At 35.1% G+C, this 68,269-nt stretch overlaps 1 protein-coding gene across 1 annotated transcript; it reads right to left on the bottom strand.

Moving 5' to 3' along the window:
* Positions 1-15,011: 15,011 nt before the first annotated feature.
* On the bottom strand, positions 15,012-67,690 carry LRRC49 (leucine rich repeat containing 49; the record flags this gene model as incomplete). The annotated part of the gene is made up of 16 exons (XM_009575071.1): positions 15,012-15,523; positions 17,607-17,760; positions 18,460-18,569; positions 22,699-22,884; positions 24,185-24,422; positions 27,150-27,301; positions 32,280-32,363; positions 40,372-40,519; positions 47,075-47,136; positions 51,225-51,368; positions 61,429-61,495; positions 63,182-63,385; positions 64,379-64,478; positions 66,099-66,296; positions 67,000-67,087; positions 67,628-67,690. Coding segments are annotated over 16 exons (2,205 nt in total), but the record flags the coding sequence as incomplete, so codon positions are not given.
* Positions 67,691-68,269: the final 579 nt, after the last annotated feature.

Raw genomic sequence — 68,269 nt, 5'->3', positions numbered from 1 at the left:
TGAACCATTAAGTATCCTGTCAAGATCTTTGGTATGAGATAAATTCTTCAGTATTACGACCTACTACTTTATAAGATAGCTTCAGGTTGCTCTAGAATGTACGTCACTGGGAAACACAGAACTGCACTTCCTGTTGTTGGTAACTACTTCGTAAAATTATTTGAGATATAATGTATACAAAAGCATGCATGCAAACACATGCATAAACATGCATGTGCATACACACACAACATAAATCTTAATCTATCAACTCAGCTTCTGAAAAAAGGATGACAGAAGGGAGCGTAAAGACAAGCTTTTAGTCACCTTGTGAATTTCTAGGCTAAAGTCTATTCTTCCTAGATTAAAAACTTTTTTTTCTCTCTCTCTCTTTTTTTTTTTTTAATGTAGAGGCTTTATGGGCAAAGAAGAAAAAACTTCAAAAAGTGGGTTTGTATTTGCATTTTTTTTGCTTGTTTGTTTGTTTTAAACACCTGGCCTAAATTTCTACCATCATGAAATATGATCTTTCACTTAAAAATTTTGGGGGTATGGACTGTTTTATGGTTCCCACAACAGAGCAGTTTTTATTCTTACAAAATCAAGTCTGAATGTGGGATGGATCCCAAAGTGACTTCAGACTGACTGCATTCATCAAATACATAAAGCCGCTGCAAGCATGCAGGTAGTCCCCTCTTTACTTACGTGATCGAAGCATAGCAGTTGGTGCAGTAGATAAGACAGGCTAAACTCTTTCTTTTAGATTTTTTAGCTTGCTAGGCTTCTGATAAATGTTACAGTCTGAGAAAGGAAGGTGGAGTGGGACAAAACTGTATGCACAAAATGAAACACTTAATAAAACAGAGAATGAGATTCAGGGAAGTAGGTTTATGCACTTTAACATACTTGCTTCTAGAAAAATAAAACACAAAAAAAGCGCACAAAGATGAGGAAGTAAGTAGTTTGCACAGCTATGAAAATTAGCCATAGACTATTCTACGGGTAGGAATAACTTCAGCATGACAAGTAGTGTATACAGCATAGAACTTGAAAATAATAAAAAATATTTTAAGCAATCGTATAAATTCTGCAGAATTTAAAATAAGCAATTTTAGGGAAATGTGGAATTAAGTACTTGCTGGGCTTAATTTGTGAGCATCTTTAGAACAGTTAGGATTCCTAACACTAGCAAAATACTATTATCCAAAACACTATGGATGACTGTTTAAGAAGCATTTTTTGTTTTGCTTTTTAATGCTTGTAACAGAATGATGCTTTTGTGCTCCTAGTAATAAAACATTAACTCTGTATTGTGTTGGCCAAGTTTTAAGAAAGTACCTAAGCCCCATTCTACAGCTAACATCTCTTGCTGCCTTTCAGACTCTGCTTTGGGTAAGCAGCTTTATGGAGAAAGCATGTACCTGATGTGTGCGTACAACACAGCATGGCCCTAACACACATACTGCAAAAAACCTGAACGATTGCAGAGAGTCATTAACTCACCGAAGTTGAAGAATCAACTGTAGCACTGGACCCAAACAAGGTGATGTGGATGTAATTTTTCCTTCATAAAGAAGCTTGTTTTAACCTTCCTCACCACCCATATCCACAGATTGGTACGTATAGTCCTGTTTGATCAGGTTCAAAACAGAGTTTATTACAGGAAAAAGGATTGAAGAAGGTGATAGGCACCAGGGTAAAAAAACCCAAACAAACCAACCAGCCAGGAAGCGTTCAGGACTTCAGGAAGAAGTGTCTCATTTCAGTCTTGGAAGTGTTTTAATGCCTTCCTGTTTAAGGATAGTGAGAGTAGGAATGTAGATGAAGGGCGATAGGATTTCTACCTACAGCATAAACTACACCTCAGAGCTGCAAAAATTTATCAATCAGCCCTGCTCCTTGGTTCCCATCCTGCCAAAGCTTAATGTTGGACTTCTCCTTTTTAACTCCAACAACCAGAAGCAACACCCAAATGCCACTAGCCTGAGCCATCAAAACGAGATGCCTCCCATCATGCATCTCTGATTAGACACTACTGCTGAATATTTGAGCTGATACCCAATAGAGGTGAAGACACTAGTTCACACCTTTCTCTGTTTCTGTTACAAGCTCTCTGCAGACTTCCCTCTGCGCCATCTACATCCAACTTCACATTTTTGAGGTTTTCTTTGCTACTAAAACAGCTAAGGCCTAACTTTCTTTAAAGAAAGAATATCAAAGCTGAGACTGAGGGGAACATTATGGAAGTCTCAAAGATTTATTTATGTGGGAACCTCCTGGCCCTTTTCAAATCCAGATATAGATCAAGCAAACGAGACACAGACAGAAGGGAGTTCTCTGCAGCACTGTCTATGCTTAAGTTCTTGCGAAAGCAAGAAGTATTTTTAGTACTTGCACCTCCACTAATAAAAAAAGCAGGAGCACTAGCAGTGTTGTATTTTTATCATGAAGCGTCCAGGAAGGCCTCGATGTTGCTGCAAAGTCAGCCAAATTTCAGCAATACAAAACCCAGCTGCATTCTCCAGCAGTACAGTTGTAAGGACAAAGTTTTGTAGAATCAAAGACAGCTGCAACATGCTTTAAGTAACTGCATGTAATGTTAATTCCATTCCCTGTTGCATGCAGGTACATTAGAGGAATGAGGATTAACATTGCTATGTATTGGACATTTATTTTAGTTGCAGCTCCAGAAAACAAGAGCTAACAGAGCTCAAAGCCAATGAAGTAGCATTTAAATACTTATTTAGTGTTGGAAACTTCCAAAGTCTTGAGACAAAATTCCTGAAACATATTGCAAGGACAACCCCAAACTTCAGCATGAAAATATATATCTCTTACTAGCTTGGTTAAACAAGACTAAAGATTTTTGTCTCTGTATCAAGACTGTTGGCCAGACCACACTGAAATATAATACGAGTAGATGTTGATGGGAATATAAAGGAACCAATCAAAAAAAATTGCTAAGTTGAAGAAGAAAGGGAAAAAAAAAAAAGGCCAGAAAAATGTTTGAACCTGTTTGATCTACAGCCTAAAGCTCAGGTCCTGCCAGAGAAAATACTTTTTCTTTTTTTTTAGTATCTGGGAGAGGCATAATGGAGTAACAGCACCATTTTCTGTAAAGTAAATGGTCTGTTTAAGAGACATTTTAGGCCAGTTTGAAGATTCTGTGCATGTTTGTCTCTGATTTTCCAAGCCACCAAATCACTCAGGATGCTTCTCAGATTGGAGGCCTTTGATTCGCACAGGTTCTGCTAGCATGTCTTGCTTAAGATCAGCAACATAATAATCTCTGAGAGAATCCTGAAATAATAGAACATCCTCTTAAATCCCATGTATGAGGAAGACACTGAGCACCGGACTGCTGGCAGGTTCGCAAATGATCTCCCAGACAACATTAAAAGATGAATGGTCCTATTCTGTCCTTAGACACTAATATGAGCCAGCTCAAACCATAAACTTCTCCCCAGCAAAGGGGAATAGGTGTCTGGGCTGGACCCTTCCCTGCTACATGTCTGGAAAGGGAACAGAATAGTAAATTTACTGTGCATGACATTTGCCCATATAATGTTTTCTGCTAATATCTGAATAGCACCAAGCCAAGGTGTCTGTTGATAGCCAGCTGCTGTCACCCACCGCTTCTCGTCCACTTGCAGTGCTTTTCAAATTAGGACTGGGGTTACTTTATCCTAGATGCCATCTTTTATCTCTGCAGAAATGATCTGCCACCTTCCCAGCAAAGGCAGCAGATGGCAACAAGCTGCTGCCCCAACAGAACAATTAATCTAGCTTGAATTTCTCTTGAGTTTATCTGCTCTAACACAGAACAGAACTATGAAAATGCTTTTCAAGAAATTTTTTAACCCTTTAGTATCAGTAAGCAAATAACTGCTCCCTCTAGAAAAGATGAAGATGATTGGTGCCACAGACTTGTATGGAAGTTTGCCCAGTTACTGGTTTTCGTAAGACACAATGCTGCCTGGGAATGTCTCTGGCGGAGTACAAGGAAAGAGACATCATGCAGTAAGGATTATCAACACTGCTCGTAAAGCACCTGTAAAGGGCCTACCCTTTCTGAATTGAGATAGATATTCATACGATACAGCTATTCTTTGTCATTTTATAAAGTGATCACTAGGAGTTCCTAGAGTAAATAAAATAGTAGAAAATACTCGATAGTGAGCTCAATCACTGACCTGACATATGGCAGAGGCATTCTGTTTTAATGCACAGTCTGCAGAAAGCCGCCTTCTGGAATGAATTGGGAGAGCAACCAAAGAGAACAGTTAAAGAATGTTATGAGAAAAAGATGAACGTTCATTGAGGTTGGGGTGCACATATTTCTCACTGAAAATTACAGAGACCTGCCAAGCTGTACAGGCCTGCAATCAAAAGTTGCAATCCTGGCTCCCAGCTCACTCTTTCTTGTGTCTAGCCCCCTATTTCACTCAAGTGCATAGGCTTTCCTCCGCTCCACAGCACTATGCACTAGAGGCAGCTGGTTGCCTGATTCCCCACGTTCTAGAAGGAGCCTTCTATAAAGCATATTCCCAACTTCTTATTACCATTATAGTCCCTCCCTGTCTCACAGCCTGCACTCCTCCACTTTTGCCACCCATCCACTCTTCCTCCCCTTCTCAACACAGTCTCAGAGAGGTGAAAATAGGAAGACCTAAATTACAGATTTTGAGCTGGTTTGCTCCTGATCTCCATTCCAGCCACAAAAATAACCAGTTCCTTCACCTATGTATGATCAGAAGTGAACCTAAACTTCTAGATGCACGGCCTTTCCAAGTTCCTCCTAGGAACGGAGTGATATAATCTGCTACTAATGCAGGCACTCATTTCTCAGATCTGAAAGTAGATGCAAATTTTCCAAGAATCCCAGTAATGTAAAAAAATTTAAACAACAAAAACCTTGATTGTCCCACAGTAAACAAGCTGCACGTAACTGCTTGGTTTCACCGTGTACAAGTAATTGGTATTCTTAATTTCCAGGAGATCACCCTGGAGTTTACCCTAGCCAAAATCCTGATTCCAGTATCATAATTCCTGCCAAAGATATGTTGTACCTTCAAGCTCTAATTCTCTCTGATGTGAAGACTGATGTCATCACACAATGCTAGAATGAAGGAAAGCCAAACAGCATCCAACATTATACTACTTTAGTCCAGAATTAAAACAAGATAAACGGTTATACTCACCAAGTTAATCTCTAGAACATTCTGTAAATCCTTTTGAAAAAAAACATACTTTATGAAAGAAGTAGTCTTGAGCACATCACAAAACTGTTTTTTGAATGGTTAAGAAAATAAGTCTTTTAAAGCTTTGTCTAAAATAGCTGAAAAAAATTCAGCCAAAATTTTGAAATACTTTTTAATTAAGCTGCTAAAGACAATTTCCTGGAACCTACTTAAAGTTTTACAAGATTTTTAGCTGTATCATAAATTGCCATAAAAAAATTAAAAGACCAAAAGCCAAGAGCTTGGCAATCCTGTTCTAGATTTCCAAATTCTTCTGATTAGGAATCACTGAATTGATTGCATTCTGAAACAACTGTGTATGAAAGAACCCACAGCGAAAGACTCCTCTAAATCAGCAAATATTTCAAAGAGATGTTAACTATTTAGCACATAAGCTCACACAAAAATACCTACTTTCAGTGCATTTTATTTATAATAAATTCTACTCATTCTATAAGTGCAATAAGCAATAAAAAACCAGTGGCATGATTCCTCCCTAGAACATAAGGCAGACTAGTCTAAAAAATAAAAGTAAAAAATCCAGGCAATACTTGACCTGGGACTGTTACAGGTGAAAGTGCTAGTTAATGAAGTCTGTGTTAGTGGCAGCCAAGAAATGGATTCCCTCATCTGCTGATTCAATTGAAATGAGAGCAATAAAAAAATTTTTAAAAAGCGCCAGGAAAAAAAAATCCCACTGAATCTAGCACTACATGTGCTAGAACTATTTTGCTCCACGCTGACAGGTGCCCCTACCCCTAGCATTCTTCGTCTTGGCCTCTCCACATAACACAGCTATGCCACTTCAGCTTTACACTAATAACCAATACTACTTAAGCAATAGCCTCTCTGTAGCGGTTCCCCACTGTAGAGATGGGCAAAAGGAAAAAACTGCCTGTGCCTGCCTTCTGTTGGACCAAGCACGGAAGCTACAAGCAATGCTGACAATATTTTCCTTAAATAGTAAAAGAATACTTTGGAGCTTGGAAACAAAGGGTGGGAAAAGTGAGAGCCTCCTAAGGGGAGTAGAGGAAGAGAAATATAGAAGGATTTGGCTTCCCACAACAGTTCTCACGCCTCTAAAAATACACAAGGCTGCCTCACTCTCTGTAGCTGCCCAACACTTAACATACACTACAGATGAGATATACAGCACCTGGCTACTTTAACACCTTTGTTAGCCCATTACCAGATATCTAATGCAACCAAGTGTTTCTATTTTACTTTTACCGCTGTTAAAATGTAGGCCATTGGAGCATGATCCTCTCCAAGGCACTGCTTTTTATCCTATGGACTCCTTTGAATACCATTTTGGATGAGTTTGACAAGTGTATTTTATAAGAAGGTGTGTCTGGAATAAAAAATGAGAGCCAGTCAGCAGTGAGGCTGCACAAATGTCTTAAACTAAATATTCTTTAATATGAGAATCTTTACAGTTGATACTCACCTGTTATGCTGAAAGACCTCAAACACATTCACAGATCACATATTGAGATACACATTCTTGAAATGCTAGTTTGTCCCTGCAACGTGACAAAGCTTGTTGAAGTGAGGTGTTAATGGAAGATGTGAAAATAAATTACTAATCTTAGATGGGCAACATATGTTGATCAAATTTGGAAGTTGCCCTGAGCACACCTAGATCTATTAAAATACTTTCCTGACACAGCCTCTAGTTAATCCCTGAGACCGAGCCTACAGCTAGCATCATCAAGCAAGGGCAAAAGTTCAGTACCAACAAAGAAGAAAGAGTAAATAATCAACAGAACTTTCTCAGACCACCTGTGGTTCCTTTTTTGGTTTCTTCTTCAAGCAGCAATGCGATCAAGATTCATGCAATTTAAAAAATTGTAAAAACAAAGCTAAAGGGTCCTTAGCATCTCTGAAGCTATTTTTAACCAATGTATCTCACTCTTTATTTAAAGATGCGAACCACTTATTTTTTCTGTTGAATAAAACTGAAAATACTGTGAATGGTACTCTGCAGAATATACGAAGAATCTGTTCAACAACTTGAATACCTGTACTATCTGCAAATGACCTTTCTTTGCAGTTGCCCAGCACATAATCATCACTGCATATGAGACAGCAGCTGCCTTGCAACCAGTCAGCTCACCATCAGAGAAATGGCTATGTCCAACTGAACTGAGATAAACTTATTTCAAAATAACAAATATAACATTTGTATTTCTAGCTTCTCACCAAGCACATTTAACATATTTTGCAACACTCTTTACTACTGACATGCGTATACTCTAGTAATGATCTGAGTGAAGAAGCAGTTATCTACTACCTAACAATGTCTACCCTAATTCACAGTCTCCCACGCTAACCACACGACCATATCACTCTCCTCCTTTGGCAATATATATATTCAAAATCGCAAAGGAGAGAACCTGTGTGCCAGACCTCAAGGCCTTTTCAAGTATGACAAAAGCACCTACTGATCTAGATTTCTCTGAAGTCTAGCATGACTTGGGGTATGCATCTCTCATTTTGGAAATCCAGGACACTGAAATTTTACCCCAAATCCAAGTAAGCACATGCTTGTTCATCATAAAGTGGGCTACTTCGTGGGTTCTGACTGGCAGAACTTGTCTGTACAAAATCAAACTTTTGCAGACGTCAATGTCTAGATGAGTGCGTAGACTACCGTAATAGGGGAGGGAAAAAAAAGAAAAAGCACTGCATTGAAAAGATGGACATCTAAAACAAATCAGATGTTTCACACTGTAGAAGTGTCTATTTTCCTCTAGCCAGCACAGAATCTAGACGACTAGCTGAGGCACAGACGTCATCACCACAGATATAAAACAAAATGGTTAGGGCAATTCTCACCTTTTGTGTAGGCCGTGTGTGAAATCCCAGTCACTCAAATCACTGGGAACCTTGCAACAAGTTCAATAGCATCACAGTTTTAGCTCACACAGGTTACCTAGTTTAGATTTTGCTTTTTCGATTATGCATCCTAATAAAGAGCATAAATCAATGCAAATACCTTTTAGAATCTTCAGCAGCATGTCGACTTGCATTTAAATCTTGCATTATTACATCTGTAGAGGAGACGTATGATAACACTGAAATAATGCAACATAAAGCTTCGTAAACAATCCTGTGGATCATGAGAACTATTAATCATCTAGAAATCCAACCTACAAACAAAATGAATAGAGTTTAGACTCGGTTCTACAGCATCTTTAATACAAAAGGTAGTCTACACTGGGGCGGTGGGGTGGTGGAAGGGGGTGGAGACCTACACCACTCACTTTTCAATTAGGAAAAACAAACCAAACCCAACCCAACCCAAAACCCCAGCATCTACACTTCCATGAAACAAGCTCTCCATTTCCATTTTTAGTTACACCTTTGTTTCCCATACTTGTGATTTCAGATGTTTACAAATGGCTAGAAATATTCTTATAAAGCACTCTAATTTGCATTCATCAAAGATTGAACAGTATGTTGGGGAGACATTCATTACTGTAGTAAATTAAATTCCTCATGTTAAGAACAGTTCATAGGTTACATTAATAAAATGAAAATAACTGATCAATAAGAATGTCTTTAAATGCTCATAATACTTGGAATAATCTAAATATAACTGTGGTTATATCAGATGTCTTGGATAAGATATTCATTCCAATTAAACCTACAGGCTTTAAAATAAAAAAGGACCTGATCTGAAGATTTAAAGTAATAAACATAGTTAATAAATATGCTGCCTTTAACATTACATCTCTTGTTTCAGGCCAAAAATCAAAGATGTTTTTGGCTATAATGAGTCCTAGTCTTGGAAAATCCTAAAATATAATGGAAACATTCAAATATGTGATTAGAAGTAAGAACGTGCTGAAGCATTTTGCTGAATAATGGTAATATGCAATAGATGGAGCTCAATGTCTACAGCTACATCTAGAAGTATTTGCAATTCACGTAGAAAAGTGTCATTGGCTATAGACTCCCACATTTATTCATAATAGGAAAGAATGACTGGGTATCTTGCTTTAAAAGCAAAAGAGAAAAAAGTTTTTGCTTTGCTGATTGCTTCTTAATCTAGACATGGATCCACAGGACAATGAAGGCCTCAACTCTAATAACGCAATAAGCATTGTTATAACTGTTGAATGTACAGTGTAATGCTTCTGCTTATGCAGCTGTGGATTAGATAAGTACTGAAAAGAGAAGACATAAAACCTCTAAAGATATGTTGGTTGTTCATTGCATTGGCATAAAGCATTAGTGTGTTTGTTAGTTGGTGGTTTAAAAAAAAAAACCCAAACCAAACCAAAAAACAACAAAACAAATAACTCCCACAACATCAGAGACAGGTTTTCATGCTCATGTCTTTTAGGGAGTGATGATATCTTTTGCCATGGGTTTATATATTCCAGTTTCCATGCATTCACATGCAGTCTCCAGAAGAATGCAAAATCACTTTAATAAGTGTTCTCTTCACTCTGTATTCCAATAGGACTTGTCACACCTGGGAATCCTTCCCTCTAGTATTTACCCAGCTCTTCTCTTCTCTAAACTGACAAGCCAGTTCACATTTTCTGGATTACAAAACCCTGAATGTTTACATTTTATTACAGTTATTAACATCTCTTTGGCATCTAAGTAACATTTCCCTAGAGGATCTTGTTCGTAGACTAACACAAAAGCTACATAGTCAAATGACTCTGAGAGCTTTAAGATGCGTACTTTACCCAGGATATGACAGTTCTATGAAGCTTAATACATTCTATTGTCAGTGCCGAGTTAGAAACTGGAATAAGCTATACTCTGTGCTCTCAGTTTCTTTCATCACTCTTCAGAATTATTTCTTTACTTTATTAGAAAACATAGATCACTGAAGCCTAGTGCAAATAGGCAGCAAATGTACTATATATCCATATAGAACACAAACCACAGCACAATACAATTTCTAAGTGTTATATAATAGCTAAATCAATGAACTCCGCATTTTTTGTTACTGTTAAGTCATGGCTTCTCTACATATTGCTATGATTTCTTTCATTGAGTGTGAATTACATTAATACCACTGTTACTTGCATAACCAAGTAAGATGTCTAGACTATGTGAGCACCACCATCAGGGGCACAATTTCTTCACCACTCTAATTTAAATTAACTTTACAATCTCTTGTCTAATGATATAGTATAAGTAGATGGAAACCATATGTAATTCCAGGCTATCTTCTCTTGTGCTTACGTGTTAAACACTCAATACTACACGCAGAAAGGCTTTTCGTCACCTTGATTCTTGAAAGGCATCATTCTCACTGCTTTGAAAAGGTTAGTGCTGTTTATGTTATCCATGTCTAGTATTCCAGAAAGAATGAACTTGTTTATGATCTGCTCACTGTTCATGTAAAGTTCCAGATTTGTTAGGTGTAAAATGAAGCACTGCTAATAGCAGCATTTAACCTCTGGGATGCCCATATTAGTCAAACAAAAGTGAAAGGAATAGTTTGTCTGAAACCAAGAAGCATCCCGTTTGCGGATATAGCCATGCACTATATAATAAGAATGAAGATTACACACAAGATTTTCCTTAATAGGGAAGTAGCTGCCTAATTAGGAAGATTGCAACAAAAAGTGAGATTAAGCATTGTCATCCTGTTAACCAACAGATTACAGCACCAAGAAATCTGATCTTGCTGTCTTGATTACATTATTTTATACTGTACCAAACAACCAGAGTCCAGAGCAATCATGAAGCCATCAGTTTGTATCTTCCAAAAAGCTGGATAAACCAGTTACATATAAGGGCCTCCTCAAGTCAGTGTAGTCAGTAGTAGGGAATATAGGGTTGTCTTGTACAAACACATTTCTTGCGGATGTTGGATACTTCTAATGCTGGATTTGGTATAAATAGTCTAAGCTGCAATTTTCTAGTTTTTTTTACACTCAGTGTACTTTTATCAGTCAAGTATGTTTCTGCTTGCAATACATCTATCTATAACTGAAAAAAAAGCCACCAAAACCAAACAACTCAGAACTTGACAAGAGTCAGTTTTTCCCCCATTAAGACTTCTCAGTTCTTCACCAGGGCTGACATTTGATACAATAAGCAGAAGCATCTGTCCACCCCATCTGTACACAAGTATGGCATATGAGGTCCAATACACAGCTTGTAAAGAAATGCTGTTTTCACCACAGTAAACGGAGACGAGAGTTCCTCCAGATGAGCTTATCTTTCTTCCCCCGAGAGCAAAAGCATAGCAAAGCTAGCCAACAAAATTAGATACTTGGGTTGTATAAACAGTCCCTTAGATTCAATTCCTTTTAGCTCATGCTCAAGAAAATCCAGCTCTAAGGTGATGTGTGTAAGCAGATACCACTTAGCCTTTTGTAAGATTGTTTAAAATCTGTGTAGCCTCCACTCTCTACATTTGAGTATGCAAAAATCAAAGTTTATGTTCTTTTGAGTAAAAGCACCTTCATCACACCATAGAGCAAAGTGATAGCTAGTCTCCTGTTTTCCCCCTCCTTGTTCTACATGTGTGTAACAAAACACCAGGTCTTACAAATCCCCAAAAGACTGATGCCTCCAACTTAAGCTAAAGAGAAAAATAATTTCACTGAAACTGGACTTCAAGATGTAGCAGAATTTGTGTGGTGTGGGAACAGAAACATATTCAAGTAGTCTGTTTTCCCAATCAAAATAAATAGCTGTTACTGTGATTTTGAATATGCACACTGATCTCCCAATCTAAATCACATCTTTGTGAATGTTGCTTAATAATATGAAATACAGCTCTTCATCAGCCTCCTTACTGAAGATCAAATTTCAGTTGCATAATAAACAATGACTCTGCATGACATAAAGGGGCCTTCATGCATGATATGGCTAAACTGAAAAAAAAAAAAAAGGTACATCATTATCTGCCCTTGTCTGGACATAGAGGAAGTTTGCCTCAGAAAATAAGGAAACTATATAAATAATCCAAAAATCAATGGAAAAAAGTTTTCAAAAGATTTAAAAGTCAAACCAATATATTTTTAACCTTCAAGATGATTTCTAGTTAACATATGGAATTTTTACAGCTCCTGTCCTGTGCAGAAAGTCAAGCTACATGAGGGGATCACAAGAGCCCATTTTGGATGGGGTATCAATGAAATATTAACAATAACAAAATTCAATTTTATGCAGCATTTAAAGGCTTCTGAAGCAGAAAAATAACTGCTTTTAGCCTGGAAGGTTTTATTAAAAGGTCCCCAGCTTCAAAGTCAATAGCTATTTTAACTCCTCAATTAATACCTGTAACCATAGAAAGTTTATATATGTAGTACTTAAGTTTCAAAACATCTAAGAATTTGCTGCTTATACCACCTTCAAATTTTTAGGTACTCAAAAAATCCTTAATAAGCAATTACAGTAATGTATCCCACAGGTCTGTATGCATTGACAAATAATTCTGATAAACACATAAACAACATATAGCATGGTAACAATTTTACTATCATCTGGCTGCTTAAAATTCTATGTACTCTTAGGTCTAACATCACTTCAGTCCATCACTCACTTGTTTCCTAAAAAGAATTAGTAAAAATGTAAGGTTTTTTGTTCGTACTGGTTCTATGTGAAAAAACCATATGCAGCCCAACAATAATCTTTTCATTTATAATAGCTGCCTAGCTACCCTCGCCTCAGCCATTTAGCAATCCTGTTACGAAACAGCTGCTATTAGTGAAAGAAGTCCAAACTGGCAGCATTCACAGACCACTGGGAATACAGAGCATTTTAAGATGTTTCTACAACTCACAGTCAATACCCTCTGATTCATTTCACTTAGTTTTTTCAAGACCCTACCTTAAAGCCTCCTATCAGGATTATGCTTCTAAAGCCTCAGTATCAGAAAGTCTGGCTTTTCTCTGGATTTTCCCATGGAGAACTTCCTGTTCCTCTAGACCAATCCACCCTTCTTAAAACACTTTTTTCCACTCTTTTATTGCTGCTGAATCCGATTCAAAAGGGGCCCATCTGCTCCAGCTACATCATCAGGAGAGTTCTGCACTTTCACACAGCTGCTGAGGTTTCTGTCCCCATGCAGAAGCTGGAATTGCTCCACCCACCCCCTTTGCACAGAAATGATGTAAAGGAACTGATGGATCCAAAAAACTTTTGTGTGATCATTTCTATACTGATTGTGTTTTTATAATGTAAACTCTCCTTTTCTCACATTTTGCGGGGTCTTAATTTGTTCCCTTAATAAAATGCACCATAAGACTTGAGAGCGCAATTTTCTGATGGAAAGAAAAAAAAAATTCTATCAAATACACTAATCTTACTCTAAATTCCATGAAGCAGTTCAAAAAGCCTGAAGGGGTGATTGTTTTTATTAAATTCTATCAACTGCTGGAGCAGTTTCTTCAGGACTTTTAACATTTCCTTAGAATTTAAGTGACTTAACCTCCATTAACTTCTGTAAAGACTGAAAAGCAACTATGCTTTTCATATGCTGGAGTATGCTGCATATGCTGCAAGTATGCTTTAGAAGATCACATATAACATAAACCAAATTGAAAATTATGTTTAACAGTATGCATGCCATTGTTAACCTGTAACATGCTCTGAAAATGGATTCTGACAACTTAGATGCACCAGCTTGACCTGAATGCAAGTAGACTGTATACTCCAAAATATCTACAACCACCTGACTCCTGCTACTCATTCAAGGCTATTTTCAGGGCGTAGAAACTTGCAAAACTGTATTTGCATCTCTGCTTTGCCAGAGAGTCTTGTCCAGGTAAAGTTTAAAAATGAACTTAGTTTTGAGGCATAGAAACCCTTGCAGGAGGTTTTCTTTGGTTATGAAGATTTCTTTTTGTATAAATGAGCTTAAGTAAAATAGGATCAATTTTAATTAAGTAAAAGAATGCACAAAGGTTCTGGATTGTTTTAGTTAAGATAGAACAGAACTATAAAATTAAGTTTAAATGGCACAAATTTCTACCCCCGCATATGAACACTAGCCATGGGAATCAGCTGGACTTGCTAACAGTTCCTAAATTCAATTTCTGGGCAGGAGCTGGCAAGGTGTTTACAGTGGAAGTTATTGTACTATGGAATGTGTTTTTTCTACCCATTCACAGTTGATTTTGGGGGCAAGCTGTGTCTCATCTCTTCATGCAGCATTAAGAAGTCTTTTCTTTGCACGCAGTACTTCTTTACAGTATCTGTGAAGGGCAAAAGTGATGAATTTATTTTTATTGATATCAAATATGAAATTTTCACACAGTCACAGAAATTAATTACAAGTGAATAGTAGTCATCAGTTTCCTTACCAAATGTAATGCATGCATTTTAGCTCATTTGGCCTTGGCAAACCTCAAAAAATAATCATTTAGTAATCAAGAAAGAAAAGAAATGTTATTAACATATTTTAACAGAACAAAAATAAAGCTTAAGTGAGTATACCTCAAATTCATATTTTACCTATAATAATTCACACAAACTAATACAAATGAAATTAATGAAAAACACTTGAAATAAAGTTTGGGCAATTTGTTCAGTTGAGAATTAGGCTTATTAAATGTTGATATACTGAGCACTGTCATGGCACTGGTATGGAAACGTGTCCTATAATCTCACAAATTAAACAACAATAATTGCAAGTCTTCATCAAGTTCAGGGTGTAAAAATAATTTATTAGCTTTTGCTCATAAAAAAATCAGCTACTATTCTTGATTTTATTTTAAACAGCAGCAAACAGTCAAAAAGGTGACAACTGAAAAGTGTTCAATAAAAAAAGGCAAGCAGAGTGTAAATTTGTTCTTTAAAACTTAATGCTGTAGCACTACAGTAGCAAGGGTAGCAGAAAAAAAATAAACAAGAACTTAGTAAAACATGACAATCACCAAGTTACTTCTATGCTATCTCATCATTTTAGCCAAGGAAGCATTGTTAAAGCAGTACGCAAGTAAACTTTCATTTCAAAACTATCAAGAATTAATTAAGATTTAAAGGCATCCCTTTGGGGGGGGTGTGTGAAGTATGCCATAGTGATGGTAATTTTATATTCTATTGTTTTAAGTTTGTAAAACATCATAGAATATTGAAACCAAAAGCTTGCAAGACAACAAGCCTTGACTCTACTGTTTTTGATCAGTGATCCGCTGTAAGCAGAGTTTCATGTAGGAATTTTTATTGCGTATTTCTATCACTGCATCTCTGACAAGCTCAATGAACATTTGAGGCCAAAGCTTCTGCAACGACTCGTTTTTCATATTGATGTCAGCTGCTTCTTTCACTAGGTTCTCGACATATGTCTGGCAAAATGTTTTTCTTTCCTTGATTTCCTGCACGGGAGAATCATTATACATTGTATAAGACAAAGGAAGAAAAGGTTAAACAAGAGCAAGCCCAAAGAACAACCACAAAAATTTAATGAATTAAAGAACATAGCAATTAGCAGGCAAAGAGGCCATTGCACACCTTTTCCCTGTTGGTTTTAAGTTGCATGGCCCAAGGTGTAAGTCAAGCTTTTATGAGTGTGGCCACAGAATCTTACTGTATTCATTATATTCATATTATATTCGTTCATTAACTTATCTGAAATCCACTTCGAAGTAGTCATACAAATATCTTTTAACAGCATTATGATTTTTGTTGCCTTCTGGCATAGCAGTGAAAATTTTCAGAAATTATTAAGCACCAGACTACTTTCCTTCCTTCTCTCCCTTCCATCCCCAGCTTTTCATGATTATAGTACAATAGTTGGAAAGTTTATCTACCTGCCCTAACAAGAACTAAGCATACTGTCATGGAAAAATATGGCAGTATGCATCCTTTCCACAGGTTCCCTGATGGACTCTGGCAAGAGCATGGTTCCTAACATGTACCACATTAGATACTGAAGTAACCTGAACCTTTAAAAATAATAATAAAAAAAAATGTTGCACTTTGTGCAACCACTAGCTCCGCATTTTAGTCACTCAAACTGTATTAATCTCTGTTTCTGCAGAGTTTCTATAAAATGCCATAATAAGTTTTGAACAATAAGTTATATTGGTGCTAATTATCTAACTAGTTTGATTTATGGCACTGTTAAAAATGTTAGGTCATCCTTCAGGCCACCAAAACAGAAGTTTTCTTAAATGAGTGATAAAGCAGAGAAAATACTTTCCAGCTGTTTCATCTAAAAAATGAAATTATTAATCAATGACTCAGACTGTCATCTTTAGCAATAAATTTATTATGTTAGTTTACTGATGATGGGGAACTGGAATCAGTCCTTTTTGCCCATCTTAGTCTTCTCTTGTGACATCCTGTATACCTGCTGCCACATACATAACGCTATAACAAAGCACAAGGTGTGAATTGCTGCACTGGGAAGAGAAAACAATACATCTATTTAATGGACTGTACAAATACCAAGCTTATTTTATTATAGTGCTTGTTCCATGGTAAAGGACAAGAGGAATGCCTCACTGTCATATTCTATGCCATTCAAAGTTTTAAGAGCTACTAGCACAGCTTTTGAAACTAAAATGTTTTCTTAATTTAATCTCTCCACACATGCAGTCACTGTCTCTTTTATGCTATGGATCTGAGATAACAAAACCACAATGCAATAACTGAATTTGGCGTTTATTGAACTTGATTTAATTTCTTGCACTAGAGGGTTTCTATATTTCCACATAATCAAAAAGCAAATAACGGGACAAATGTGGGAAGCAGGGTGCATACAGCTAGAACTCATGCTGATTGCTCAGAAAGGAGATAGTGGCTGAAAGAAGCATATTCTCCCTGGGAACAATTTCTCTCTGCCCAAGCAAAAGAGTTAGCAGATCAGAAACACAAACTAAAACAAGCGTGACTGATGCACTTGTCTGAAACAAGCCAGCTTGCAATTTTATTAATAATTAAACCTACTACATATATATATTTTCCTGTAGCCCATTTAAAAGCTAGGAAACAGCTCTTTATTACTACAGCCTGCACTATCTCAAATCTTGTCTGAAGGTGTTCTTCACCAAATCATTTTGGGATATACTTTCTGAATTTCTAATTGCATTAGACAATCCTAACATGTGCAATACACATTTTTCTTTGTAAAAAACTGTGCTCATTTCTTATATTTTACTAATGCAGGTACATTTCATTATGAACATAAGGCTTGTAGGTGAGAATATATTTCTGAGAATGTGGCACTGTTCAGGAAGCACTTCACTAAAGACAGAAACTGACCACTATCCAGTATTCTGGCAAAGATCAGTTAGATGAGATGTTTGATCATACATGTAAATATGGTAAGCAGTGGTATTTTAAAACCATCATTCTCAATAGCACAACTGAAACTTGATATATAGACAAATTCCATGAGTAGTAGTCTAAGGTTACATAATAGAGGATGAAAGTATTTCATAATGATATACTTACCTCAAGCTTTTCCATATGAAAGTCCTTTGTCATGTAATTCAATGTTGCTCGAGTTGTGCTTTCTCCTCCATTTCTTCTGTTATCACTACTTTCCTCACTTCCAACCCCAGATTTCTTTCCCTTTCCCTCTAGCAGAAAATGGAATTGCTTCCTCCTGTGAAAAGATAATAAAGAGATTTACAGTTTTAATTATTGGAAACTTTTTTTTTAAGTGCAGATGTTTCTAGTGATTGTGAGGGTTTTTCTCCTTTTCTCTCTTTGAACATGTATTTTATGAGCTTTCAAGTTTATTGCATCCTCAAGTTACTCAAAATACAGATGACTCTAGATATTCCTCTGTTAATTTGCTCCTATACAATTGACTTTTTGACATATATCACATCACATCCCCTAAATCGGAAATCTTGCAGCTTAAACTTTTATTAAGTACGTATCTATAGAAGACTAAAAATAGTCTTTTTAAACACCTTTTTCTCAGAGCACCAACTCTTAAATCTGTTAACTGTTATAGTCACCCACTATAAAATACCTACTAAAAATAGTCAGTCTTCATCGTGAAAGTCCACAAATCTTCACCAATACCAGTACAATTGGAGAAATAAACAAGCAGTGCATTTGTGTGCATATGCCTTTTAACCTTACTCAGCAGACTTCATACAACTTCTGTGAAAACATCTGTCTACATGAATCAGGAGATGCTAATATTTCTACAACAAGCAGAGAACTTATCTTCTGTAAGATGTTATTTGTGAAATTTTTACCTTTTTACCTAGAAAGAATTTATGACGACAGCAGGCAAAAGAATTACACAATATGTTCTGGACAAATTCCAGTTCCGTTCATTGTATTTTACCTAGATTCTCCAAATAATGAAAGCATGCGATAATGTGGCAGCTCAGAAGATGCTACATATGCCAGAATTCCAAAAAGCCTTTCTGCCATTACAATATCATTTTCAGTAACCTGTGAGGGAAGGGGGAGAAGGGGAAGAAAAAAAGAAAAAAAAAGTTAAGTTTCAAAATTGGCACATTCATATTTCATTACATAGGTACATTGAGAATTAACTGAAATTTGTTATACAGAACACTGCATGCAGATCTGTTCCAGGCATATCTTCAAAATGTAGATTTGCTTTTACTGGCACTTTAAATGTACTTTAAAAGAAACCAAATGAGGTACTTGTGCTTGTTTTATTTCCTGTAATTCTGGAAACTTTAATGGATACACATGCTATCCTGTGCTTCATGATATTCTTCATGAAATGAGAAATTTTACAACGATTTCTTACATTGAGTATCTGAAGGCCAGACGTATTAATTCTGCTTCATACTGCATGCACTTACACAAGGTCTACTGGAAAATTTCTGATCAAGTTATGCTGCAGAAATGAAAAGATTCTGGGCACCCACATGTGAAAAGATAAGTACAGTCTCTCTTATTTTGGCAGCATCATAGAGAAGACCTTAGAGAAAGAGAGGCTTTAAAGGAAGAAAAGGGGGAAAAAGGGAAACGGGGGACACAAGAAAAGGGAAAAGGGGGGAAAAGGAAAAAAAGAAAAGGGAAACACCCCTTCTATTTTTTCTGCATTTTTCAACCCCCAAAAATAAGTGTTTCTCAATTATACTTCACTAAATATCATCCATACTGTTGTGTCAACATTAAGTTACAGACATCTCCTTAAACTAATTTTCAATGGTTGAAAAATTTTCAAGATTATTTTTACATGTTTCAATTTTGTATAAAGAAGGTGGAAGGGGTTTATTTTTTGGTGGTGGTTGTTATTGTTTTTTTTTGTCTTGGCTCGTAACCTCTGGAGACAATGGCCTATGTTTCTCCTGCCCTGATGGCCAGACTATGAACTGACTTCAACTGCCAAAAGTTTGTTGGCACAGTTTCTAGACTCCTGGCTTTCTACTGAGTGCAGAAGGAATCTTTATGATCATCTAAATCTGACCTGGATAACACAGGACAATGAAACTCACTCAGTGACTTCTTAACTTGTGGATCAAATTTAATTTCCGTTCATCTTATAACATATTTTTGGAAAGCAACCCATTATTAAATAAACTTCAATAGCCACAATATTTACTAAGTACTTCCAGACAATTTTTGTGTTCTGTATTATTCAAATTTGTGAGTAAAATGGAATTTTGATCCAAATTAACGTAATTTTATTATATTCTTGTTTAATGTTTACAGAATCTACAATCTACCCTTGCCTAAAGTATACTGCAACAGCACAATGCAGGGAGAAATTCACCACAGAAAACATAGGTCAGGAAATTAGAAATGTAAAGTCAATTCCACTTTCACAGGGTTTAGATTTGCTCATTTTCACTTAAAATTAAGTCAGTCTTACTTAGTAGCCTAAGAGTAGATGACCTTGCTAAACAGTCTGTTAACAGAAACAAGGTCTAAAACAAAGACCACAGAAGGCAGCTAGGGAAACAAAGACCACTGCAGCCAGAAATGTCTGCTGGAAAAATAAGTTATTTTAATTTATTTATTTATGTTAAGAGAAGCATAAGGACCAGGTCAACAGAGACAGCAATGCTGAATACACTCTAGTTCACAGAAACTCATGTTCTCTATCTTACTCCAGTAACATTGTTTGCTCCATTAATCACAAAAAGATTATAACGGTAATATCACATAAATGTAAGTCTATTATGCCTGCTTCTTGCTGACTACAGAAAACAGGCACCAATTCAGTAAATGTGATGCATCTGTTATATTGTATGCCACACCACTTGGCATAAAGCATTTTGTAAAGCCTAGTAGCTTCAAACCTTGACAACTCTTAATTAATCTGCGATTACTATCACTGGGAAAGACTTCAAATAGTGTACCTCAATGAAGAGAATTTGCTTCTTCACAGTTAGTAAATGTAACAGTTTGACCGGGGAACAAAATCATTGTTAGGGGGAAACTAACACTCAGCTTCTAGCCTGGAACATAACTGGAATGGAAGGGGGAAGCTGGGGAGAAAATAAAACCTTGCTTTTTTTTTTTTTTTTCTTTTTAAGTTTAAAAGTGCTAGAGTTATGCAATTTATTTAGTTAATTCAGTTAGTATATATTGCTTTTAGTCCCCAACTATATGTACCTCGGAGCTGGCAACACAACAGTCTTCACAAACATTGCACAACAAATGATAATCAGAATAGCAGAATATGCACACTTCCCTTTCCGCCACCTGAATTTATTATTTAGGGCTGATCTAAGGTCTGAGAGCACACTTCAGGGGTTTGTACTCTTTACATTGAAACAGGATTTTCTATTATTGATTTTAAAAGAAATGGTAATATATATCTGCAAAGCCAGATACCATGACTTCTGCTGTAGACTAATGAAAAACAGCGATCAGAGTTCATCTCTTTCTTCTGCTTGGCTATGACACTTTTCAAATGATTAATGACAATAGGAAAAGATTTCTGTGTGCACATCTTCATACAGTGTCGTCTGGCTCAACAAGTTTGTTGAGGACAAAAATGTTCTTCAGTCATACGTATCTACTTTACATATGTCCTACATAAATAGCATGCCATGCTACATGTAAATCCATGCACTAATAAATTAAAAGTTTTCCTTCAAAGACTGAATTTGCTGACCTTGACATCGTAACAAAAAGTCTACTTAAATAGTTGTGGGGGTTTTTTTGTGGGTTTTTTTTTTTTCCTTTCTTTCTCCATGAAGACCAAACAGGTAAGATTTATCTTCTATTTTCTTTTAATCTGAATCACTAATGTTGATTTTGAAAATACAATGCAGTAAAAAAGAAAAACTTTAACCCCACATTTCCCACATTTAACCTTTCTTTTTCTTTTTTTTTTTTTTTTTTTTAAATCAACTTTGATAGGTATGTTTTGTAAAGTACTAAATTCAAGGTTATTTTAAAGTTCTCATGGGATAACTAACCACCACTTTTTTTTTTTCCTTTTCAAGATACTGTGCTGTTGGAGTGAGTCATATTTGCCTTCATCCTTCATCTTTTCTCATCCTTTCTCTAATAGTTAATTCAGGTAAGCTCTTTAACCCACTCCTACTCTTCTGTGCAACTAATGCATGTTTTACAGAACTAAAACCAAGTAAACCACAACATTCATGCTACGGTTATCAGATAACAAGTAAGATATCTAATCCAAAACATATGATGATGATAATCAAATTAAAACACCAGATCTAAACACTAAAGCTATGTATTATTTTTGCTCTAATTAACTTCCACAGCACCACTTAAACTTATTTAGCATTTAAAATTGAATGCACATTCAAACATTGTGTTGCATCATAACTATTCTCGCTCCCTTTGTGATCAAAGCCCAAGTATAAAAATAACCATTTTACATGTTTGACTAAATTTACTTTCAACTGACCTAAACGGGAATCAAAGTACAAAGAATAGCAAAATTAGTGTCCTAACTTTCTATTTATTTAAACATAAAACACACACCCAACAAAAAACCACACACTAATGATCTTGTACACAGCAAGCAAAAAAAAAAAGAAGATAGACTTTTTTCTTTAAGCCTATCACAGGAAAAAATACGATTTTAGCTACATTTTGTAACACTGAAAAATATAAATAATCATATATTGTAAACTACTAAGTCTGTCAAACACACATTTTGGCACAAATATTCAATGTCAGCACTGTGATTGTTTTGAACATAATAAAGAAGTGCTTCTTAAAATCAAGTAAAATCATGCAGTTTTGTAATATTTTTTTTTCTTTTTTAGAAACACATGCAGAAATAATAATAAAAAGTCTTCCCTTCAGGTATATCCTTACCACTCAGGTATACATTTGGATTGTCATTTGCAATTGCAAACATCTGAGACAATACAACATTTTTATGGCGACTAAGAATCTTATCAGCTTTGCTAATTGTAATACAGTGCAGTTGGACTTAACAAATACACAGCACAAGAAATTATATGGTGAAGTCTACACAAAATTTCCCCCCCCGCAATACTGAAAGGATACTGACAGGGTCCTGCTCATTTTATTAGCAATTCATCTGCTTTTTTAAAAAACAATGCTAATTTATCTTGTAAGACCAATAGTTAAGAAGGAAGCAACACTGTCCTACCTTTATTCCATTTATCTTCTGTAGATTAAAATGGTTCAGTCTAAACAGAACATAGTATTTCCACAAAGTAAAGTTGACAACTGGATTTCCCTGAGGATCAACTGTCAACTGTTCAATGCGATGCATCTGGGCTAATGCATTGAATTGCTGCAGCGTCACAAGATTTGTCTCCTTAAACTTCAGGTGCTCAAAAAAAAAAAGTCAAACCACAATAAATTAAATAAAGAAACAATAGTGAACACAATTATTCCTATTCTGTGCCACTCAAGCAATTTTTAAACTCAAATAAAGAGTCTTCAGGTCTGATGAAGCAACTGAGCTCACTTCATTTGAGGTCTTTGCGGCAAAACACATCAGTGTATCAACCAATTGGTTTATTACATATATTTAGAAATGTCAACATTACAAGCCCCTAAGCAATTTATAAACCCTTTAGTAACAGCACTAATATTTTCAATGTTACAAAAAGCAGCGATACTACTTGAGCAATGTTTATTTTAATTCTGCAAGTAAAGCAACTGCAACATCCACACGTAAAAATAAGTACAATATATGTTTTTAAATATTCTGCTTTTTTGGCCACAGCAGGCTGGCATTAAGTCATATCCTCCTGTTTCTTTGAACCATGCCCTATGCTAGTGCTCCTATGAGCATGGCATATTTGGCTACACAGTAACATTACTGAGGGAAGGGGAAGGAGGAAAAATTGATGGTGAAGATAAAAATTTAGTTGAGATTCTGCTATCCCCCACAAATTTTCCCCCCCACAATGAAACAATTGTTTCATTGAGATAGATAAATTTGTGGGGAACTTAAGACAAATTTACCTATCTCAATGAAACCATTAAGTTCTGTTATACTCAAAATCTTAAAAAGAAGCAGGGAATTCAAGAGGCATATCATCTAAGTAACAAGTTGCTTTATGTATGTCATCACTATTTGCTTCAAAATGACCGATTTAAATGTCCAAGAAAAAAAGGAAAAAAAAAGAAGTACTAAAGGGATGTCTCATTTATATTGTTTTGCTTTATCAAGAACGAAGGAATTCCAAGAGCTGTACTGATTTAGCTAGCTATTCGCTTTGAATTTTACCTCTCTCTTTTTATCCTATCAGCTATTTAATCTTTGAACTCATAACACAATTTAAGGTCTCCTGATACCATGGATCCATAACAATACTGTAGAATAGTACTGTATTTACACATCAGTTTTGCAACTTAAAAATAATCAGCTAGGTCAAAAGAATGAAGAGAAATAATAACCAGTCTGAAAAGAAAACACCATCCTGTGTGAGAATCTAAATTAAAGTCTTGATTTTTAAGAAGTATCAAGTTAAAGTTAGCGTTATAGGATAACACCAAGCAAATATGTAATTCACAAATGTATCTATTATTTGAAAGCACTCAAGGGTATACCAAATTAAGGTTCTATTAGAGAATACATATTCCATAGCTGTTCACACAGCTGAAATTTGAGGCATTCTTACCACAGAATTAGGAAATTTTATCTTCAGTTTTGTTAACACTTGAACAATTTCATCAAATTCTATGAACATAAAGGAGACTGTGACAATAATTCCAGCTGTTTGAACACTCCAGTTTCGATCCAGGCACTCCAGTGCTCCAGCACCATACAAGCAAAGAGTGTCCCCTTCCACTTCCACTAAATGAGACTCAAGAATAGACAAGCCTTGTACTGCACTGCTCAATATTGTATCAAGAGACCTGTGGAGGAAATAAAAATGCAGTGATATAAATGAGATTATTTTGAGATAGTAACATCATTCTATTGAATGATTGTCCTTTCATTTACCAAAGCCCAACTGCCAAATATGATTGCATTTCTCTGCATTCATTCATTTGCAGTACCCAATCTGGTTCAAAAACATTAAGGGCTGGAAAATCCTCTTTCCATCAAGTAACATTGCAAATGTTCTACTTCTCTGGCAGAAAGGCTCTGGGTGTATTTGAGTTGGACAGGGAATAAATAAATAAATCACTCATATTTAATAACCCACTTAAAATGATGTATTTATTCAAGCACAGTCACCTTCACATTCTGTTTCCGATATGAAATGTAAAAGTTATGACATGAGTAAGCACTTTAAGAACAGACAGTTGTTAAAACCAATGCAGGATAATGCTATTTACAGTACTGAACAGTTATTTTTATTCTTGACAAGAGTATCACTCCTTCCTCAAACCCATATGTCACATTACCTGATCAGGATATCAAGATCCATTATTCTGCTTAGAGACAAGAATAATCTTATGGTTTAATCCTTAATCTTTGTTTAATCCTTAATTAATAGGGATGAATAAGCATTTCTTCAAAATAATGTGAGCTTCCCAATTCACAAGAGCGATTTTAAAATTAAGCAGTAAGTCCAGGTATTCTCAACTCTCATCTCTGTGTCTTACTTCCAACATGATACACTCAGCTGACTGCATCTGAAGTGCACAGAGAATTCAAGATGAGCACAAATCACAGGTTTAGGAAGTTGCATAATGATTGTTACTATTTCATTCTTTACTACCTTCCTAGTATTTTTAATGTATTTTGCTTTTTTGACTACCAGTTATCACTTGACTGATATTTTCTTGACAAAATCAACCAGAACTCTAAGATTTCACTCTTGACTGAAAAGTGAGAGCCCATCACTTCAATGTGAAGCTGTAATTACTTATCTGTGCTGAATTTCACCTGCCATTTTATTGCTTAGTCACTCATCTTGAAAATATCTTCTGAAATTCTTCACTATTATAAAACATAGCAGTAGATCAATGTCAATTTTAACTTAGAGGGGGGTTAAAGAGCAATAAGGCTTCAAGGCAAAAAATGGCAGTGTTATCTACAGCTTCTTAATTCTAACACATTGCCACATCTTCATTAATCTGTTTAAACTAATATAAATTGGTGATAAAGATCACTATCACACTTTCACTTCTCTAACCGGTCATGAAAGAGAAAAATTCCAAACCGAAGTCTCCAACTCAGAAAATTAAATGCACTGTAATTTGCATAAGAGAATTATAAGATACGCAAATAAAGCACATGGTTTATTTTGTTAACCTCTGGGGGGGGTTGAAATTTTGTATTTCACAGAAGTAACCACTTCGATTTCTACAACGCATTCTGCAAATCTTAAACTACAAAAACTTTCACAAGAACATGGAAACAGATTTTATGCATTATGTTTTATTACTGTAGATTTGACAAAAGAATCCTAACATTTGTGGTCAGGAACTACAAGGAATAAATCAACTTTAGCCACTGTATCCAGCATAAACAGAGATAGCATTACACCAAGATCTTTCCTACAACTCCGTGGAAAAAGTCTTAATATGTTACTTAAAAGCATGATTTCTCAAGCAACGAGAATCTGTTCATTAACAGGACAACGCTGAAGCTACCATAGTTACATTGACTTGGTCATGGGGGATGATTACCAACACTGAATTAAATTGTGAAGAAACCAAAAAGGCAAGAAAGCAGTGGCTAAACTTATGTTTGGGGGAAAGAGCTTTGGAAGCACAAGAACAGAGAGAACTATAGCAATTTAAAAAGCTAAATAAAAAATGTTTCAAAAGATGCAGCACTCGACTGGAGATAAAAATCAGGTCTAGCCAATACCAGACTGAAACTCAGATGGGTACAGGAGGCTGTACTTGCTATTGAATTCATGCAGATTATTTTTTCAGGCTTTCGCCTGAGCTAGCCAGGTTGAAAGTGTGCTAGTTTGGTTTTAGCCAATCCAAGGCACACATTGTTCATTAAGTTCTGCATTTGTTTTTTAAATTATATAGAATGCCAGATGGCCACCTTTTAGATGCAAATAAGCAAGGCACAAAGTGTGTCACAAAAATAATATAACTATACTTTAAACCAACAATACAAAAATTACCTTAGGAAAAATTAACTTAGGAATAAAACTAAGTCAAAGAACTGCTATTGTTAAAATAGCATGGGTATGAAAGTGGTCCAGTAAGAGATGCTGCTGTTCAAACTGAGAACATGAATTCAACACTCAGTTTATGAAACCTCTTGATACACAAAGAGGTTACAAACATTTGTAATGCTTGTATGTCCTCATTTTCTTCATTTCAACTGAAGGCAACAATCTAAGTTGTCAAGGAAATGAACAGCCTTAAGAAGGCTCAAGAATTCATATTTAACATTTCTTGTAAACGTGAAGTCCTCTCTTATTTAGCAAAATCACATAATAATTTAGCTTGTATTTCTTTAGTCAATGAGTTGCTGTTATACTACTTATTTAATATATATTATTTATTACTAATGGCCAACAGGTTTAATTGTGAAGTAAAACATCTTTTCAGGATTGATTTGAATATATTACTTTTGATAATGAAATACAGTGAGATCTCAAAAGTGAGAAGAAGTAACTTGGAATATAAGACATGAACAAGAAGAAATACTTCCCAATAAAATACCTGCTTTCTTCAGGAAATACATATGCAGCACTGCCATTGATCTGACAGGGTTCGTTATCTTTATCTTGGTTTAAAGAAGCCACAAGAGCTATTCGATTCTGCTGTATCTCCCACTGATGTGCAATATTACAAATCGTTAACCGTTTCTTTTCCTGAAACAAGATATAAAAGTCATAATAAGTTATGACAGTGCAGTATCAACACACTTGTTTGTTCCAAAATAAATATTCTGCTTAACTAAAACATTTTAAATGTTTTAAATTGAAGAAACGATAGTACTGGTTGGTGGTTATGCATTAAAACCAAGGCATCGTTCTAGTGTTATTTTGCATAACTGCCAGCAAACAATGATTTCACAAAATTTGCAGTTACAGAAACAAGAAAAGTAACATAATAAATCCACAACTTGTGAAAGAATAAAGTTAAACTATTTAGTTTGGATAACCACAGAAGTCTCACTTTGATAGTCTGGAGCTGCTTGTAATACTGCTTGTACTTTTCTCCATGCTGCTAGAGTGACTCTAGCACTTAAGCTAATACAGTTATGCAACTGCTGTAAGACTCTGCGTGGGGGGAAAAAGTTATTTTCTAAAAAATGGAAAAAGTCAATTTTATAAAAACAGAAAATGAAATTACTTTCGTGATAGACACAAGGACTACAACAGATCTAAGTTAAAATATTTTGTAATAGTATTTTAAGCATTTTTTATATTCTAGACAGGTCTTGTCAATGAACCAGTATTTCAAAAGTCTATTAAGTACTTGTTCTTGTACAGTCATGCAAATCCTGTCAATTAGCTATGGTTCTATATATAGGTTATTGTATATATTGTATATATATATATACACATTGTATCATATAGATATATATGATTTAATTTATCCCATTTAGCATACTTTAAAAGGTTAAAGAACAAGGTGCTTTGTAAGAGCTCATGAACTGGCAGCTGAACTCTCATCAAATGAAAACTGCACAATACAAATAATATCAAAGGGTAAATCCATTGTTAGTTTCACTTCATTTGGTTTTTCTGAACCAGATCTAATTCTCTGGGAGTCAGCCATCTCACTGTTACACTACTTTCAACGAAACTCAGTGACTTAAAGTTTCTAAGAGGAAAATATTATAGAGGAGCTTAGCATAAAATAAATTTACATCCACAAAACACAAAATATGGAGGAAACAGAGTATCAGTCAAAGCCAATGATTTCATGGTTTATAATATCATACTCTAAATTGATGTTGCTATAGAAATGTAGCTTTCAAGTCCATACAAAGTAACAACCTTAATTTAAAGTTTCCCACTCTTAGAAAGTATTAAAAAACCATGATATTCTAAGAATCTTTTAATTTCTCTTATGTACTTCAGAACATCACTATTGGAACTGGAATACAAACAAATGTCCCCCTCTTGGAATGGAGGAGGGGGGGGAAGGCAAACCTGAATTTGCCCTAAGTAGTATAAACAGCAGTTCACAGGCAGCCTGTGTATTTGTCACTAATTTTACTCATAAACAGGGGAAGGATAAAAGGTGCATACTCTTCAGATGTACTAATGAATATTCTGCTTGAATGCGATGAAATTTTGGATTGAAACAGCATGTACTTGTAGCTTCAAGTTGCAATGATCTCAAATTGGGTCTAAAGGGACTTGGGCAAGGTAAATCCCTGTTAACATAAGTTTCCTTAGAGCATAAGCTCAACACCTTTATCAATTTCTTACCAGTGTTAAAGCCTGTGTAATATCATCATTTTAAATATCATTACATTAGTTTCTGTCTCCTTCAGAATATTTTGTTAGGCTGATGAAGATACAAGAATACAACACAATATTGATTAGGATTTACAAGACTGTACAAAAAATCCTGAAGGCTAGAAAGGCTTTGCTTGTTTTAAAATTGAACATTTACATTTCTGTTTTAAGACAGACTCTATGGCTGGAAAAAAAATCAACACAAACCACAAAGTTTTACTATAGCCCCTTTTTTCAAATAGGAAAAAAAAAAAAAAAAGAGAATGTATTTGATATGCCTATGGAGAAAGGCAGGGGACCAAGGTAAACCTAATTTCACAATTTGAAATTAACACTTTTGATGTATTAAGTTTGACCTATACTCACTGTGCCCCTAGAGTAACATGTGGCTGTTACCATCACGTTTTTTACATAATTCCTTTCACAGTGAGCGAGTTGTGGACATCACTGCAATGTAGTTCACTAACGTTCCTCACAGTACTCAGTGTTGGGAGATATGAAGTGTAAAACACCACAAATGAATATATAAAATAAATAAACAGAAAATAGTAGATCAACAAAAAAAGCAAGCATTTCATCATCTGTGACTGCTCATTTGTAGAGCCTAAGAACTCCTTTATTCCTTAAGAATAAAGAACAACTGCATATAAATGTTTCACAGTAAAATGTTTAATACCTGCATGCAAATCCCTCACGCTGCAGCTATTATACTCAGAGTAAACACCATGATCTGTTTCAATGACTGATAATGAAGAGATAGATCTACTAGACGCTGATAAAAATTATGTCCATAATTTTCTATAACTGACACTGAAAGTACATGGAAACTACTTTAAAAATTTTCTTCTTCTGAAAGTTTTTCCATTTTCAAGAGCTCAAAACTCTATTTCACATTCAACTTGCCCAAAGAGTTATGATGCTATCTGGTTACAGAACACTAAACGGCCAACATTTACAGGTTTCAGTGATGACTTGGCTTCATGTCACAGAAAGTAGGCAAGTTGAAATAGTCAGCATTTTCTTCCAATCACATCTAGAAAATTCTGTTTGTTCTGGAGGGTGAGGGTCTCCTCATAACCTCAACTACCATACAGCGCTACTGCTTTGTTAGCCCTCAGTTGTGGGCTGCTGGACTCCTACAGGAGCTTTGAAAACTTCCAAGAATTCATTTTACAAAAAGCAAATTTTAGAGGTGTGAAGATTCTGCTAGCAGGAACTACTTCTTGTTCCAGTAAATATTAAGTTCAGCCTCTGTTGGAAAGGAATTACATTCTCTGTACATTTTGAAGTACATCTCAAACTTTCCCAGAGGAGTGTTTTAAGCAATAAAAAAAAAGTCTGGAAAAAGAGATATGAAGAAACTCTACTGTTAGGGTAGACAAGTATCAGCAAGGGAAAGAAGAGATGACATTGCTGAAATCAACTTTTCCGATGCAGTGAATAGAGGAAAATAGCAATTGTTTGCTACTGAATCAGTGCTTATAGTCTCATTTACACTGCATGTAGTTTAAGAAAGTCTGGAGGAAAGTGACAAAACAAAAATTGCAGAATATGATTCTCTAAATGTTTTCTTCAGATTTAACTATAAAGAAAATACCATAGTTCGCAACTTTTTTCACTGGACATTGAGCAGATTTGTTCCTTTCAATTCAAACATGTGGAACAGGAAAAAAGAAACTAGAATCATAACACACGAGAACATATTGAAAAAGGAAAGATACAAAATCACTGAATCACACAAAAGATATTGGTATTTGGCTCTTACGCCACTTAACTATTTGAAGATAAGGAAGATACCTCAATTAAATTACAAAATCTACAATTTAATGTTGGAATCTGAGTAAAAATAGCATTATACATTAAAAATATTTTTTTTTCTTCTAAGGGAAGTTTCCACCAGCAAAATGCACTGAGAAATCTAGGCCATCAAGACAAACAATCCCTCTGCTACAAGGAAACATTACATCAATGGTTAAGAACATGAACTACAAATAAACACTTTCAATAAACACCTACTTTTTTTTCCAGTCCAGAGACAGTTAGCTTTTCAACAGCATAAAATAACACCATGTGTGAATATTACTTACTAATGTCCCATTTCTTTATGTTACTAAGAACTGGCACCAAAACTTCAAATCTGAAGAGACTTTAAATACATCAGTATCTTAAAAGAAAGGAAAAAAAAAACCCACACCACCACAAAAACAAAAACCAAACAAACCACCAAACCATGACACTGCTTAAAAAAAAAAAAAAAAGACTGTATCTAAGACTTTTTTGTTACAGTCTTTTTTTTTTTTTAATAGAAAATCAAAACATACATGGATACAAATACACAGGAAATCAAAATATATTCTTAGGCACTAGACATGGAATTCTTTTTTTTCCCATTCATATATTTAGATTCTTGGGGTTTTTTTATATACCTAAAATGTCTTTTAATATACTGTTAACATTCTGTTTGTGTCTTTTTATTTTTCAGAGTTATATACATTTGCTACACTTCTTATAGGCTCCTGCAACTACTTTCAGTCTAATACCCTTCATGAAATATGATTTTACCCAGGTAACTTAACAACATGGATATATGAAAATTTTTTGTTTGTTTGTTTGACTGCCAAATTGGAAGAGCTTTTTGTATAACCATCACTGGATCACAAAAAGTTTTAGGCACCTTTTTTTCTCCAAAGAAAAATGATTTGGAGACAAATGGCGATATTCACACAACAAATGGAATGCAGATACTCTTAGATCCTTGAACTTCGGTCTCCTATTAGCAACATAGCTCATTTAGTCACCAGCCCCAAAAGAGTATTCTGGAGTGCACCTCAGTCTCCTCTGTTATATACATCAGATGGAATGGCTCTAAGCATTAACCAGGCCAGATGGTCTGGTAGATAAGTCGTCTTCTGAAAAAAGATGACAGCTGGAGTCTAGCTGCTGCTCTAATGACTGCTTAACTCTTTCTATAAAAAGGAACAACTTCAACAGGAAAGAATGAAGGAAAAACTACTTCAGAACACCCTGCACAGAGCACTCACCTGAAATGGGGGAGACCAAGGTCAAGGAATTTTAAATCACTGGGAAGTCCTTTACTTTACTCTGGATTTACCTTATCTCTAAATTTGTGAAAATGAAGTTTGCTATCCTTTTACATATATCACACTCATATATTCAACTGGGTTTTTTTACTAAAGTATAACTTGCATAGCTGACTGAAGAGTTTCAGTTGTGGAACTCACTGTTTAATAGGCAAAAAAAAAAGTTTAAAGAGAGAGGCATATTGGGATATATAAGTAGTACAGCAAAAAAATTAGGATACAGATTATTGCTTTAAACTGGTTTACAGAAGGCTTAGAACAGCCATAGAAAATACCTTAAGCAAGGTCTGTTTATGGCTTTCACGCTTCCTTTCTTCCTCTTTCCTTGCTGCAACAGATGCCATACGTCTTTCTTCTTCCTGGATGAAAAAAAGAAAAACAACTTCATAAAAGGAGGAATTAATCAGGTTCTGAAAAGTATTACTGATAAATTATTACTATATTTTTGTGTTTGTATTTGAAATGCAATTTTTAATTTTAATACAATTCTAGGATTTTTAACATTTTAATGTTTCTAAACATTATTAAAAACAAAAAAATTGGTAATTATAAATAAATCAAGAAATACAAAAGGAAGATATCTACTCAGATGCAAATGCTGAAGACAAAGCAATTTAAAACTAGTATTTGTAAAGGTCTTTGAAAAAAGTATAAAGTATATGGTGAGTATGACAGTGAAAAAGAACATTTTAAAATATAACAGTGCATTATATCTTTGTATCTTTGTAGTAGTTTTCGCAATTAGTGGATTTTTTTTGTAAGAAAAGACACAGAACGAATGAGCTTAATTCTATTTATGCTCGAATCATAACCTAAGATTGATTTTTATCATTATAAACTGTTTCCAGGGGCTTACTTCTCTCAACCAGCAACAGAACTTGAGAAGAAAAGAATATTTTCAAAGTTAACTATAGTACATTAACATTATTTCTCACCAATATTATTACCTATTCAATAAGAAGTTTTGAGAAGAAAGACATTGATTCTTAAATAATGAAAGTCATGTAAGTGAAGATGCCTAATTTTCCTGGTAATTTAATGCTGCAATACACCCATATTAGGTTGAATGCTCCCTGTTTACAGAAGTCTAAACATTCTCACAGCACAGTATTTTTAGAACATATATTTTCCAAGTAACAAAAGAAATGTTCACTATGAAGTAAAAAGTGTAGAGTCCTTCCAACACAAATATTTGGGAAGCATGCTTTAACTTATTTTGATTTACTTCACTTGCCATTTGGGTGTTTCTATTAAAGTATCTTCCCAGAACATATGGAACATGTTTTGATTTCCCTCAAAATAGAAAGCTCCTGTCCTAACCTTTTCACTTTCACTTTCCAGAAAGTTATGTGTTAAGAAAATTAACAAACAAAAATGAACAGAAAACATCATCAACCATGAAGACATATCGATATGTCAAAATTTCTCTATAAATAAAACATGCTACGATTAGAGCATTGTAAGAACCCCTAAGCACATGGGTGAATGCTTACTGGATGACGAAATAAAACAGGAACTTCACACTTAGCATCACTATTACATTTTTAAGAAAATAATTTCCAAAGCATAAGAAGTTAGGTTCACATAGCAAACTTACTCTTATCTGTGTACACCCCCTGAAGCCCATTGACATACCATGGATTTTGACATCAATCAGAAAGGTGATTAAACAACAAACTTCCAAATTATTCCTCCATGACTTTAACCTAATATGCATATATTAAACAAGAGGAATACCTTAATGCAGATTAAGGCATGAGGCTTTGGACAGAGTAAGCTTCTCTAACCCAACTGTATGCAAGAATTTCTGTGGGACGCTAATTGGAAAGCCTAACTTTTTTTTTCTTTTTTTTTTTCTTTTTTTTTTTTTTTTTTTTTTTTTTTTTTTTTTTTTTTTTTTTTTTTTTTTTTTTGTTCTGAAAGCAACTTCTGGCCTTTTCAGGGTGAAGTTTTGCTGGCAGCCTCCTCTGCTACTGGGCTTTTCAGTTCTTCCTAAACAGGCTATTACCAAGGGGCTGGTGTCATAGAATTATAGAATAATCCAGGTTAGAAGGGACCCCAAGAGGTCATTAGTCCATGTTGAGAATCAACAATAAATAAATAATTAAATAAAACCACACACGGATACAGAAGACCTTGTAGATCCCAATACAACAAAACACAATGAAACCCAGTACCTGAATGGGAGGGTTCAGGGTGAGGTTGTGAAAATCATTAAATAAACCCCACGCAGGTATTATGTCACAAATATGAATGTATAATTAATAACGCAAAATAAAAATATACTGTTCCTCAAGATATGATTCAAAATGGTACGAACTACAAACATGATGGTCATGATAGCCGTTTATCTCAATTACGTGCTACAGTGTACTAAACTTGTGTTTACTTAAAAAACCCTGAAGTCTTAAAATAAAATATAAACACTAGCAAACTACATTAGTGATATCTTTCTATAGAAAGTGGGTTAGAGTTGTTTTGGGTTTTTTTATTTTTTAATTAAATCTCTTCATTTGACCTTGCATTTACATTTTTTAACTTGGCTTCCTAAAGAAACAAACTTTTTACAATTTCAGCGTCAATCTTCTCTAATGACTTGTCAACACATTGAACATATTAAATAACTTGAAGTATGTTTAGAAGTCTCAAATTAAGTTGGTTCCCGCCCCCCAACCCGGAGGTTTGATTATATAAAATTGTTATATAGAAAGAAGAGAAATGTAAACTAGTTTTCCCACCAAGGGACAGCAAGCAGAAATTATCCATTCTATTTGGCAGAAAACAGCTGGCCAGTCAACACAGACTCAGCTCCAGACTAACTGAGGTATTGTTGTGTTTCACACTGGGGAAGGCAAGAGTGAGAGAACAAAATGACACTAATCTATAGCAAATTAGCCTTCATTAATTTTATTCCTTTCAAAACAACTTAAGTTCTTTTTGTTTTTCAAAATTTAAGGCCAAAATCCACAAAGTTCCCTAATTCAGTTTTCTCTCAGCTTCCACAAATATCTCTTCTTACTGTACCTTCCATCTCAAAGCCTTCCCTTAATCCAGCCCAAATTCATACTTTATGATACCGTCTTCCACACGAGGGTCTACTGCTCTCATTCAAGTCAGTCCAGTACCTTCCCTGCCAACAGAGTCTCAATACAAAGAATGAAATGAACTAATGCAAATCACGTTCTAACAAGAGTCTTTTATTAACTGAATAAAACTTTTTTCTTGATCAAAAGTTGATCCTAATTACAGACATTTAAAAAAATACTATTTCTTTTACAAAAGAAATTAGCTCAGCCTAAAAAGAAAATATATCCTAGTTCTACTCAGTATTCACAAAGGCAGAATGACACAGAAAACATCAGAATAAAGATCAAGGGCCAAATCTACTTTTTATGGAAATCAAATCAGTATACATTTCTTGATTAATCTTACACAACACATGCAATCAATCTTGAAAAACACAACATTCCCCCCACCCCCCATCCCCCGGAAAATCCACAAAGTTATAAACCAAAGCCCTTAATAACCTTGCCACAATTCATTTTTACTATCACCCCTTTTCCTCTTTTATCTCCAGCTCTTTTGAAATTCTTCCTATCTCCCTTCTTCTTTGTTCCCCCTCATCATTCTGCTGCTATTATCCATAATTTTGTCTTGTCTTTAAACCAAACCATGCTGGACAAGGGGGGGGGATGCTTTTCCAGAAGGTCAAAGTGCCAGATCATTACAAAAGGATTTTGACGTCCTCTTGTATATTGAAATCTCCTCCATTTATTAGCCCTCCACTTCCCACCTAAAAACTTTCTAAATGGCTAAGAAGCCATCTTCACAAAAAACAAACAAACAAAACACAAACCAACCCACAAAAGGCGGCGGGGGGAAGGGAGGGATGTACTTCCTAAACAAGCAGAAGTCTCACTTGCAATGAGATTTTGAGGCTGCAGGTTTACGTTCTCAGCGTGAAGCAACAGTAGCGACAGACCACAAGAAGAGTAAGGCACATTAAGGCTATTACCACCCCTATAAAAACTTTCCATTAGAGCTGTAACAGAACTGTATCTGTAGCTTTGGCATGCTGATAGCTCCCCCTGCTGCTACATAAGCACTACCGTAACTGTGACACCACAGATTTTGGCCAAACCTATCATTATGTCATCAGTCCTTCAAAGAGGTAACATCGAGCAAGACCTGAGAAGGATCCTAAAGAGACCACAGTGAAATGCATGTATTCTTCCTCACCACTGCTTCAATATTATTCAAACAAGTTCTTCTTCAACAAATGATACCATTTAAGTCACAGGAGAGAAAGATGCTAAGTTAGCACACAAGGAATGCAGCATTTCATTTCCATAGTACATCTACCTTAAAATTATTCGAATATTTTTACTATAGATTAGAAACAGCTATACTATACTTGATATAAATTACTTTAGGTAATGAAAAAAAAAAAGGAGAATATGAAGAATGGCCTGGAATATACATTTAAGCTTTCAAAGCATAAAGAGACTCAACACAGTATGCTTAAGATACGCAAAATTTAGCTCACTTATACTTGCAGAAGGCAGACTATTGTTTGTTATGTATACCACAGGGGCTGATTTTACACACGAATGAAGTAAGAATGTAAGGATGTTTCTAGTAAAAATCTAGCCACAGAAAATAACAAGTACAAAATTTTTGATGAATCGTTCTTTAGGAGAGATATTTGACAATGAGATGTATCTCCATTTTTTACTTTTAGTATTAATTTAGTGTATTTTCACAAGACCTGATTTAAGAGAGAGGATTACGATCCACAAGAATGACTAGAAGTTCCTGAAGTATCCTACTTCCAAGTGGAAAGAAAAAAAATATTAGGGATCCTTCCCTAAAAAAAACCAGAACACTTCACAGTGGTGATGTAATCGATAACGCATTCTATTCTGGATGAAGCAGTAGAACCTGCTCCCTGATCAGCAGAGAAATATCTAAGCAAATAATCAAAACCAAACACAGCTCTCTTACTTTAAGCGTCCAAAACCTATAAAACCTCAATGAAAAGAAGTGAAGTTTTACTGTTAAAAATATGCAGCTTGTCTTTCAATTTGGGAACCACAGCACATTTAAAAAAAAAAACAAACTATATATTATATATACACACACATATATAAACATACATATACACTTACTAAATTCTGTTGAAAAAGTGTATTTAAAGTGATGGATAGCAAGTGTTCCTGGTTAAATAATTTCTCAGTAAGGAATATGTACACATTTCATTCATCTTTTAGTATTTTATTACATGTCTGCAGACAATATCTGCTTACTGGTATGAAAGACTGGAGGAAAAAAGATAGGTCACAGCTAACTGTAAGCGCCACTGGATAGGTCCACTTTTTCAAAAGTTCAAACTATAAAACGCATTCAAGAAGCTTCAATGCCCAGAAAAACAACCATTAAAGGATGTTAACAAAACAATGTAAATGACTACATATGCAACCTGAGCCTGCTTTCACTGTAACACACTTCAATTTCACATAAGCCTATTTCATTGAACCATAAATCAAATCACATTAGTCCACCTTCGTTGTGAGGTAAAGATGTACCTATTACAGTTACTGATGGTTAACACATGTGACAGAGCAATCTGTCCAGCCACTGTAATTCAGCCTCCTCCCCACTCTTCAAGACTCTAGATTGAGATACCGAAGTTTGAGAAAGTAAAAGATTTCCATTGAATTGATGTTTTTGATACACAATACAAAGTGGATGGGTTTTTCAGCTGAAAATCATCTTCTAGTGTGGAAAATGGACAATGAATAAGTGTTTACAGTCTTACAGTGAAACTCGTTACAGGTGACTAACCTCCACTGATTTCACCACCACTGGGTCCATGCCTCAGTGGTTTAATAGCTTAAATCTTACATTCAAAAATGGCTTAGGAATGAGATGGCCTAAGAAAACACCAACTTCCTCACAGGTCAGGGTTTAAAAGTTGTCACAATATGATGCAATCCCTTGAATAAAGGCAAATCTTCCCCGACTTAGGAAATATTAGAACAATTACAATGCAAAAAACTTCTATTCCAAGTGCAGAGTATTTGATTTTCATGGCAGCTATATGTTTCTGAACAGTTCCCTAAGGCAGAGGCAGTTACCACCAGACTTTTGCCCCAAGGTTCCCTTTCTCCAGAGAATCCTATAGAGAAGGCCTGGCACCAAAGAGCATACGACTTCTTGAAAACCAAGATGAATAAAGCTTCAAACAAACTTTTGAAAATATCCTTCAGATTTTATTCTTTCTTGAAATAATATTCTTGTCCCAGTGAAGCCAGCAAGTAAAAGAAAAGTTAAAAGCAGAAGTAACAATTGTGTAAAACCCAGTTCTCGAGCAGAAGAGCTTCTGAACAGGTTAGTGAAGAATTCCTAGTCAGAAAGAACCAACATCCTGGTCCAACTCTCAGTTTACAAGACAAAGCAATGCTTAAGTTCAAAATGGTCTGGACGCTCTTAAGACTAATGAAGAAAAGATCATATATATGTAATTAGGGTTTAGGTATGCTAATCGAATGAGAAAAAACACATACCCAATATTGTACTTCCAATTCCCCCAAGTTACATTTACCCTTAGAGCTGATGGCAACAGCATGTTGCATTACTAGGCAGAATAGCTGGATTTGGCATTGCCAACTCTCTAATTTTATCAAACACCTCATGATACTTGTTATTTTTCTTAAAATCCCAGTTTCTTAAGTCATATGATTATCTGGGTAACACAGTTTTTATTGGAGAAAACATATAGCACCCTCCACATGGAGAAAATACTAAAAAAAGTTCTCAAGGCTCAAAAACCAGAAGGCAAATAAAAAGAACGCAAAACATTCTTTTTACAAGTAGATTTATGAGCAGTATAACTGGTGAAGCCTGGTTTTCTATGGCTTTGTGTCTTGTGGTTGATTCTCTGATGTTTAACAAGGTGCGAAGCAGATTAAGTTTTTCCCATGGCTGTGCATTTCTAATAGCTTTTTCCCCATACAGATCCCATAGAGTCTAAAAAGGAGGTTGAGCTCTTTCTACAGTATTTCCCACCACTGAGAGTTCTACCAGGATCCGCCTCCTCTTGAGAAGGGACAGGGAGGGAGAGACATTTTCTTTACGTGACTCAAGTTTCTGAAATAATATTGAGAAAATGATCTTTTAAAAAGCAAAGCAATTAGCAAGTATTCAATTCAGGCAGTATAAATTCACAAAAGAAAAAAAACCCACAACAACCCATAGAATACCTGCAAGCAAACAAGTATTTAGTATTTTCAATGCAGGGAGTAAACTACTCATGTCCCAAAGCACTTTAATTTTAAAATTAATGTTTTCCACATACGTGTTATATTTTACATCATAATTGGCTCTATTTTATGCTCATGGTGGATTGGCTACAGAACAACATGATAGATAGTAAAACAACATGTGCGATTTATAATGCAGTACAGCCTTTGTACAAAGAAAATAAGCATTTAAAATAAGGTATATGTATCAGCACCTGGTCAAAAAAGATAACACTGCAACACTGTTGCTTGTAAAGCACATTATATTTGTTATCTTGCTGTTGGATGCATTTCTCTTATAAGAAGGTCATGCTTACACATCACTTTTGAGTAGACACAGAAGAATTAGCATGGCTATTCCTAGATTAAGAGCTAAAATAGCTGACCTAATGGTAAGGCCCCCAGTGATAGCCCTTCATCCTCTACCTTACACTGTATTTTCAGGAAGTCTGTAGGAAACTTAGTTGTCTGCAAGTCCTCTCTTCCTTATCAGGGTTACTTGAACTTGAGCAGCAGAAACAGAATGAATGGGGAGAGTAGGTTAGGTAAGGAAGGGAGAACTACAGACAGACACGCACAAACAGTGTGATCACTACGTTTCCTTAGGGAGGCAGACTAAAGAAACCAACAAGACTTTTAAATGAAAGAAGATACCAGTAACACCAATTTTACGGTAAACAGACTATTCCTTTGGAAGAAATATGCTGTTCCTTTTCAGCTATACAGCAAACCAGTAAAGACTGTGTTGAGAAAGTTCTAACCAAAAGCTTTGCAGATTCTCTCATGTCACATGGCAACTGATCACATAGTATTTACTAATGAAGAGTTTAAGCATTTAAAAATAAACATGTTAAAATGAAGTAAAAGAGCACACCTTTACATAATACTTGGACAAAAGAAAAAAGATTAAAGTTTTAAATATTGTAATGTCTATACACCGTTCAATTCCATGCTAAATTAAGAAAAAATGGTGGTATTTTAAATGTACATATATACACAGAAACCCCTATATTTTACTTCTGAATTTAAGGATCTAGTAAGTTTGATAAAAACAGAAATTTCTTACTGTGATTCTCTTCATATCTAGCTGTCGGAGCTGCATCATATGATGGAGAACAGTGTGTTTGTACCATGTCTCCTGAGCTATTGGATTGCCATCAAGGGTGATATCTGACAAAGATGAGGAATCAGCAAGGCACAGAATATCCTCAAAACTGTAACCAAAAAAGTTTAAAGTTTTAATGTCATAGAGTAGGAATAATTTTGAGATGGAGGATTTTACTTTTTAAGGATAGAACGTTAATATTTACCTGTACTGAAAAAACCCACCCATCAATATTGTGTATGATAAATCAAATTACAAGTATTTTGAAATACCAACAGATGCTACTGTTAAACTTTTTAATCTCTTCACATACAGGTAAGAAGAGATGCAGAATAAGGAGAACTTGTTAACTATGGGAGTATAGTTTCACCTAAAAAAACCCTAAAATAGGAAACATATCAACTCATATTCCAAAAAACAATACAAGGTGTATTTGCCATCAAAGCCAGCATGAAAACCATGGAAAATACAAGAAAAAAGCCAACCACAAATACCACAGAATGATCCTGGGTGTTTGTAACATCATTAAATACCAGAAAAAAAAAAAATTACAAAAGCATCATATTATCTTCAAAACAGATCTGTCTATTATTCCAAGTTAAATCTACAAACACTGACAAGTTGGCCTTTTAGACAATCTGATTTTAGACAATCTGATTTGGTTTCCTGACAAAAATAACTGGCCTGTGTAAAATATATTTCGAGATGTACAGCCTGTATCATGTTCCTTTCATTGAAGATGGAATGTGAAAAGAAAGCACCTGACTCAGATAAAGAGTATTTTTAAACAACAGAGAACTATTTAACTTGATTTAAAAAAAAGCTGAACAGTTATAGAAGTAAATATGACTCCCCAACACCTTTTAAGAAATTGATTACAGTGTATAAATGTACAACTGTACACCCATCCTTATGTGCTTTGGCCTTCAAAAGTCAAGTCTGTATTATGAAGTTAAGTAAGTTCAAGTGGAAAGTATGAAATAATTTGACTTGGTACTTTTGAGAATGAAGTTAAAAAAAAATCTGAAAATTACAAAAGAATCAATGATAATCACATAAAAATATAAACAGAGGATCACTTTACTAGATAAACAAATACTTAATGACATTCTGAAATAGGAGACATTTCTGAAGTGGAAAATATGGAATTATTGCCTTTTTTTTAATATTCTGACAATCTTACTGATTGCATCAACTGGTTATAATTCTTCTCACTCTTGGTGGCAAGAAAAGTTTTCCTCCACTAATAGCTGGAAGGATACCAAACCTTAAGTGTGCTCTGACCTGAGGGATCAGAAATTGTACGCAGTACAGATGTTCGTATTAAAGATTGTCATTGAAAAAAGTGGCAACTGCCTTTATCATTGGTATCACCCAACTTTCAAACAAGCATATAATAATCTGCTGAGGACTAACACTCAGCTGCAAAGGGCTTCACATCTACCAGAATGTCAGATTTTAGAATCAAATATCCCTGAAAGATTCTAGGTATTAGAGAAAACAATTTCTGCAACAACAACAAAAAGAAATACGGATAAAATATAAAAATAGTATCACCAAAGAGCAATCAGTCACAACGAGCAGAAAAAAGGCCTGGATACCAACATAAGGTAGCAGGAGTAAAGAAAAGAAATCACCCAATACAAACCTTAAAAAACCCAATGCAATTAGTACAGCACGCAACTAACTTCTACACAATGTACCCAATGGATGCAGCAGAAAAATGACAGAGTGAAGTGGAAGATACTACTACCTTTCTGCTTAGTGTATTAAAACAACATAAGAACTGATGGAAAATGAACTGTGTACAGATTCCAATGAAGGCAGTGAAGGTCTTAGCATATCTGAAGAATTGTAGATGTGGTTAAGACGACAAGTTTGACTACAATTTTCCGTTTCTCTTTGTGATCCGGTTTCCTTTCCATAAACAGCTTGCGTAACCACATTTTTGGAAGATCAGGCTGACATGTTACTTAAAATACATACTCAGTATGTCCTGAAGATAAAAGATAATCTTCCCAAATGACACAGAAGTTAGTAGAGCAAACTTGTAAACATGTTAGAATAAGAAAAGATAACTGAACTTCCATTAGGCTAGGATAGCTTTTGCTTGACAAATATGAAAATTTTCTGGTCTTCAAAATTAGTTTCAAATAATGTAAATATATTTATTAAAAGCATTAAATATATTTACTCCAAGCACTTCCCACTAAACATTTAACCAAACAGTACTTCCACCATTACATATGATTTACAGATTTTTAATAAAATCAATCTCTTCAGGAAATGACAGAAAAGTCGAAAGTTTGCTAGTATTTTCAAGAACTTCCACTTACACATACTGCTGTGCTTTGAAATTCTCAGTGCTTCAGCATACCAGAACATTCATTCTGGAGGTAAAACAGATGCGCTTGCTTTATCCTGCTTTTAGCCGCCCTATTAGCAGCTCAATTTTAGAGCAAAACAGTAGCGCAAAATAGTTATGTTTTCACATCTTTGTACACACACATGAAAAATACAGCTTTAGAAATGTAATGTAGAAAACTGAATATACTGTACTTGTCACACTGGCATCCTAATCCTAAGCCAAGCAAAGCTTTAATGTAACACACTTACCAAACAGACTGCATACTTTACAACCAAGCTTCTGTCTGCTTCCCAGCATGCAGACTGCTGTGACAGAGCCAAGTGGTGACCACCCTACGGGAATCAGAGGCCACATCTCAACACTCCCTCTAGCCTCTGTTCACCACAAAGGAGTCTTTAAGCTGCTTGTGAAATACAAAGCAGCTGTGGATGATGCTGTTTCAGACTGCCTCATTCAATCTTCTCGAGTGGAATATCTGCTTCTCTTTCCAAAAGACCTTCTCCTGCAGGAGTCCCACCAAATTATGGCTATCACCTCTCCCTCCCTGTCCTTCTTTCTTCCCAGATGAATTTATCTTTGCTAAAATGGTAGTTTCAGCAACACAGAAACAAGTTGTGAATTTGGGCTAAATTACCAAAAACTGTTTCCTGGAAATCTTTTCCGAATAGATCAGTTTTACATCTTGTTTGCATGCTCAGAGTCCTGCATCCAATTCTCCCCTCTGCCAGAGGAGATGCAAACCCACTTCTCCTGCCTCATAAGAGAATGGGGCAATTACTAAGCAGCAGGGTATTCTGGAGTAGTGTAAGCTCAACCTCCACCAGTGATACACATTCACATTCACACATTTAGCAGGCAAGAATAGGACACAGGAACACTTGTCCTCTGTTACAGCCTACTTGCTTAGGAAGACAGTTGTTCCTTCTCTGTATGTTTGCATCAATGACTTTTTTTAAAGCATGTTCCATAAAGGGGAAAAGCTCTGAAGAAAAGAAGGAAGGCAACATACTTGCTATAGTCTGATAGAACACCCAAGCGAGAACTGTGTGTTCAAAAAACATTCAAAGAAGAAAACTTGGGTTTTCCCAGGTTTCTAGCCACTAAACTACTGATGAAGACAGATGTTACCATAGTCAACCTTTCACTCCCCTTGTACTGCTTTTGTTCAAGTATTTAACAACGTATTTATAAATTTTCATTCTGCTAAGAAAAAAAAGATATTTTCTTGTTTTTATTAGGCTAAGAACATTCCTTCTCTCAGGTTTCCAATTCAGCAACCAAACGAAGAAAAACAATTACATGTCTGTTGAGTTTGTATCCAACTTTTCCCATACGGCTAGACAACATGCCTTACTAAATGAAAAAGCCAACATAGCCAACTGCTGACCTGGACAGCAGTATAACAATGAAAATACATATTTTGTTTCCAAGATTAAATAGTGGTCTTCCCTGGTTTCATATTTTGAAATATGAGCAATAACCCTCTTTCTGAATCCCAGTGGCATATCTTTCCTGAAGAAAAGTTTCTGTAATCTCTTCCCAGTACCACATGACAAATTCAAAATGGGATTTCTCCCCCTTCTTTATAATTAGTTCTAGAGATATATATTACCTTCAGCCATGAGGTATGAATGCCTTCAATTTGTAACTGCTAAATTTTTTTGGGCTGACGCCGGAAGTAGGACTTCTTTTGTTTCAGATCAGCATCAACTTCTACAGCGTTCAGTATTAGCTTATATTATCTTGCCAATACATCCTTTTTTACTAAAAGCTCTGCAGATAAGCAGCAGCATTCTGAGGCCTCTTCTGAAGCATAAGGGAAAAAGAACATCAATGATTAAACCCATGAAAGATTCTCATGCCTTAAATAGTGACAATTTTTAAAAGGCATTCCCAAATCTTTCTACTGAAATATTAATTCATATATGTCAGTATATATCAATTTAAGATTCAAGGATTTTTACTGACATACAAAAATAGGAAGCAGCAAAACTTTCCATGGGAGCACTGCCTCAAAAATGCTACTTTTATTTAATGATGACTAATAAAATATTTTAATGAACTTGTAACATAAATAAATCCAGGTTTTGGCAATATACTTTGTTGTTTGTTTCCATTTGCAGGTTTTCTCTATGCACCTACACATAAAAGAATTAGAATATCTGTGTATCAATTTGATTGTCTAAAGGAAAAGTCAGTTGTACAGACACAGCTGTTTCTAGGAAAAATAATTTTTAAAATTATCATATGGCACACAGTAAACCCAGGCAAGTGACTCAAAACCACACAAAATCATTTAAAAGGGTTGTAAGAATGTTCAGGTGTAGCACAGCAATAGTATTATGGTTGCATACAACTTCTTCAGTCAGTTTGAACAGTATCAAGCCAAGTATCAGAACACAGATGGTCAAGAGTATACTTTTATATTTAATCATTTTCCTTTTAGAAGACATATCACCTACACAACTTAAAATCAGGAATTAATGGGGTTTTTAGCCTTCAAAACTGCTATATGCAACAGAAGGTAATTATTTCAAAAAACCAAGCTAAATGTGATCATCAAAAGAAATTTTTCATTTGTTTGTTTTAAAATAATGTAAATAAAGAGTTAAACTGATCCATCCACCTACCTATCCACATGTATACAAAATTTATAGAAGAGCAATGTCTTTCGTTTGACATTAAGATTTTATTTTATACCTATTCCAACTACAAATTAAAACCAAATTATATATTTGCCTGAATGTTCTAAATAAGTATTTCTAGCTTACATGAAAACTAAGACTAAATCTACCAACAGTTCAACTGAAATCCCAATGAATAAATGACAACAATCATGACAAAGTACCAAGAAGCAAGCTACCGATTACATAAAGTTTGAGAAATCTACTTTAAAAACCTCACAGAAAGACTGAAACATTTTTCCTTCTTTGAACACTGTAAAAATAACATGAATTTGCATAAAACAACATGAGAAAGAAGTCAGAAAGCTACACAAAATATACCAAGTATATAAAAAGATACAGAAATTCCACTGACTGCGGTGATGCTCCCTGATGGCAAGGGAGCCAGCTACTGCAGTCCCCTCATCGTTCTTGCCAAGCTAAGATATTTTTTAGAAAAACAGAAATAAAAGGCATGTTTCAATTCTGGAAATTATTCAAGAGAGGCAAAATGCTAAGCCCCTCTCTAGCAGATTAATTAAGGGAAGGGTATATTAAAGATTCCTGCAGTTCATCTCTGATTTTTTTTTTAAATGCTTAATACCCATGAGTATTTTTAAGGAGATCTACTGCATCAGTACTTTAAGAACCTATGGAACACAGACAAGTAGACTGGAGCAAAAAACATAATGCAGGTCAACTTAAAATGTTCAAGTAGCTATTACAATAAAAGCTCATACTAAGTGTAACATTTTACAGAGAAAGCAGATACCACAAGAACAGCACAGTATTTCCAGTAATTAGAACATGAAGCATCTTTCCCCTACCCCACGTTAAATTATTTGATTCTAAGCAAAGGTGGCTGGTGGTGATTAAAGGACTAAAAAAAAAAAGACATACCAAACTGAAGATAATGCAGGCACTTTTTTTTTTTAAATATTGGCACTAGTATAAATGCAGACTCCAAAAATGCACAAATATGAAAAAGCATAGAAGACAAACATTTCTATCTATATATAACAAAATGCACTTAGTTACTTGAAATTATAGAAGCCCTGCTTTGAAAGTTGAGCTATTCTGCTTCTGCCATCGGATTTGAAAGAGAAATAACCATGAATATACCTTTCAGACTTTATTAATATATGGACACGTAAAATACAAGCATGAAATAATCTAATCATTGTAAGCAGACTCTGACTCAGCAGTTTGTGTAACTCCATAAATACAGTGATGGTATGTTAAATAAAATATGTACCTTGTGTAATGTTGCTTTTACAGATATCTGTTATTTACTATATTTAATAGTAAAACAACATTTTACTATTGTAAATGTAATGTTAAAAACATTAATGTTTTTAATTTTCATCATCGTCAACTGTATCATAATTTTTAAATTAAAAATGTAAGTTTCTTGGTAGAATACTCATAGTACAACTACATTTAAATGCAAAGGGTTTCAAGAATTTTTATGTTTAAAGTAGAAAATACACAATGGCTTGATTATGCTATCTGATATGTTAGGGAAAAAAAAAGTATCTGCAACTCATAGTGTTTGAATTTAATTTTTAATGAAATACAGTTTCAATAGGATACTTCAAATTACTGATAGGAAGCAAACTGCTATTTCCCTTACCTAGATATGTTGTTGAAGCTGAGGAAGAGACGTTGGAGACGGGGCAAAGTATCCACATCTTTCTAGAAGGAAAGATAGAGGCATAAATACAGTAGCTGAAAGCAGCTTTTGAACCTCTCTACTTTGCCTGATGAAATACTTTCATTTCTATATGCTATAACCTTCCTGCAACATTGATTTCGATTGAACGTGCAGCTCCATTTCTCCCTAGTGCAGACTGCAAGGGAGTGTTTCAGTGCAGATATCCACTCTGCAGAACAAGCTGCATCACTTGCAAAGCAAATGATGTTAAAGAAAAGAGGATAAGGCTGCTGCTGGTTTCTGAACAGGCTTTTGGGAAATAAGCCAAGGTGCTGTCTCAGCATTTAAGCTGCAGGATAAACACACTGTAAAAAAAAAAAAGGTTTATTTTGTGACCATGCTGAAATAAGGTTTTTGAAGTGCAATACAGCAGTGCAATTAGCACTATTAAACAGCAGTGACTTTTCTGTCAGGGAATGATCTGAAGGACTCTGTCACCTTTACAATTGGAATTTATATGAAGGAATGAGTTTCCAGAATGAGTAATTGCGAATTTAATATATGCCACTGAAGACCTTTGCAGAAAACCTCTAGATAGCAAATAGCTCAAATATTAGTAAGATGAAACATACTAAGTAAGATCAAAGTTCATTTATGAACTATAAATCCATAATGGCCAGACAGCACAGCCTGCAGTGATTCATATAGCATTCAAACTGCACACCTAACCTCTCAGTTTAAGTCTGCATCACCTTATCCTACTAAGGTGCACACTCCAACTTGCAACCAGTGGACACAAACCTGTTACTTACAGCACCGGGAAGTGTCACAGGGCTCACTACCTTGATTTTAGCCACAAGATCAAACCTACAGCCCTTCCTCCCTCCATCTGATTTGTGACATGTCTACATAGCATTCCAGAAATAGAAATAGTTCATTTTATGCAAATAGGTGAACACAAGGCAGCTCTAAACAAACCGTGTAGCTGCTCTTAATGAAACACTGAGCGTGAGCTAACAAGCATTGCTGAGAGTCATAGCTCTGTATACAGGGCTAACTAGCTCAGGTCTGCAATTGCAAAACTCCTGGTTCTGAATCCTCCCAGATCAGACCATGGAAAGATTGAGTTCACAACAGAACTACATCTGGACACCCTCTCTGTCCCTAAGGCTACTTAGGGTTGATGCTTGAAGGGGTGGCTGCGCATGATACAGGTGGATATACACACGAAGACAGGCACAATAATTCTTAAGCAGCAAGGATTTTAACTAATCAAAGAATTTTGCATTGGAGAACACAAAGTAATTTCCCCTGGAGACAAATTTCCATAACTAGCCTATGTTGCTGTTCTGTAAAATATGTTGCAAGTCTCACAGGCATGACAACAAACACCTTAAGTAAGATAAAAAGAAAAAGCCTCCAGCTACTTCAGTTTTGATACGAAGTCATATAGGGCAATGGATATACAGGGCAGGAGTTATTTCGTGAAAAGATGGTGAACACCTTGACCAGTCCTCCTTCAAGTCTAAGATCAAGCTGCAGATGACAAAACCCAAAATTCTAAGCTTTTAATACCTCAAAGCAACAAGCAGGTCCGTCTTTCAAACAAAAATATAGTTCATCTTCCTAACAGTGGACCCTAATTCACAACTGGATGGAAAGTAAATAGACATTCCATAATTCATGGTATGTATAGATTCATGCTTTTAATGCCATACAAGACACTTTGTAATCATTTATTCTGTCTGTTTGCTATTCTTCAGAATAGTCAGACTTCTTGAAGACACGTCCAATCCTATAAAATATTATTCTGCTATAAACAAAGCCTCAGGACTGCCTTTTTAAATCCTACAGCTTTGGACGAACTACAGTTTAGTCTTACAAAAATAACTACTTGTGATTTAAGGGTTTCCAGTCTCTAATGAACACCTCAAAGACAAAAAGAGGTCCCAAAACTGCTAATCTAAGGCCAGTGGATTGTAAGAGATTATTATATGTTTAATTGCTCAAACTATAATCTAGTTGGATAACTTGAATTATTCAAGTTATATATTAATTGCAAGTATATATATTAACTGCAATGGGTATGGAGTTCAGTATGGAACCTCATTTTATTTAACAAATGAGAACACAATCTTTCCTACACAAGAATAATACACTTAGAGCAGGGGAGGGGGAGATGAAAAATAAGGAAGGTTCACAAAAAATGTACTGAAAGAGAAATTTATTTAAACTATATTGATTTTATTTCACTATTTTGGGAAGGCAAACTTTTTAAAATTGATGTTAGTGATTTTCATTTAAAGGAATAATCAAGTTTAAAAAGCTTGATTCATAATGACAGTGCTGTCATAGTAACTGAGTAACTAAAACAGAGTCCAAAAACTAACACACAGAAACCAAATTCTTTTAATGAACTTAGAGTGAAAATTTTGTAGTTAAGTGCTACATCATAACTATATCATTACTAAAATGACCCCCCCCTGCCACACAGTGAAACATAAGAAAACCTAAACCTCATCTTAAAGGAGAAATCTAAACCCCCTCCCTCAACTACTCCAGTCCTTCAGCTATAATACAACAATATCTTGGATATTCCTTCCATAAAATGACATATTTGTTTCTATGTTCTGGATTTTCAGCCATTTCATATTGCAGCAGATTCTGAATTTCAATACAAAAGTAGTACAGCTTTCATTTTTCAAAACAATTAAAACAAACATTAAGTAAAGAAATACATGTACCTTGCTACACACAGAGAAAAAGACAACACTTATCATTAAAATAAGAAAAAGATTTTATTCTAGGAAAGAGACATATATTTACTTTAGGTTTCAGACAGTATGATGTGTCCAAGACTTGACTTCATATGATTTAAGAGTCCTTCTCTAGAGCAAGGAGAATTAGTGTCATACTTGCTAAAAGCACCATCCAATTAAAAACAAAACAAAAAACCACCCCCTCCCCCCACCGTTCCATTAGAATTTAACCAGGGTAAAAAAGAAAAAAACAAAACCAAAACCCAACAACCAACCACACACACACACACACCCCCACACACACCCACCCTACACAAACAAAGAAAAAACAATTAGACAAAATAAAATAGTTCCTGAATAGAACATCATCTTCTGAAACACTGTCTCTGGCCTGGAAAGACTAAAACATTGAGATAAAGCACAGACTCCAAGCCTGTAACTTACTAATTTAAATTTCATGCTGACTCTCTATTTGTGACAACAGGAAGCAAGGAGAAAGTATGAGCTACATCTGAGATGACTGAAAAGGCTGTAACTACAAGCAAGGAAGAGAATTCTAGGTAACACAACTGATGTAACAGGAAGGTACAGTAACAGAATCAGCAGTGAGCAGAAATTTCTTGGTTTTGAAGCGTAAAAACAATTCATATATGGCAAGTAGCAGAAATTCAAGAAAGGAAAGGCTCAGCAGCAATAGGAGACCAAGAACGAAAGGAAAACAAAAAATCTAGCTATTTAAGTAGACTTCCTGTATTATTTTAAGAAGGGCTTGTTCAAACAATCTACTTGCCATAGCTGAACTACAACTCATAAATTGCAAAGTGAAAAGCTTTATTTTTTAGAACATAAACACTTCCAATGCTAGGTTAAAGCTTCAATTGGGAAATTCTGCTGTTAAGATCAATACCTATTTTCTCTGCATTTGCCCCAGAAATATTCATAAAGAGATGAAATTTAAGATGGTCTGACTGCTTAGCTGAGATACAGAAATTAAGAGAGGGTTTGTTTATAGGAAACAAACTTGTATGGAAGAAAAGTATCTAAATTTGTATGTTAGAACCACAAAGCTTCTTCCGAATCTTCCCCGCCACCCCACCCCAGACAACCATCATGAGCTATCAAGATTTGAATCACTACAAGCGATCACATTTCAATAAAATAACACCAAAAATAAATTGCTGTTTGTTTCACCTTTATGTTTTAAAAGTGATGCAGCAGAACAACATAAGCAACACAATACGGGAAAACACAAGATTTCACAAATCTGAAATGCTGATCTGATTTAACAAGTTACAGTAACAGTGCATTTTGTTAAAAACAAAGAAAAAAAGAAAAAGTAAAGAGAAAAAGACAAGAGTTTTGTTCCTTACTATAGCGGAAACTTGATTATGACGAAGGTTGAGCTCTGTGAGCGAATCCAGTCCATTAAGGTTTTCCACAATGGTTAGTAGGTTTCTGGCAAGGTTTAACACTCTCAGTTCTCTCAAATGACTGATGTTTTCTATTTTAGTAATCTGTGAAAGAGGTATAATTATAAACATGCATACTGCGTTTTATATAGATACACAATAGATATATGTAGTGCATACTTTTTTTTTTAAAAAGTATACATGAACAATCAACTTAATACAATAGTGTGCTTCTTGTGTATTTTTCTGATGTCATAAATTGCTGAAAACAAGCTACAGTCTGCTGAAGATTAAGTATTAGTATTCACTTCACTAATATCTTTCTAGTCATACTGCAGTAAAATCAGTCAACACTTCCTTCCTTACCATCACAAATTAGGTTACTTCAGCTGTGCTGTTCTGTAGCAGCAACCTCGAAGACACCATAAAACTAAGATGACGCTGATGATATCATAGTATGCCAAAATGGGGAAATTTTGTGCACAGTTGATCCTTAATTTGTCTGCAAAGGCATTCATCACACATCTGAATCTCCTGGTACCTATGCTATAAGAATACATGGCATCATATCTCCCTACCATTACAGAACTCTGCACCAATTTCCCTTCATGCCTCTTAAAAAGCCAGTAGCGGCATTCACAGCTCTATCTACAGGAGCTCCACAGACGGACTTTCCAGCAGGTCATGAGGACAGGAACCTGCTGTGAGTCAGGGGCAAGGAGCAGCCACAGCCCTCTGGTGAAGAAAGGAATTATTCTGAAATTGGAACTTGAAAAGAAGTTTTACAAGCAAGTAATTGCTAGAATCAGTAAGACATACTCAAAAGTTAGAAAAGAAAGCAGCAGCATCCTTAGTTTGGATACACAGCACGTTTGCTTGACAGTCCCCAGCACTTCTTCGGCAACTCATGGCTTCCTGTGATTAGAAAATGGAGGAATCAAACAAAGCGACTAAACTACAGTAAACAGGCAGCTGCCCAATAGGGTATTATAGGTATTATAATATAGGTATTATAATATAGGTATTATAATATAGGTATTATAATACCCAATAGTATTATACTTAATACCCTATTTTAAAAGATTCAGGTGATATTGACAAAAAAAAAAAAAAATCATCACGAGTAGTAATAGCTACCGCCCCTTAATTTTATTTTTGACTTCTAGAAATGCAACCGTGTTTTGAAAAGGCATTAATTTTTGCTCTGTTGACACAATCTGGGTTTATTTTCTGCTGAGAAACACAGACGTATTTTTCAGAGAGATCCACTCAAGGACGTCTATCCAGATATTTATTTCTCATAGTGGTCCTCCAGCATCTACCTAGACATTTATGCAGGACTTGCATACAGCAACGTATCATGGAGAAGATGAAGTATTGTCACTGCAGAGAGATATTCCTACCATATTCTTACTGAAACCCATGCTATGTGGCAGAAAGAAGGCAGCAGGTTTTCCTGTGGAAAAGACTTCAGCCATCCACAATGTGTGGCAGTGCATCCAAGTATACAGTGCACAAAGCTACTAACAAGTATAATGAATTCCCTTTCAATTGGAAAGATCATCTGCTGGACCACTGTAAGCTCCCTTCAACACCTTCTACTCAAGCACGCTATTCCTCCTCAAAGCTGCCAACAGCAATTAGATGCAGACAAGCAAGACAGCGACTGCTGTCACACACCTTCCCAGTGATAATGAACTTTCTGATGCTTTAGACCAGTACAAATCTGGCCGTGCCAATTTCCAGAAAGTGTCTAGCAGCTCCTGGAATGGGAGAAGAGGTAAGGCAGCTATTATTTAACAGTTTCAGAACACATAACGTTTTGGTAATTTTCATATATATACACACACATATGTACACATATATATATGTATGTATATATCTGTCAATTTATGACATATGACTTGAATATGCTGCTATAAAAAGTATTTCAACAATTTTTCCATTAAAAAGCATATAAAAGTAGATAGCAAAACCAAAATTAAATAACATCTTAAACCAACTTTTGATTCAACTGCTAATTAAACTATTATCCATCATCCATTTTTTATGTATTATATACAGAAAATAAAAATTATCAGGATACGAAAATATTACAGCAAAAGGAACAGAAAATACCACCATTTAGAACGATATATTTAGACAGAAGGACTTGTAAAAGCAAAGCCAAGAGCAGATGGTTAGCACGAAGAGCACAGACCTCTGCAGATGTCTGCTTAGATAGAATTACAGCATGCCACAAGGTAGAGTATTAGTCCTGGCATTTTACTGCTATCGCAAAGACAACGATTTCATCAGCAATGTATGGAGATACTCTCCATTACTTTGCTAAATTTTAAGATTAACTCTACCGGATTTTCTCTGTTTCAATTATCCATGCACGCATGAAGATACATCAGCTTTTAGTACATACTGTTAGGTGCGGACTAGATAACAAGCCATTATCACCTCTTCTTAGAGCATTCAAATAATATTTCTTTTACTAAAAAGAAATTATATCTATGACTATTTTCTATTAATTATAAAGAAAGGACTATTATTAACCATTTTTAGTTGTTTTTTCAAATACATAATTCAAAGACTTCACTTGTAAATACTGAACAAAAACACTATTCTATTTCCTTGTCTGCTTGTATGTTTGAATACTTAGCTATGAAATAGATTTATTTCAGAAAAGATTATGTACATTAATTATTGATGAGTGATTAGCTGCACAAAAGTTGCATCTTTCAACACACATTTCTGAAATTATTGAAAAGTAGTCCATGCCTAAAAAATAAAGTTGCTTTTTTTTTTTTCCCCCTTTTACTTATATTCTTGAACTTTTGGCAAGGAAAATGATTCACAGAATTAAACAGAACACAAAAAATAACTCTAACAACTTTTTAAAATTTAAAGCTTTATAGAATAAATTTAATTGTAAAAGTTAGAATGAAATTCAAGTTCAACTTGACTCAACTTTAATGCAATAGTTCTGGAAGGCAGAATCAAGTCTATTTTAACCCTACCTAAAATAAAAAGGTTTTAAAGAGATTTATATGGAACATATACAATTTATACTATTTACCTTGACAGCAAAGATCAAGCCAACAATCAGCGTTCTCTCCATAGACTATTCAGTGTGCTTGGAAGCACACTATTTAGAAATTAAATGTTTAGTTAAAAATGAAATGTAAGTTGTAGTGCATTAAATATACCATGCACACAATCATGTGCAGGGTCTCTGAATGATGTAGTATTATATGTCCCTATCAGCATATCAATAACCACAGAAACAGAGTCTCTATGTAAAAATGTAAGTAAATGTTATTAAGATGCTGTATTTTCTTACGAATTTTTACTGGGCAGTATTAAAATCAAAAGCCTTACTAAATCATGTAGGAGAACAGGCAAAGAGTAGTAATATGGCAAGGGAATTCACATTTTGTCCTTTTTGTAAAGCGTAGGCATTGAGTGCAATATTTCATTAGGCATTACATTGATTTTTTTTTTTTTTTTAAAACCTTCTTTTGGATATTTATTATATGAAGGGATTTTCTTTAAGTAGTAATGCATTTAAAAGCTTGTTTTGGGAAAAAACCCGAAATCATACAAGGTTTATTGTTAAGCATTGTGGAATGCTATACCTCAAAGTTCCAAAGCACATCCAGTTCCCAGTACATTTCTCACCCGGGCAGGGGAAGTCTCAAAGTTCAGACCAAACCATATAAATGCACCAGCACCCAAATACATAAAAATATTTTCCCAAAAGTGAACAAAAGTAAAATTTTCCTCCTCCTGTTTTTCCTCACTTCCAACCTCTTGGAAACATTCCAGTCTTAGAAGTTTCACAATCTGCATTCCATCTATGGGATTGATTTACAGCCCAAGAGAGAGGGAGGGAGGGACTAAGACTGAAACAGGAACCTAGTTTTCCTCTTAACTGCTACGACTCCACGAACATTAACAAAAATAAATAATTTCTAGCTAGGCTTTAGCACTATGTTTGAAAAATAAGATTAATAATATGATATTCTGTCCATAACCTATTTGAGTACTTATATTCTGCATCTATTGAGAGTGACTGCTGAGATTTCTTACCTTATGTAGAACTACTGTGCATAATGAAAGAGTTAACATTTTTTGTTAGTCTAATGCATTTCAAATACCTTTAATATAACTTGTACACAAGATTTAATTGTTCAATGATCCTCTGGGATCACAGATAACATAAGAGATACTGTGCATTACTAACAATAGCTTTGAACAGCAAAAAAATTAAAATTATTGCAAGCACCTTAGAATATTCCTGTAGTGAATTAAACTACTGAAGTAAGAATGAGAACTATTTGTGAGGTATTATGTAATGGATATTACACATAAGATATTTTAGTATTTTATTGTAAATATGTCCTATAACATAAGTCATGAAGGGGAAAAATGGTAGTTAAAAGAATAATACTTTTTTCTTGCCAGATATGTGAGTACCTTCAACGTCCTCAGAAAGACTTGTGGAATATCACATTCACTGAAGAGTCAATCTGGTAAAATGACTTGCCAAAAGGCATCAGGAGGATTTACTGGATTTTGCTATAACCTGCTACATTGAATTTTATGGGTTTTATTTAATGACATCAGAGAAGTCAAACCATGAAAACAAAGACTACGGAAAAACTCTGTTCTGTATCTTAACTCAGAAGTAGTAATATTACTGTAGCAATTTATATTCCATGGTATATTGTAGTAACAATATTATTGTTGCCAGGCAGTATCATTTAAATGGTAGCATTTTACTTATATGACTCCTCATCTACTGGAGTCTAACAAACATGTTAAACCACCTTCTGGAATTGCCTGTCTGACTACAGAGGAAAGCTAGTGATACCAGAATCACTGAATACAAGTTAGCTTGTATCTCAAGTAAACTGTATGCAAGCAGCAAATATTCAGCTAATCCTCTACTGTGACGAAGACTGCTCACCAGATATTCTCCCCTTGATAGAACTGTCTTTACGACAAAAAAAAAAGATGTGTCCTTGTCTTCTATTAACTAAGACATGGCAACTTCAAAAGGCAAACCTCCCAGTCAAAACAGAGCTGCTATATACATAAATACAAAGAATAAAAAAAGCTGTAAAATAGATTACTGTTCTAATACATTATAAATATGAACCAGAGAATGACTCTATAAAAATAAACAGACAAATCAACAAGTTTGAAGAAAATTCAACTGTCTTATTTCTCAACAAGTAAATCGCCAAAATACTCTATAAAGCCACTCACAATCAACCTTTACTCTCAAACAGTAGAAGAATTGATGACTAGAAGCAATCAGTGCAAACTGCACAGGAGTGCTCTAAAGACCAACAGATTCGATGCATAATTTAATCAAATGTGTGGGATTTATACACATCAAAACCACAGGAACACTCCTATCCTAACCCCAAATACAGAGTGCCATTCAACAAGTACTGTAATAGGATGTTGATTCAGTGCACTAGAGCTCAATGAACTGCCACATTCATCCAATAAAGAGGTTTTTCATGGCTTTACAGGGGACATTTTTACAATAAAGAATTGTCACTTTACTAGTATCCTCAAAATAATTCTTATTCTCTAATATTGCTTTCTTCTTCTATTTCCCCTACCACTAAACAGGGAAAACAGGAAAAGAAAAGATAGTGAATTTAATCTAAAGTAACCCTAGCCAGAGAATCAGAGCACCAGTTGAGGTCAGAAGGGACCTCTGGAGATCATACTTTCCAACCCCCCTGCTCAACGCAGGGTCAACTACAGCAGGCTGCCCAGGACCACGTCCAGTCAGGCTTAGACCACCTCCAGGGATGGAGATTCCACCAACTGTCAGAGCAACAGTGTTCGGCCACCCCGACAGTAACATTTTTCTTAAGTTTGAGCAAGTTTCCTGTATTTCAGTTTATGCTCAATGATTCTTGCCCTTTTGCTGGACACCACTGAGATAAGTCTGGCTCCATTTTATTTAGACGCTCCCATCAGCTATTTATATACACAGATAAGAACTCCCTGAGGCTTCTCTCCTCCAGGCAAAGCAAATCACAGCTCTCTCAGCCTCTCCTCATACAAGAGATGCTCCAGTCCCTTCATCACCTTTGTGCCTCTTCGCCAGACTCACTCCCCTAAGTTCATGTCTGTTTTGCACTGGGGAGCCTAAAGGATCACCTCCCACAACCTGCTGGCAGCACTCTTCCTAATGCAGCCCAAGACGCTGTCGGCCACCTTTGCCATATGGGACCACTGCTGGCACATGGCCAGCTTGTTGTCCACCAGAGACCCCCATGTCCTTTACCACAAAGCTGCTTTTCTGCTGGTGAGCACCCAGCCTGTACTCGTGCAGGGGGTTATTCCTCCCTAAGCGCAGGATTTTGCATTTCCCTTTCTTGAATTTCATGAGATTTCTCTCAGCCCATTCCTCCAGCCTGTTAAGGTCCCATTGAATGGCAACACAACCATCACATGTATAAAGCTCTCCTTCCAATTCCCTGCATTGTTAATAGTGCAGGTCATCAATGAAGGTGTTAAAAAGTATTGACACGGTATCAACCCCGAGGGTACAAAAATAGTGACTGGTCTCTAGCTAGACTGTGTGCCATTGATCACAACCCTTTGAGCCTGGCAGTCCAGCCAGTTTTCATTTCACCTCACTGTCCATCTATCTAGTCCAAATCTAATTTAATTTGTCTATAAAGGTGTAATGGGAGACAGTGTCAAATACCTTTCTAATTCAAGATAAAAAACATCCACTGCACTCTACTCATCCACTGTGCTTGTCATTTTGTTGTAAAATGCCATTTCCTACATAAATTCATGGTGACTACTTCTGGTTGCCTTCTTTGCTGTAATACGTTTGGAAACAGTTTCCAGGACTATTTCTTCCATCGCTTTCAGAGGGACTGAGGTGAGGCTGTCTTGTTTCATAGCATCTGACAAATATTCATTTGTCATCCCTGGTTTAGGCCAATTACAGTCTATGCAACAATTTGCTCATTGAGCAGACAGCATTCAGGCAAAACTTACATCTAAGTTTTAGCTTCTCCATAGCTTTTTTGAAAGAATCTATTATTTCTTCCCGGAGAGTTTGGTATCAAAACCCCTTCTACTAACTTAACTACAATGACAAGGTTTTGTAATAAAGTTACAAACGTTTTCTTCAAAAACACAAAAACATCTTTTAAAATTAATACAATCAAAAAATAAATGCAAAACCAAGTGTGCAAGTCTGAGTAGTGCTTTTAGCAGTTAGGAATTTTGCACTGTGGCCCAAGAATATTATATTAAGGAAATCCTGAAAATACTCCTGGCAACAAGATATAGATGATACCACAAAGACAGCTGCCTTTTCTAGAAAATAGCCTTAAAAATTTTGTGCTGGATCAAGAATATCTGTTTTCCATGTACACAGCATTAAATAATTTCTCACATCTCTAAGAAACTCAACTTTGAATGTAAAATGAATACAAAAGTACCATAAAAATATCTGTAAACATAAGAAATAGAGTATGACTGAAAAAATGGTAACATTAAGTAACCTATACAGTCTGTTTCACAGTTATGGAAGTGAGCAACGGAAAACGATGTCCAGAGGAAACCTCATATTCACACAGCACATACAGATATTCATACTACACTGGCAGTCAATGACACTTGTACATCAAAAGTGAATTACATTTTTCCATAGTTGTAAGAAAAGAAGACATAAGTGATGCACACCACAAAAGTGCCGTTACACCTTTTACTTGAAATAAGAACCATCCTGATAAAGGAAAATTGCTGCTCATCGCTGGTTCCAAATCATAAAACTGACTAGATTTTTTTACTTTCCTATGAGAACTGGGTGCAGGATAACGCCACAAGCAATCCAAGGAAACAGATGAATCAAGAGCTTATTAGGATAATGAAAAATAGTAGAAAATAGGATTTTTTTTACGACTGACAAGCAGGATATTCTGTTTCTGCATTCTTGATTCTGTACCGAATTAAAGAAAAAAAAATCATGGGTATGTTAGAGACAGGACGTTGTATCAACAGAACAATGATCAGAATCCACTATTTTGAAGCATATACCAACACTTCATTTTTAATTCTACTGATCTCTTCTTTAAATTGCTATATTCTGGAACATTGAAACACGTATTTTGAAGTTCTCAAAACCAATTCTGTGGTTGAAGTCTGTTCTTGAGAAAGTTATGATGTGGAAGAAATACTGTTTAAGACAGACTAGAAGGCTGCCATAAATAAAGATCCCACAAATCTAAATAAAGTTAAGACAGAGCCTTTATTAAATAAGCAAACAACAACAACAACAACCCCCAGTCTTCAAAACAAGACACTAGTACACTAAGCTGACATGTCTCAAACTCAGCATTTCTTCCCTTCTTCATTTCTTCCCTTATGCTTTCAAAAATAACTAATATGTATGGCAGATTGATGTTTTAAATTTTGAATTCCTCAAAGACAGGAAAAAAAGAATGTTAATATGAAAACTTGCATATCTTCGAACTGGAAAGGAACAGAAAGATAATTTATTAATGGAAGAGAAGTTGAGTCTTTATTTGGTCTTTCCATGAAAAATACACTAAACCTACAAAAAAAAAATGCAGAAAACAATTCATTCCATTTCTTAACATTTGTGCCCTTCACATGTACATTTTTGATTAAAACTTCCTGAAAAACAAAAGCACTTACTATCCTCCAGAGATGTAATATTTAACTCCTGATACAGGATAATTTGTTATGTTCTCTGGACCAAAGTAGGCCTATCATTATGAAGCTGATCTAGCAGCAGCCTGTTGGGCACTATACCCACAATTCCTAATAAAGTTCTAATTAATATAAATGGACTTATACAGACACTTGAAAGAAAAGAAAAGAAAAGAAAAAAAAAAGAAAAAAATCAGATCTACTTCACAATCATTTGTAAGAGTTGTGCATGACCTGTGTTTCATCTTGATTAGTGATTCCTTCACTTGTGCTATAAAAGTGTGCTGACTGGCACAGCTGCATGGCTAGTGTGCAAGTATTTTTATCAAAAACATAGAAAAACCCCAAACTTACAACAGCAATAAGAAAAGGATTATAACTACACGAACACTTAGCCATCTCCAAACATAGTCACTCTAAGACTCCAAGGCCAATGTCATTATTTGTTCTTATACTGCCTCTGCCACTGTACAACATGCATACTATTAGACTAATATTACTCAAAGAAACCACAAACTTATCACATCACTCATTATAGTGCTAGCTTGGTTTTTTGCTGTTTTTTGTTTTGTTTTTAATTAAAAAAAAAAAGCATTCACATTCCCCACTATCAAGCAATTGTATAATAAAGAACACACACACAGAGAAATCAGTAAGACGTCAAAACTGTCGGAACAGGAATCCAGAAAATTCACACATTGGTCTTATATAGTCATGATAACCATATGCTGTTTTAAACAGCTCAATTATGGAACATTTTGTATCACATGTTTTAAATTTATTTTACAAAAGAATACTATATCTGGCTTGCCCTTAATACTCCATGCTGCTTCTGCCATACCCATTAAACAAGAATCTTCCTCTTATATGTACTACAGCTAAAACTTTATGCACCACTTGAAACAGAAATGACTGCTTAGTCTCAAATTGGGGAAGCTGAATAGACATTAAGTGACTTAAGTCCATTCAGAAGCATGAATCAATCAAGAGCTTGGACCCATTCTGCTTTTTCCTGTACAGATTTAAGTCTTCTACAGACATGTAAGGGATCTTGTTTTGTAAGATCACCAATAGTAGAAACAACACAACAATCAATGGGACCTTAAATTCTTCTATGACTTCTAAGACTTGAGTTACTTTAACTACACCACAACTACTTATGCTACATACTCTTCCGTAGGTGTGAGTGCTATTATACTTAGTTGACTCAGCATTTTAATCACTGTAACTTTCCAAAAGTACAATGCTGAAAGTACAACAGACTTGATACCAAGATTCAAAATAACATCATACCACCTTTTATTAATTTACTGATTTCTGTGACCTCAAGAGTTGCAAAATTTACTACCTTTCAAAAGTTCCCTTTCAAAAAGCAATAATTTGGTAAAAGACACAGGAAATGCATGATGTCTACACAAGAAATATAAATAATCAAGTTATTGTACTGTACCTGATTTCCATGAAGATCTAAAACATCAAGATTTCTTAGGTTCTCCAGATTTGAGATCTTCTTTATTCTGAAAGATTTCAATTATGACATAAATTATTTTTCATATTAGATAAAAAGTATCTCTCATTTTCCAGCTGATACAAAACTTAGCCATTTGTTCCTATTCTTTGTTACCAAGAGTAACAGAAGAATAACAAAGTTCTGAACCAGGTGAAAAAAAAAAAAGAAGAATAAATGAACGAATATGCCTTAGACTATCACCTTCCTTTCTGACTATCAATAATGCAATAGCGGCAGTATGTACGTGGCTCTTCTAGGAAGATGAAAAGGGAAGGAATACTTGCACCACTAGAAAACTAAGTCAACAACCAATCTATCCAGATACCTAAATAATAAAAAAAACATTATTACTGGCAAACAGTTAATTCCAAGCCAGTTTCAAGAAAGACTATAGTGACACAGGCTTTTGAGAGTTTGTTAGAAGAACACAAAATAAAAAAAAAAACAAACAACCTGAAAGCCACTGGCCCCTTCTAGAAAATACAGATTTCTAGATTTGGCAGTATTTCTTCTCCCCCTGTACAGCTTCACTATCTTAAAACTTTTCTGTCTAGTCCTATTTTCTCATATTCCAATCCTAGGTTATTATATACTCAACAGCATCATCTACTGGCTGATGATATTAAACATCACGTGTATTATGCATTTGCTTCGAGAATAATCAAAGATCAAATATAGATCAAGCTGAAAACAAGTAGCTAGCCACTCTGTCTGACTTGTAATCATTTATGCCTATGTCTTGTTCTAACTACCTCCAAACCATACTTCTACATAAACAAACCATAGAGCAGTCAATGTAGTTACGATTTGGAAAACAGTTCCTTAAAGCAGCTTAAAGCTATTGTTCCTATGCCCCAATATTTTGCTATAAACAAAATTAATTTCTACAGGTGAGATTTTTAATATGAAAGCTATTAACTTACAGCTTTTATATTATATATTTATTATATAGCCTATTATATAGCCTATAAAGGCTAGTAACATACTGCACTATTGAAAGTTGTCAATTTTTAATACAGGCTGAATTAGGAGATATATTCTTTGTAATCTGCACATAACTGGTTTGTTTACCAGTTCTTCCTTTACTGAATATAAAGAAAATAAGGAAACTGAATAAAATCAGAGCACAACCCTTAGATGTGTGAGCAATTCCACAGACACTTCTATTAAATTATGAGAATTAAAGGCTATAGGATTTGAACTGTATTTTTAGAAAGTAATACAACTAGCAAGTTGTATCTCCCAACAGAATAGAATCTATAAATAAGCAATGAAATCTGATTCACCTGTCTGATTTTTTTTTCCCAAATACATCAGGCAGAAATACTTTTTATAGGTTATAAAGAATCAATGAACTTTACGTGATGTGAAAAGAGATTCCACCTGTGACACAAATCTAAGAACACATATTTAACAGCCAATCAGAACAGAAGATTAGATGGAAACACGTAAAATACTTCAGAACTGTTGCTAAAATTTACATAAGAAAGGAAGTTTCTGAAGAACATTACAAGCAAAACTCTGTGCTTTCTCAGCAGGATCCCTAACACTTAGCTAGTGTTAGGGACCAGCTTGCTGGTCTCACAGCCAACATCACAATCTGAAAACTCTGTAAGTAACAGAAACAATGATAGATCACAGTTGTTACACCATAACGAAATAAGGTGCTTTAGGTTAGTTTTATTATTTTTACCTGTTCTTTCCCAACAAAAGGACTCTTAGGGATCTCAGAGTTGAAAGCCCACTTATTTCCTCTATCTGATTATCATATAAATCTAAGAAAACAAGATGCTGCAGATTAGAAATATTTTGGATCCGGGTTATAAAGTTATGTTGGAAATTCAAAAGGCGAAGATGATCTTCCCCATCGATAATTGGGCACACTGTCAGTTTTTGCCTGGAAGAAAAAAGAAACAAAACAAAGAACACATGTAAGTAACAAATTGGTAATCCACCTTCTACTCACCTACTCTGACTGAACCGAGGAAAGTATATTATCTTGATTAAGGTAATATTAAGATAATTAGGTTTGCTAATTAAACTCTGTAAATAAGGCAGTAACTCCTTACTATTAAAAAATTAGCATGAAAATATAGCAGAACTGCTTCCAAAATTCTCTGAAAGCCTGTCCTCTTAATCAGATTTGCCTGTGACATGGAAACTACATGGAAGTTTCGTGTTATGACCACATTAAAATTTCAACAGATGCAGCCTGCCAATTTTTTAATTTTTTCATCAGATACCACAGAAGCACCCTGTTTAGATCAGAATTCAAAGCAATTGAATTTCTATGCAATTTTTCTTTGGTTTATAGAATTTTTGAAATATGAATAAATGAAATATTAAGTGTTAATGCGAAGAGTAAAAGATATAGGAAATTATGCTGAAAACGGTTATTCTTATTTTAGGATTTTTCCAGAAGGAGTCCTACTGACCTGACAAAACTTTTTGGACTACATGAACCTTACCCCCACCAAAAAAAAAAAACCCAAAAACCCCAATTAAATGTCTTTCAGATAAAACTTTTTTTTGTGTTCTGGTTAACAAAAAAAATAAAAGACCATTCTACAGTCAACGCATCAGATTAGAACTAATGGAGACATAGCCTCTTTCTATAGACTACTTGCACGACCTCGCATTTGACTCTTAAGCTAGCTCCTTAGCTTACAATGAAAAGCCGTAACTGCCTTAGATGATTGCTGTATGGATATATTCATCACAAGGACACTCAGAGAGAATTTCTTCTCTCAAAAACACACGCACAAAAACCAACAAAACCAAACCCACCACTCATACCATTGACCACAGGCACTACTGGGATACTCATCACTTTAGACCATCAGACACAAGAGTCACAAGCTATGGTGTGTGTACTCCATAACCTTCTCACCTTTCCAGGGTAAGTCTATCAGAGTTCAGTATTTTTTCTTCAGCAGTACGTTGCAATACAGGAAATGTTATTGATGAACTGCTCCCAAAATTTGTGTTATCTGTCAGAAAATTGTACAGAGAATATATGAACTACTTCTTTGTAAAATAATTTCATTAACTACAGATAATAAAAGCAGAATTTTCTTTCTTATTAAAAGTAAAGAGTTAGTACATGAAAGTGCATTTTGCTGCCATTCAGTACTTTATCAGTTTTCTTTCCTGCCATTTTTTGTTTACAGCTACATCTCTCTACATACTCTTTCCAAAGGACATCCATTTGTTTCTTTTCTGAGAGATTTTTAACAACAATCTGTTGCAAGCAGATATTTTGTAGATGCTTTTGTTTTTATTATAATTACCCAATGATGTTTTAAGGTAAGGTTGTATAATTGTTTCACGATTTCAGTATCTGAACTTAAAAGAAGAAATAATCTAACTTAAGATGAATTTAAAGACACAGATCAAGTTGATAGAACTACAAACTAAAGCATCAAAACATTGAAACAGTCCCACTGAGCCACGAACAAATGCAAAGTCTTTTAAAAGTAAATGCATGCAATACCTAATGGTAATCATTGGTATTGTATTTCACTCCATTATCAAGAAAGAAACAGGCAGCCCTTTAAAACATATTTACAAAGCTATCCATCTTTACCCATTTTGTTGAGATAAGGGGGAAGAGGGAGGATGACTAAAAATACCTGCAAAATAAATCAACAAATGTGTTCTGCGAGCTTTGGCTTATTTGGAAAATGATCCCCTGAAAAATATTAGTCAAAAATAGATGATAGAATCATTTATGTCGGAAAAGACCTTTAAGATCATCGAGTCCAATTGCAAAATCATCGTGCATGCATACTACCACAAGAATACAGGCTCAACTTCTACATTTTTGCCCCTTTTTTTTTTTAATTCCTTCAAATAAATCAAATATGTTAACAAGAAAAACATTAATTCTTCAATAAACAAAGACTAATTGCTTTACTACTATAGAGAGTTCATTGTTGTCTAAAATATGCCATCAGATGAGACACCTATATAAGTAAAACAATTTGTTGTTCAATTCAGAATCTTTTCAGTGCTACTCTCTAACATTTTATCACTAGCTACTCTAACAAACCAGTATAAAAACCAACATTCTCTATGTATCCTTCAAAGTGAAAAAAACTGTGAAGGGAAAAAAAAAAAAAAATCATTGAGACCAAAAATAATCAATTAACATTGTTGCAAAAGCCTTAAATTAGTTGTCTCAGGTTTTTAAGCCAATAAACGTAAAACCAGAGACTTAAAAATCGGTCTGAAACATGACATGATGGCAGTACAGTGGCTTTATTCTTCTAATGTCATCCTCCTAAAGACATGTGTGAAAGATCTCTATTACTGCCCTTTTGTTAAAGAAAGGTATATATAAAAAGCCTGTATTTAAACGCCTATATTATATTTTGGAAAATATTTCTAGTGGTTTCCTGACAATGATCTATTAACCTCTCTTAATATCCGAAGGGAACAGTAGGCAACACTTGCTATTCAGTCATATATTCTGACAGCCAGAAGCAGCACATCTTACAGCTCATACCTTTTCAATAAGACACCCAGTTAGAAAAGAGGGAAAAAAAAAAAAAACCAAACCAAAAAAACCAAACCACACCACAACTAACAAGAGATGTTTTCACTGCTACCTGAAGCATGTGAACTAATACTGCGGCTGCTTTGTCGGGATCTGGATTTTGTAGGTGTGTGAATAGAAGACTCGCCAAATCCTGATAAAGAACCTGTATTCTGCTTCAACTCCAAACCAGAAAATTCTGTCAGACTGGATGGTACTGGAAGATATATCTGCTTATTACGCACCAAAGGACTTAATACTCTTTGGTCTCCTGCGGGAGGAACAAAACCAAACTGCAGACTTAAATTTACTCCATTATAAGTTGCATAATATCCCTAAAAATCAACCCATTCTGAACAGCTGTTGGTCTTTATTTTTTTACCAGAATGAATAAAGAATTGCCATAATAATTAAACTGATTTCCTATCCTAATCAATCACTGTTTTTATGACAGGCAAGCAGCAGCAGTGTGGCAAGAAGTGTTGTATTTCAAGGCTTTTCCAGGCTTCACCACAGTTAGCAGTGATATCACCAAATATCTTGCTTTTCAAAGCCAAAAGCACACAAGCACAATAGGAAAACTCTCTCTTCATATCAGAGTTCTGAATTAGAAACTAATTTTGTCTAAATACATTAAAATGTTTAAACATCCAATAAAATGTTACAGTAGAGAATTGTGTGGCTCCTGAGGGAATGTATGGTAGGGCACTTGATCGATCGTGGCTTTGTAGGTAGAAGAAAGGATGCTCTTCCATGGACAGAATGTGGGGCAAAAAGTGATCAAAAGAGCCATGTGCATTAGGCAGTAGAAGGATAGCAGTTTCAGGACATGGTGCAGCAGTAATTATACTGAATTACTAGCCAGTTAGGAAAAGCTGTCACTCTTACATATTCTAATCATAATACAGTCTTTCTGTACTGTTCAGTTAATAAAAAGAGATAGAAAAGACAAACAAACCAAACCCTATTATCACCTTGCCTTCCTGAATAGTTTTTTTCCAGATCATGCTGCAGAAGTCTATTGTGGAAAGATGACTGTTCCTTATTTATCCTGAATTCAAACTGCAACACAATATTTAAGACAAATGTTAAAGTTTTCAAATGCAAATATCATCTTTACACAGACAAACACAACCTTAGTAGCAACTACAGTTCTCAGGAAACCCTGCAAATGCTTAAAAAAAAAAATTTGCTCCAATAAAAAGAGTATTCATTCTATTAAGATACCTCTGAAAAGTTTCACTGTTGGAAACCAAAATGAAAATATGGAAGTTACCAGCACATTCATCTGCAGTCGAACAAATAAAGAAAAAACCCCCACCCTATAAGAGAGGTACAGATCGAAGCATAAGAAATCACATCTCTCTCTCTCTCTCTCTCTCTCTCTCTCTCTCAGGCTATAGTACACCCCTGTGTTTTTACTTTATGTATCTTTAATAGGATGAAATAAATTACCAAAAGACTATCAGATGCATCAGATATTATATTAAAAGTCAACATATTACTACTGAAAAGGCAATTCCTATCTGAAAGCATACAAATTTGGCTGTACAATACAACTGCATTAATTAATAGAACTATTAAAGAAAAGGTAATAATTACTGGCTTGCTTTTATCTGTTATTGATGAGGTCTGGATAACCAGCTGAAGACCACAATTATTAACCTGCAAGTTGGAAGAAAAAGAAATGGAATATTACATTTTTCAAAAACGCATATCAATACAAAAAGTTGAACGTAACTTCTTTTTTTGAACAATAAAGGTATTTTCAACAGTAAAATCTGCCAAGAAAGGAACTATTTTGCAAAACTATTATGAAGAATACATCACAGCACTAAGTAACACCAAATAATCTGTAGTTTAAAAAAAACCCACTATTTTTAGTTTTAAAAATACACTGAAAGTGTGACTTTCATGGGGATTTAAATTGGGAATTCATTTTTTTTAAAGGCAAAATGTGCTGGTCTTTTAATTAGATTTAGATGACAAAACGTAGCACCTACCTGATAAATAATCAAAACGTTTAACAGGAATATTTAACCAAATGGCTCATATATCCACTTCCCAGCGAATAACAGGAGGCATACAAATAACGTAAGGGAACCTGCCTCACGCCAGTCACAGCACAGAAAAGACTGAGCTCCCCTCACCTGCGTTTGTCTCGCTGCCGCTCCCCTCGAAGCGCGAAGCGGCAGGGGCTGCCCTCAGAGAACTCCAACAGCTGCGAAGCACCTACCCGCGCAA

This window comes from Fulmarus glacialis, unplaced genomic scaffold (genome assembly GCF_000690835.1).
Source record: "Fulmarus glacialis isolate BGI_N327 unplaced genomic scaffold, ASM69083v1 scaffold3433, whole genome shotgun sequence".
Taxonomy (NCBI): Eukaryota; Metazoa; Chordata; class Aves; order Procellariiformes; family Procellariidae; genus Fulmarus; species Fulmarus glacialis.
This window is presented reverse-complemented; position numbering and strand designations above follow the sequence as displayed.